This window comes from Bufo bufo, chromosome 3 (assembly GCF_905171765.1).
Source record: "Bufo bufo chromosome 3, aBufBuf1.1, whole genome shotgun sequence".
Taxonomy (NCBI): domain Eukaryota; kingdom Metazoa; phylum Chordata; class Amphibia; order Anura; family Bufonidae; genus Bufo; species Bufo bufo.
Window position 1 is genome coordinate 385028311 of NC_053391.1, and position 72089 is coordinate 385100399.

Genomic DNA, 72089 nt, shown 5'->3' on the forward strand with positions numbered 1-72089 from the left:
TTTCATCTCCATTTGCCATAAACTGTTGAGGAACACCTAAAGGGTTAATAAAGTTTGTAAAATCAGTTTTGAATACCTTTATGGAGTTTCTACTCTAGGGGTGCATCAGGGGGGCTTCAAATGGGACATGGTGCCAAAAAAAAAATCTGCCTTCCAGAAACCATACGGCGTTCCATTCCTTCTGCGCCCTGCCGTTTGGTCATACAGCAGTTTACGACCACATATGGGGTGTTTCTGTAAACTGCAGAATCAGGGTAATAAATATTACATTTTGTTTGGCCGTTAACCCTTGCTTTGTTATTGGAAAAAAACGGATTAAAATGGAAAATTTGCCCAAAAATTGCTGTTTTGGCACAGTTTTTATTAAAAAAATTTGACCGTGTTCATCTGAGGGGTTAGGTCATGGGGTATTTTTATAGAGCAGATTCTTACGGACGCGGCGATACCTAATATGTCTACTTTTTTAAAATGTATTTATGTTTTACACTATATTATCTTTTTATAAACAACAAAAAAAAACATTTTAGTATCTCCATAGTCTGAGTCATTATTTTTTTTTTGTTTTTAGCCGATTATCTTAGGTAGGGGCAAATTTTTTGCGGAATGTGAGGACGGTTTTATTGGAACTTTTTTGGGGGGCATATGACTTTTTGATCGCTTGCTATTACAATTTTTGTGTTATAAGGTGACAAAAAAATACCTTTTTTTGCACTGTTTTTATTGAATTTTTTTTAGCGTGTTCATCTGAGGGGTTAGGTCATGCGGTATTTTTATAGAGCAGATTCTTACAGACATGGCGATACCTAATATGTCTCCTTTTTTTTATTTATTTTAGTTTTACTAAATAATATTTTTTTTAAAAATGTTTTTTAGTTTTAGTGTCTCAAGTCTGAGAACCATATTTTTTTATCCGATTGTCAGTGGCTAAATTGGGGAAGGGGAATATAAATGTAGTACTCCAATGTGGTACTCCCTGAAGCAACCGTCAATGCAGAGGCCCGGATGATCAGGGCACATGTCACACTGAGTAGTGGTGTCCTTCCATATCCTCCTCTTGTGACACACTCTGCACTTTTTTGGGGTCCGTCCCTTCTTTCCAGTATGGGGGACTGGCGCCTCCAGTTCCCAAGGTACTCCGGCCTGCTCTTTCCCTGTCAGAAAAGATCAGGGCCTTGAGGAATGCCTCATAGAACTGAAGGAATTTCTCTGTGTTGCCAGCGCTCCGGGACAGCACAAAAGAGTTGTACAAGGCAACCTGTACCAAGTAGACCGCAACTTTTTTGTACCATGCCCAGGTTTTGCGCATGGCATTATATGGCTTGAGGACTTGATCAGAGAGATCAACTCCTCCCATATACCGATTGTAGTTGACGATACAATCGGGCTTGAGGACCGTTGCCGCGGTACCTCACACACGGACAGGGGTGATGCCGTTACCGTGAATTGTGGACAGTACAAGGACATCCCTCTTGTCCTTATATCTGACCAGCAACAGGTTTCCACTGGTAAGGGCACGGGTCGCACCCCTGGGGATAGGTACCTGGAGGGGGTAGGTAGGGAGGCCGCGTTTTTTTTTTCGCACGGTCCCACAAGCGGACGTGGATGTGGCAGCGAGGGACTGGAACAAGGGGATACTAGTATAAAAGTTATACAGGTGGTAACCCTTATATAGCAGTGGGTGCATAAGGTCCCACACAAGTTTCCCGCTAACACCCAGAGTGGGGGGGACATTCTCGCCCCTCGTACACACGAAACTTGTAAGTGTACCCTGAGGTACTCTCACAAAGTTTGTACAGCTTCACGCTATATGCCATACCTCGCCCACTTAGAGGGAACATACTGGCGGAAAATGAGTCTCCCCTTGAAAGCAATGAGAGACTCATCAACCGCGACCTCCCTTCCAGGTACATAGGCCTGCACAAATTTGGCCCCAAAATTATCAATGACCGGCCTGATCTTGTACAGGCGGTCCTAGGCAGGATCACCTTGGGGGGGACTGCTGCATTATCTGCATAATGCAGGCATTTCCGGATGGCCTCAAACCGGGTACGTGTCATGGCCGCACTGTAAAGTGGGGTCTGGTAGACGACATCCCCACTCCAGTAATGCCTGACACTAGGTTTTTTGACTAGGCCCATGTGCAGCACGAGGCCCCAAAACGTCCTCATCTCGGCTGCACTGACCGGAGTCCAGCCACCGGCCCTAGCCAAAAAGGAGCCCGGGTGTTGAGCCACGAACTTTTCGGCGTACAGGTTCGTCTGCTCCACCATCAGATTTACAAAGTGGTCACTGAAAAAAATGACTAAAATAGTCATATTCAGTGAAGCCCACTGTGGAAATCTGGATTCCTGGTTGGCCTACAAAATCAGGAATCGCGGGCTCAAAATGCTCTGGGGTACACCAGACAAGTTCACCGGCATGGGGCTCAGGTGGACTGGTCTGGTGGGCCAGAAAACTAGTACGAGCCCCAGAGCTGCTCATAGTAGTGTGGGCCATAGGGTCCCTAGCATGGCGGTCCCCTTGCTCTGCCTGGCGGCCTCTCCGCCGCCTTGGGGGCTCATCATCATCGCTAGATGATGAGGAGGACGCGGATGACAAAAGGAAAGTGGGGTCATCCTCGTCCTCACTGGGGCTCTTGGACTCGGAGGCAAGCTGGGCGTATGCCTCCTCGGCCAAGAACATCCGGCGGGCCATAGGGGAGTGTGTGTGTGTGTGCGTGTTAAACTTTATTTGGTGTGCGTGTGTGTGGGGGCAAGAGTGTTCACGAACTTACCCTAAACCTAACAGACAAAAAAAAAAAAAAAAAAAGAGCAAAAAATTTGAAAAAATAAATAAAAAAAATTCAAACTCGCTGATCAGCCGTCCAAAGCTGATCAGCGGTGGGGTGTGCGATGCGCTAACAGTGGCCGGATGCTAAGAGTGCCGGCCACAGTCATCGTACGCAGAAAAAAATAACTGCTTGCGCCCCCCAAAAAAGTTGTGGCGGGGGCAGGGGGGCAAGCTGCAGCACCCCTGGGGAGGTCTAGGGTCACACAGCTGTGCTGTGGACCCCAGACACCCGATTTAGGGTGATGCAATCAAAAACGTTGTTTTTTTTCCCACTAACTTTCCCTGAATATCCCTGTCTAACCTAACCTGTCCCTAACCTTTCGCTAAATACCTTGCAGGTGGTGCACAGATGGGGGTGCTGGGCACAAATAGGGGTGCTGGGGCACCGATGGGGGTGCCGCTCCCGGACACAAAAGGAGGAGGAGAGGAGCACTGCAGTAATTTGAACTGCCCACCCGCCCCAGCCGACCAATCAGAGCCGACGATCCTGAGAGGTGATGTCACAATCACCTCTCAGGATCGCAGGATGGTAATTGGTGGTGTATTATCACACCACCGATCACCATCCTGTTCCGGGTTATTGGACCCCCCGGCGCATCGTCCCAGGGTGCCTGCTCAATGATTTGAGCAGGCACCCAGTTCCGATCACCGCCCGCTGCGCGGCGGTGTTCGGAACTACTCAGGACGTGCAGGTGCCGGCCACAGCCCTGTGTCCTTAAGTACACATTCTTAAGTACAAATTCTGACACATTAACAACCTATGCAGTATATCAATATTCTATGTAATTTTTTTCGTTAAAAAAGGGATGGATAGTTTTCTGGATATCACTCCATGTAGTCTCCTTCCTGTCTTGGCTCTTTAACTGTCTCTTAGTTTGGACTTTTAGCACAGCAAACAGTCTTGCTTAACTTTTTCAGACAGACCAGTGGGCTTTCTCTGGTCACATCAATATAGTGAATCAATTAGAGCATCACACATTGCACTAATTAATGCAGGACATCTTTATCTAGGCTATTAAGAGAACAATAGAGCTGTCATACTGTCATCCTAAATGTAGATTTAGACGGGACGATTCTGCAGCCGATTGTTGGGAAGGAAGCGTTCCTACTTGACAGTCGGCTGCTCGTTCAGTGAAGGACAATGCTATATTTACATGCAGCAATCTCCTTCACTGTATGATGATGAGGGATCACTATCGCGATCCCTCATTCTCATACAGATTCATGGTTTCTCAGCACCAGATTGCTGTTTTAGACCACACGATCTGCTGCCCAGAAACTATGATCAGTGGTGCCTGAATGAACGACAGGATCACCTGATGAACGAGCGCAGGAACCAATAATCTGCCCAATTCACTGGCCGTGTAAATACACCTTAAGCCTGCGTCTACTATTACCATGAGGATTACTCTTCTGATAACATCTTCCCCTCACAGCAGCACTAAACTGACTAGGGGATCCCTATCTATATACAGTACTTTTTTCTCTCTGTGTTGATTGCCAGAGAAGGACAATATTTTGTTTCATTTCCAAAGGTATAGTAGTGGCAAAATGAAAAAGAAAAACAGACAAAAATATTATTAAAAAAATGGTTTTATATAAGTATTTAGTTTAAAATCGCCCTTATGGAAGTGTCCCTTTAAAATTACTGAAAATGGTGCACTACAATGGTAAATGCAATTGACAATCTATGGCTAAACCCTCACGCTGATATTAAAATGAGACTTTTGCCAATATATTCTCATATCAAGAACATACAGGAGCCCGCAGACCCCATCAAGGCCTCTCAAAATGGCACGGGACCTAACGCTAACCTACCTATGCCGTATGGACAGTTTATGATAGGTGCATAAAGTCCGACACAGAGCCAGCAGCTCCCAGTTACCTCCAGCGTGAAGTCACACATACAATCGGAGGAGGGAGGAGGCTGTGAGTCCCACCTATAACTGGGCTCATGTGACGCAGGCTGCCTAGGTGCACCTGAATGTTACCCATAGATCAAAATCAAGGCACATTCAAACCTGAGGTTGCCCCACCTCCAGGAATACATATACAGACAAAATCACAGAATAAAGTGGTCTAAAAGGCAAAAGATGCTCAAGACCCCAAATGCATGCTGTTGCGCATTTCTACCCAGGGGAGCAAATCCTGCCCATGTGATCCATTGCTAACAGCAATCCCCAGCAAAAATGAATACAATGGAGGATGCCGGCAGCGGACCACATGCACCACAAAAACATCCTACATAGGTCTAAATAGCAGAAAATGATCAAAACCCCATATGCCGTTGCATTTCTAACCGGGGGAGCAAATCCTGCACATGTGATCCGTTGCTAACAGCAATCCTTCATTGTATGCATTTTTTGCTGGGGATTGCTGTTAGCAACGGATCACATGGGCAGGATTTGCTCCCCCGGGTAGAAATGCGCGACAGCATTTAGGGTCTTGAGCATCTTTTGCCTTTTAGACCACTTTATTCTGTGATTTTGTCCTTTAAAAATCACCTAATTTTATTTGCCATGGTCCTTGTGAGAATTGTCATGCTTCTGCGGTGTTACATAGCACTAGGTGCTTCGTATACTGAGTTATAGTCTTAAGAATTTTAACTGCTACGCCCAATCTCTTAAGATTTGCGAGTTATGCAGTAATATTAAACAGAACCAAGATACAGATGAGTCTCTTTAGGTTTAGAAATACATTATCTATAGACTTTTTAGAACTTGGCCAGGAATGCTGACTGGGTTCGAATAAGACAATATACCGCTGTGGCCATTTGCCATATTACAGTGTGTAGTATATTCTAATGAACAAAGATGATGCTCACACCTTCTCTGGTGTTATCTACTGACTATTTATTGGATTTAGAAATAGTCATTCTTAGGTCTTCATAGTAAATTATCAGTCATGTAACCCCTAACAGTTTTGCCTAAGTTCCTCTCGGGCTTTGGGGAAAAGATGTAACAGTTCAGCCAGAACAGAGCTCAGCAGTACGGTGAGGGTGAACAGCTGCTTAACCCTTCATGTCTTGGGCTGTGTAGCTGTGTAGTCTGGTCTTGTTTGAAAGCTGTTTATCTAAGCTTTAAAACAAGACCAGTATCGAAGCAACAGCTGCTATATGTAGGGAGATATAGCCTTTAGAAATTAGGTCAGGAGTGAAAGTAGCTCAGGCCTGCTTTCTAAAGGCTGTATCTCCCAATGTAGAAAAGCTAATGTTGTGATCCTGGTCTTGTTTTAAAGCTTAGATTGTCAGCTTTTAAACAGGACAAGGCTCAGATATAAAGCACTCTGGAGCCAGCCTGGAGGAGGAGGGGGCAGTGTAGGAAATGACAGGTTGCAAGGAGGAGAGAAAAAACATCCTCTCATGATCCTAGGGGAAGGGTAACATAGACTTCTGTGCCTTTCCCCCTGTCCTCCATCAATCAGACAGCATACTTGCTCTCTGATTGTCAAATATGGGAGTCTTTTTTCCAGGAAAGAAGTGAGAAGCGCTTGTACATCTTATGAACCCTCTTTGCCAACTTAGGCTATTTATTACTAATGTCCAGATCATGGCATCAAATAAGTCAACCAAACACTTGTAAACCCCCCTTTCCCCACACACAAATGTCAATAAAGTTTCCATTTTACATTGTTATTCTTGTTCATATCCTATCTTTACTACACAATATGCAGACCACTCCTCTAGCAATAACTGTTACATGCTACAGTAATAGTGATAACTATTATCACTAGAGAGGAATCTAATATATTAACCCTCACACGCTTATGTCATCAGACAAATAAAAATATTCTGCGTCTTGAAACACAGCAACACAAAAATGAGTTTGTAAAAATAAGTGCTTTTAGTATGCAAGTATTATAACTTAATAAAAACTGTATCAATTTTGTATTATCTTAATCGTACTGACCCACAGAATAAACTTATCATTAATAGAACACACAGTGAACACCATAGAAATTAATTCCACAAGATAATGTTAAAATTGCTGTTTTACTTAATACACTATATCTACTCCAAAATGGTTCCCAAACAAAATTACAACTTGTCCCACAAAATTCAAGTTATCATATAAATAAAAAAAGTTATGCTGGAACAGAGCAGAACAATGTTACTGGCCCTTAAAGGGTTTCTGTCACCCCACTAAAGTGATTTTTTTTTTTTTGGGCTAGTTAAATTAGTTATATAGCGATATCTGAAAATATAATAGTGTTCCTTACTTTGATCCAGCAGTTTCAAAAATCGCGCGCCCGTGTTGAATCTGCGCAGGCGCTCTGAGATGAGGAGGCTCGTCTCCTCAGAACTCCCTCAGTGCGCCTGCGCTGATGACGTCTTCTATTTCGATGATGTCATCGGCGCAGGCGCACTGAGGGAGCTCTGAGGAGACGAGCCTCCTCATCTCAGAGCGCCTGCGCAGATTCAACACGGGCGCGCGATTTTTGAAACGCCGACAGGGCTGGCCGGAGGAGGAGATCCCGGCTGGCCCTGTCAATCAACAAGAGGAGGGGGCGGATTTCTGCAGCAGCTACCAGCAAGTAGACGCCCTACTTGCTGGTAGAGACCGAATTTGCATAGGATAAAACTTCGTTTTTTGACTAAACTGCTGGATCAAAGTAAGGAACACTATTATATTTTCAGATATCGCTATATAACTAATTTAACTAGCCCAAAAAAAAAAAATCACTTTAGTGGGGTGACAGAAGCCCTTTAAGGTTTAAATTAGTTATGTCACTAAGGAGTTAAAATACGACATCTGGGGGGGCGTGGCCTACGAGCGCATGGAGTAAGACACACCGCTCACTGCTCCTGCTAGCATCCTGTATAAACGAGTGGTAGCACCCCTCGAATCTTTGCTCTAATCTTGCCTGGTGGAAGGGAAGTGACCGGAGGGTGCTGTGGCGATTTTGTGAGTTCCAATATGCCGAGGAAATCAAGTAAAGTGACGAAGTCCGACAGACCGGAGGTGGGCCAACATGGCGCCGATAGCGGGGAGGTGATGGCGCTGCAGCAGACGATGAGTCAGAGTGCGGCTGCTAAACTGAGCAAGTATGCTCGTACAGACAGCGGAGTGGGCGATTGGGCTGAGGAAAAGGAGTCAGATATACATACCTCCTCTGACCAGGAGGACGGATCCCTTGATGGTGATGGCCTGGAAGCGGAATCTGCCGCCACTGACTCCTGCATGTCCAGCTAAGGACACAGCAGGCCCTAGGGCCGTGGCCAATGAGGAGCCCACTTTGAAAGATATCATGGCCGCTGTGGCCAGCTGTAACAGCACCCTGAAAGTGCTCACAGTGCAAGTCGGCAGCCTGAGATCCGATGTGTCTCTAATAAGACATGATCTACACAAGATTTCTGAGCGCACCTCTGAACTGGAGAAGAGGGTGTCCACGATAGAAGATGTAGTTCAGTGTGGATGCTGAAGGCAGTGTCACGGAACCATGAACCAGACGTACAACAAGGGATAAGTGAAAATAAGAAGGCTTTATTGAAAATAAAGCTGTAAAGCAAAAGTCCAAACGGATGGCGAAACCGAAGCAGAGTCTTTGCGAAGCCAGAGGTCAGGAACCAGAAGGGTAGTCAGACGAAGCCAGGATCAGGAACCAGCAGGGTAGTCAGACGAAGCCAGGATCAGGAACCAGCAGGGTAGTCGGACGAAACCAGGATCAGGAACCAGCAGGGTAGTCGGACGAAACCAGGATCAGGAACCAGAAGCAGCAGCAGTCTAGAAGCATGTGAACACAGGAGGACCAAGCAAGGAACTGAAGCCACAGACCTCCTATATATATGAGCTAGGCATCCAGCTCCTCCCAGTGGGAAGGAGGAGCCGCAGGGTGGGAGGCTACAAGAAACCCAGAAACCAAGATGGCCGCCAGCACATGTCAAACGAAGGAGAACAGCAAGAAGGTAAGACTATGACAGGCAGGTATGTCTGTGTCGTGTGTAAGATTGATGGGATACAGGTGGTGCTTGTGTCGGTGTATGTGCCTCCACCGTTTGCTTCTCCATTGATAAGGGAGATTATGAATTTTGTGGCGGACTTCCCTGGATTACCATGGCTGCTAGTAGGTGACTTCAATTGCACGCTGAATGACTCCTTAGATGCCGGGTGGAAGGATCAGGTGGTTCACCGGGGAGTGTGGCTCTGAAGGAATATTATGAGCGAAATTGGTGTATATGACGTGTGGAGATTGCGTAACCCTGATAAGCGTGGATTCTCGTGCAGATCAGCCACGCATCATTCGTTATCGCGCATAGACTTGGCCCTTGTTAATGATGTTATGCTGCCACTGGTTAGGGATGTTGTCTATCATCCTCGGTCGTTGTCTGACCATTCTTTGGTGCAGATTGACTTGTGCCTGGGGGTGCTCAGACAGGGACCGAGGTTGTGGAAATGTAACTCTCACTGGCTGAATGTGCTGGGTGACCTAGCCAGGATTTCTCTAGAGGTCAATTCATTTTTTGCTATTAATGCGGGGACGGCTTCAGTACCCGGAGTCTGGGATGCCATGAAAGCATTCTTGAGGGGAGTCTTGATGAAAGAAATTAGCAAGCATAAATCTAAGTCTAGAGAGGCGGACGTTAAAGCTCATGTCCTAGTGGCTGAGGCTGAGAGGGTGTTTGGTCGATCCCCTACTCTGATTAATAGTGAGGCGCTGGCGGTAGCTCAGGAGCAGCTGAGGTGTCACTTAGTGCAGGCAGCAGAAAGGAAGAGAAGTTTCTATCGCCAGAGATCTTTTGAAGAGGGTGAGAAGGTGGGTCATCTGCTGTCGGTTGTTTCCCAGGCCCAGAGAGGCTCCTCCTGTATTCAGGAACTGAGAGATGGTAGGGGGAATAGTAGTCAGGACACGAAAGGAATATTAGATATTTTAAAAAGTTTTTATGTGTCTCTATATGCTTCCACTGTCTCTAGCTCTGAGGAGGCTTTAAACGCTTTCCTGATGGAGGCACAGTTATCGGTGCTGTCAGAAGAGGATAGAGAAAGGTTAGAGGAGCCGATCTCACTTGAAGAATTGGAAGCTGCGCTTGGGGATATGGCGAACGGTAAGGCGCTGGGGGCAGATGGCCTACCGGTTGAGGTATATAAAAAGTTGCAGGGGATACTCCTTTCTGAATTGCTTAAGGTGCTTGAACACTCATTGGAAACAGGTTCGCTACCACATTCGATGCAGGAGGCTATAATTGTGGTTATTCCTAAACCTGGGAAGGATCCCAAATTACCGGATTCTTATAGACCAATTTCGCTTTTAACGGCGGATCTAAAGCTCCTAGCAAAAGTGCTGGCGAATAGGTTGTCCAGAGTGATTCTGACCATTGTACATCCGGATCAGACGGGTTTTATGCCTGGGAAATCGACCGCTATTAATCTCCGTAGACTATATGCTAGCCGGAATATCCCGGCAGACAATTGTGGAGACAGGGCCTTGCTTGCTCTTGACGCCGCCAAGGCGTTCGATAGTGTGGAGTGGAACTACCTGTGGGGGGTCTTGAGAATCATGGGTTTTGGAGCGCGGTTTATTCAGTGGGTAAAGGTACTGTACTCGAGTCCCAAGGCAAGAATTAGAGCTAATGGGGGGTTGTCAGACGGTTTTGCCTTGGCCAGGGGCACCAGACAGGGCTGCCCATTGTCGCCCTTGCTGTTTGCTCTTGCAATAGAGCCGCTCGCGGCTTTTATTCGCCTGTCACCGAATATTGAGAGGTTTCGATATGGTGTGCTGCATAATAAAGTGGCTATGTACGCGGATGATACTCTGCTTTTTTTGGGCGATACTGGTGCATCCCTGGATGCGGCCATGGCATTGATTGATAAATTCGGGAGCTTCTCTGGGCTTCAGATAAATTGGCAGAAGTCTTCTTTGATGCCTGTTGACGGACAGGCCTTGTCAGGTGGGCAAGTTGATAGTTTGGTTCCTTGGGTGGATAAATTCAAATATTTAGGGCTATACATATCACCTAGACTGTCGGACTTTGAAGACCTTAATTTGTCTCCGATGTTGGCTACTTTTAGACTAAAGGTGAGGACATGGTGTAGACTTTTCCTATCGGTGGTGGGTAGAGTGAATCTTTTAAAAATGGTAATGATGCCCCAGCTGCTTTACGTATTGAATAATGCTCCCGTGTGGATTCCCCTGGATAGATTTAGGAGAATACACTCTATGTTTAGGGACCTTATTTGGAAGTATGGTCAGGCTAGGATTAGGCTGGAGACCTTGCAATACCCTAATGCAAGAAGTAGTGTAGAGGCAGCACTATGCGGTATCCAGATAATGCGTCTATGTCAATGCAACAGCCTAGCCGTAGGCCCTTGATCCATCAGGCCATGAAAAACACATATAGAAAAGAAGATGGCTTCGGCAGCATTCCGCAATATCAAAACGATCCTTTATTCGTACCTCCAGACACAATTGGCAACGTTTCGACTGTACACCAGTCTTTGTCAAGCCTAATGACATACATTCTGGTAGGCATATATATACCCCCCACATAAAAGACACACCCCGTTACATCATCAGTACAAATCACTGCACAATAGTATACACATGTTGATATTACAACTCACAGTTAATGATATGTCCACCCCGCTCGTGTTGTTCACCTCGGCGTTCCAATATCTGTAATGCGCAGCCGCATCTCAATGTATTTGCATATCGGAAGTGTCATACGTTGCCATGACTCCCGGCGGCGCACGTGTCTCCAGCCAATGTGCTGCAGGACGCACTCACTGACGTCACAGCTTGTGCGTCCACCCCATGACCCACACTCAAGTGCGCACAACAGTGCGTCAATAGCGTTAGTCACGTGGGGTACGTAGCCAATGAAGACCCGGCGCGAACACCGGCGCCATGGCAACGATGACGCCACGGTCACCACTACTTATTACATGTGTGATCTGTATCTAAAGTGGCCGGGTCTATATATTACAGAACCTCCGCTCACAGCGATAATCACATGACTATAGAGGGAAATTAATCCTGACCCCACATATACACGCACATAACAGCTAATGGAAAAATGCATAACTTCATAAGTGTGGTGCACAATAATCACACATAACCATCATCTGGATGGTGTATCCCATATATACATCACATATGGACCATCAACATGGTCCTTTGACATATAGACTAAAGACTGTTGCACCAGGGATGTGCCACATATATATTTAAAAACATGATGTCACTATACTGAGAGGACAAAACAGTGACAATCATCAATCGATGGATGCGACATTAAACTCTAAATTCAGGCCAAAAGGTTGGAGGGACCTGAGGGTATGGATCCATTTAAGTTCCTTCTTCCTCAGGATTCCCTTCCTGTCCCCACCCCTTCTCAAGTATCCTACACTGTCAATAACTCGAAATCTCAATTGATTAATGGAATGTTTACAGTCAATGAAGTGTTTTGCAACCGGTTTGTCAAGTGCACCTGTTCTAATTGTGCTTTTGTGTTTGTTAATTCTTTCCCTCAATTCCATCGTGGTCTCCCCCACATAGATCAAACTGCATGGGCACTGTATCATGTACACCACATCCGTGGATTTACATGTAAAATGACCTTTGATCTTAAACCGTTTACCACTATAGGGATGTGTAAAACCATCACCTTTCATGATGCCACCGCAGTTGCAACATGAAAGGCAAGGGAAATTACCATTCCTCAGTGGTGCTAGCCTTTTCTGTCTTTCGATGTCCTTCCCCCCTATATCCGCCTTCACCAATCTATCGCGTAGGTTAGGGCTCCGTTTGTATGCCATCATTGGGGGAACTGAAAATTCAGTGACTGTAGGCAATCCTTTCTGTAGGATCCGCCATTCCTGTCGTAGGATGTTGGCTATATTGCCGCTATCACCCCCATAGATGGATACAAATGGAATGCGGGGGGTCTCCTGTTTTTGGGATTTCCTTACCAGAGTGGCACTACGTTCCATGGATGTAATCCTATGCTTAGTACGGTTGATCAATTTGATGGGATATCCTCTCCTGCTGAACTTATTACACATCTCATCTACCCTAATACCAAAGAGGGTGTCATCCGATACGATACGGCGTACCCTAAGTAGCTGACTCCACGGGAGGGAGCTCACCATGTTCTGAGGGTGACTACTGTCATACATTAACAAGGTATTCCTGTCTGTAGGTTTTTGGAAGAGATCAGTACAGATCCTTCCATTGTGCACCTGAATTCGGACGTCAAGGAACTGCAGCTCACGGGCAGAATGCATCACGGTGAACTGCAGGTCCCGGACCCCAGAATTCAGGTGCGCATGAAACTCATCCAGTTCAGGCACGGTGCCAGTCCAAATCAAGAAAATGTCGTCGATGTAGCGCCACCAGCACAGGACTCTCTCAAAAAATATGGAGCGATACACCAGCCGATCCTCGACCTCCGCCATGAAGATGTTTGCGTAGGTGGGGGCCACATTGGACCCCATCGCCACACCCCGCTTTTGCTGGTAGAAGGTGTCACCGAAGAGAAAGTAATTCCTCCTCAGGACAATCTCCAAGAGGGCGAGGATCAGCCGGCGCGCCCCTTTTATGTGGGGGGTATATATATGCCTACCAGAATGTATGTCATTAGGCTTGACAAAGACTGGTGTACAGTCGAAACGTTGCCAATTGTGTCTGGAGGTACGAATAAAGGATCGTTTTGATATTGCGGAATGCTGCCGAAGCCATCTTCTTTTCTATACTTGCAATACCCTAAGTCTGAAGGTGGTCTGGCTGTTCCTAATGCATGGATTTATTTCTTAGCTTCCCAATGTCAGCATTTTAAGGGATGGATTAGTTTCCAACTGCCGGATATGACGGGACAGATACTGCCACACTGGTTGGGCAGTCGTGACCTCATGGGTATTCTGGAGGGGTCGGGAATGCATGCTGGGAGAGAGAAGTTCACGCTTATTGATCTTATGAAGAAAGTCTTGGCGAAGGTGAAGCAGCTGAGAGGTGTAGGTGGTGTTTGTGAGCTTGCCCCAATTAGGAATAATCACTTATTGCCTGAGTTCCTAACAATGTCAGGACTCCGGAATTGGGAATCTCATGGAGTGATGAGGATTGGCCAATTAACTGAGGGCAAGATATTTAAATCGTTCCAGAGTCTGCAGCAGGAATTCAATATCCCCAGGGTATGGTTTTATAAATATCTTCAATTGAGACATGCCTTTGAGGTCACGATGAGGAAAGGATGTACAATAGCCCAAATGGAGGTGGTCCATAAACTTGTTCTTCCGACAAGGGGGGGGGGGGGGAAGAGGACTGATATCACAGGTGTACACTCTCTTACTGGACAAATTCTTAGAAGGATTTCCGCTTTCAAGGATGAAGAAGTGGGAGGCTGACTTGGGAGCTATCTCTAATGATAAGTGGGATGACATACTGGAAGGAGTTCCTAGAGTGTCCCTGGGTGAACAGGGCAAACTGTCCCAATTATTCATCATCCATAGAGTGTACAAAACGCCGGTGTTCCTAAAAAAGGTTGGAGTGAGAATGGATGACAAGTGTCCAAAGTGTATGGAAGATGGCGCGGATCTGCTACATATGCTTTGGTCTTGTCCAGTAATAGGTAACTACTGGGAAGGAGTACTGAACATGATTAACAGTAATATGACGCTGAGAATTCAAAAAGATCCTAAGGTGTGTGTGTTGGGGTATGTGTCTGAGATTGGAGGGACTGAGTCGGTTAAGGTAGCAGTGGGGAGGTTGTTGTATGTGGCCAGGAAATTGGTTGCTCTGAGGTGGATTCAGGGAAGTCCGCCCACACTGGATGAGTTTGTGCGGAAGGTGCATGACATGTTAATGTAGGAAAAAGGGGTGTCTGTGAAGAGAGGTTGTCCTCAGAAATTTGAGAAATTATGGAGTGAATGGTTGTCTCACACTCATGTAGTTATCTAGGCTTCTTGAAGGGTTCACGACTTGTTCATGGGGAGAGGAGGGGGGGTAGGGGCTGGGAGGGGAAGGGAGGGTGAGGGAGGTTGTTATGATAAATGTATCTATTGTCTAAATTTTGGTCCTACGTTTATACATGTTATGTACTGCTGTATGATGATCTTGTGTGAAGTTATCATCTGATATTGCTGTATACTGATTCCGCATTTTGAAAGGAAAAAAGACAATGTATTGTTTTGAAATATGATGCTTTTATTGGATTAATAAAAACGATTTGATTTTTAAAAAAAATACGACATCTGACTTTTCTGCCAACTATATTTACGTCAGACATAAATACAAAATCTACAATAAAGAAGGAACATTTTCATGAGGGTTTTTTCAAATTTTAATGTGACTGTTGGGGGGATTTAAGCCGTAGTAAACACTTTTCCACAGCAACTGTGTCACATGACTACATCCACCAACCGAGATGAGGCTATACTAATACATTACTGCCGTGCTTAAAGTAGTTGGCCAATTTCGAATTTCATTTGTCAAAATGCCATCTACAATTATCTATGCTTTGCTTAGTATGTAGTGCATATTTGACTGCATACTGTCCCCCAGCTACCCCAGTGTCAGTGAAGTAAACATACTTACCTGTCACCTCCTGCATCCATGGCCAGCAAGATGGCAGCGATCACTTCCTCTGGAAGCTCCTGGGAACCTTGAATTCTGCACAGGCACAGAACACCAAATGTACATGTCCCCCGCAGATACAGGGGATTCTGCTGCCTGCTGGGCAACCCATTTAAGACTTTAACAAAGGCTCTCATACATGTATGGTAGAGAGGACATGTATAGTTTAAGTTGTTGCTATAAAGTATAAAAAACAAAACAAAAAAAAACACTATTGAGCTCTTCCAACCCCTGCCAGTCCAGTGCATTTGCTCTGGCAGTCCCTATGGTCTTTGTTTACAAGGAGGATTGGAGCAGTAGTGCTGGAGTGGAGGGGTTTCAGCATGGTGAATATAATTATTTTTACTATTTTTTTTTTTTTTTACTGAATTTAAACAAGGGAAAAAAAAATCTCTGTGAAGTATGGCAGTGGATACATTTTCCCCAATACAGTTTATCCCAACACACATAGAGTCCCTGTGGCCTCATATTACAGAGCTGTCAGCAATGATAATTCATCCTCCAAAGGAGCAATTTTTTATCTGTCAGAACCCAACTGAAATAACCTCCATGTTACACCAAATGATATTGTATGGCTCTATTGAAGTTCATAGGTGCCATATTACAGTGCCGTACAACTTGAAGGTTATAAAGAGCTATAATATATGTGTGCATATGGCCTAACACTAAAAAACAATATAGCGTAGGCCAAGTTCACATCACCGCTATATATTTCTGTTGCTCTGCCCCATTTGAGAAACAGAAAAATTAAAATAACAGAAGTGCCGGATTTGGCACATTACTCACCCGAACGGAGCTTAACAGACTGCCTACAATGGAGTCCATTCAGTTTCTGTTCAAAGTCCTGTTTTTCCAGACAAAAAAGCCCTGCATGCAGGACTTTTTTGTCCAGTCTTTTTGACGGAATCTGCAGTGGAGGCCTCGAATGGCCCTAATAGAAATAGCTATTGTGTATCCAAAATTGGGTATAGTGTATCTACTTGAAGGTCCATGCTATTAAGCTGCATTCAGATAAACCTTACTTTCACAGGCATGGAGAGATAATCTAATTTCCTTTGCAATGATAATAGTTGCATTGTCCATATGATGGATGTTCCCTTTTACTGTATTTATCCAACAGAGCAAGAGCTCTAAACTCATAAATAATAGCAATGGATCTTTGCACACAGGACAGTTCTTTCTATTTTTACTACCCATATTTAAATATACAGCAAAGATACTGTATTTAAATACAGTAATCAGACTTGATTTTGTTCTGAATTGGTGCAACAAGAATTAGCAGAAAGTGCATTTGGCAGCAAACATGATTTAAAAATTACAAGTAAGGGAATAAAATAGAATATAGGGCAGTAAAAGCGATACTGTTATGTGCAATCTGTTAGTGAACATATGTGCTATAGTTTAAAAGTCATTTAGCATGGCCGGCAATCCTACACAAAGCTGTCCACCGACAGTCCGGTATTCACAAACCTCACATTCTCCCTGCTGGAGTGCTGTGGAGAATAACAATGCGGGCGGATATATATGACAATGCTTCCACAGCAAAGCACACATTTATATAATGATTTTACAGTTCTGCGTTCTTATATATACTGTATATAAAATACAGGGAGTAATAATAATAATAATTAATAACATATTCGAGATTTTTATATCTTGCAATCGCTTAATAAACCTTTATTAACAAATCTGACCATTTTATAGATGCAAAGAATTCAATAATAAAGCAGAGAATTCAAGGAGTTCCCTGCAACCTGCTAATAGATATGGACTGTTTTACAATGTCCTGTGTTAGCAGGTATTCTGCTCCATCTCTTAAAGGGAATCTATCACCAGCGACCTCCCTATCAAATTGTTTGCATAGACACATAGCTGTGGTTCACCTGATTAAAAAGCTGTTTTCCTTTTTTATTGATCCATTCCCGAGTAATGTGACTTTTTCTTAATATGGAAATTAGGCCTTTGGTTCATCACCATTGCTCTTGTTGCACCCAAGCTCCATTCCTTTTGTGGCCAGACCCTCCCTGACTACATTGTTACTTCCTGTCATTGTCAGTCAAAGAAACAAGTGAAGGGTTGGCCACAAAAGGTTATGCCCTATTGCACCAAGGGACTAATTCGCATATAAAAAGGGCTTCTGTCACCCCACTAAACAGATTTTTTTTTTTTTGTGTACTTATAATCCCTATCATGCGATGTTGCTATACCTTATGTTATTAATAATTTTCGTTCAGTAGATTTTGCAAAAAACATACTTTTATTATATGATAATTACCTGTCTACCAGCAAGTAGGGCGTCTACTTGCTGGTAGCAGCCGCAGAAAACCGCCCCCTCCTCTTGTTGATTGACAGGGCCAGCCGCGATCTCCTCCTCCGGCCAGCCCTGACAGCATTTCAAAAATCACGCGCCTGTGTTGATTCGGCGCAGGTGCTCTGAGATAAGGAGTCTCGGCTCCTCAGCACTCCCTCAGTGTGCCTGCGCCGATGACGTCACCGAAAGAGAAGACGTCATCAGCGCAGGCGCACTGAGGGAGTGCTGAGGAGGCGAGCCTCCTTATCTCAGAGCACCTGCGCCGAATCAACACAGGCGCGCGATTTTTGAAATGCTGACAGGGCTGGCCGGAGGAGGAGATCGCGGCTAGCCCTGTCAATCAACAAGAGGAGGGGGCGGTTTTCTGCGGCTGCTACCAGCAAGTAGACGCCCTACTTGCTGGTAGAAAGGTATTTAGCATATCATAAAAGTACGTTTTTTGCAAAATCTACTGAACGAAAATTATTAATAACATAAGGTATAGCAATATCGCAGGATAGGGATTAAAAGTACACAAAAAAAAAAAAATCTGTTTAGTGGGGTGACAGAAGCCCTTTAAGAAAAGAAAATCATAACTCAGGAATGGAGCCTCAGATCAACCAAACAAAAACAGTGTTTTAATCAGGTGAACCAGAGCTATGTGTCTATGCAAACAGTTTGATAGGGAGGTCGCTGGTGTCAGATGCCCTTTAATACAGGATGCCATAAATATCATGCAGGACACAAAATCAGGAAAATACATTTCTTCTCGGTTTCCTTGTACTGCTGGCACTTTACTCTCAGCCATAATAGAAGTATTTTAGAGATTAGTAGTATAAACAATAAGTTAAAGGAGTTGTTCGCTTTTTTAAATTGATGACCTATCCTCAGGATACGTCAATATCAGATCAGCTGTTTGAAGAGACTACAGCAGTTGTACGAGCGTTGCCTTCTCTTCACTGTTTACCTGCTCGTCGTCGCAACTGCAGAGGTGAGCAGGTGTAATTACAACTCCACTGTTCGAATATACTTCAATCCATTGAAATGAATGGGGACGTTGGGGAGTTGTAATTACACCTGCTCACCGCTGCAGTTGCGATTGTGAGCAGGTAAACAGTGCTGATCGGCAAGGGTGTCGGCAGCTAGTCCCCTGCAGATCTGATATTGATTTCCTATCCCAGCGGCGTTGATAGTTTAAAACATTCGGGGCCTAGGCCCCAGATGTTTTGTCCCAGGCCCCGAATGTCCTGCCTGCTTGCTAGATACAACTGTATTGCCCTCCTCAGGACAGCAATACAATTGAATAATGCAGTGGAAGATCTGAAGGACCTGTGATTACATCACAGGTCATGTGACCAGTAAAACAGGCAGTGGTTGAGAAGGACCTGCGATGATGTCACCATCATTTGACCAGTGCAGGAGAGGACGACAGTGAAGAGGAAAAGAAGCTGTGGTGATGTCTGCTACATGAGGAGAGGTAAGTGAAGAAAGAGGCAGAGCAATGCTGGGAGTTGTGGTTATTTAACTGGGACTGTATGTTAGGACTGAAGGGAGGGCTGTTATTTACATGGAACTGTGTGTTGGAGGGGACTGGGGGAGGGAGTGATGTTATTTACATGGGACTGTATGTTGATGGCGGCTGTGGGAGGGAGTGATGTTATTTACATGGGACTGAATGTTGGAGGGGGCTGGGGCAGGGAGATGTTATTTACATGGGACTGTATGTTGAAAGTGGCTGTGGGAGGGGGTTATGTTATTTACATGGGACTGTATGTTGGAGGTGGCTGTGGGAGGGAGTGATGTTATTTACATGGGACTGTATGTCGGAGAGGGCTGGGGGAGGCAGTGATGTTATTTACATGGGACTGTATAATGATGGTGGCTTTGGGAGGGAGTGATCTTATTTACATGGGACGGAATGTTACAGGGGTCTGAGGGAGGGAGTGATGTTATTTACATGGGAGTGAATGTTGAGGCGGTGATGTTTACATGGGATTGCATGTTGGAGGCGGTTGTGGAGGGGATAATATTATTTACTTGGGACTGTATGTTGAAGGCAGCTGGGGAGAAGGTGGTGTTATTTACACAGGACTGTATTTTGGAGGGGCTGAAGGGAGAGGAGTGATGTTATTTACATGAGACTGTATTTTGGAGGGGGGCAGGAGAGATGGTGTGATGTTATTTACATGGGACTGTATGGTGGAGGGAGGAATATAACTACAGGGGGCACTACAGGGGACATTATAAATACTGGGGGCACTTCAGGGTGACCATTATAACAGTAGGGGGCAGTATAAAGACTGGGGGCACTGTAGGGGTATTATAAATCCAGGGGACATTAGGCATTCTTATTACTGCTGGGGGCTCTATAGGAAGGACTTATAGATCTGCCTTATTTCCACTTAGAGCACTATGGGGGCCTTATTACTACAGAGTGGTCTGTAGAGAGCTTTATTACCACTGGGGGAAAAATAGGTGGCCTTATTTCTACTTTGGGCTCTGTGATGGTGTTATTAATACTGGAGGGCTCTTCTACTAATGGGGCACTCTTGGGGAGCGTTATCACGGTTGGGGGCACTGTAGGGGGCAGTATCACTAATGGGGGCATTCTTAGGGAGTAATACTGTAGGAGGCAGTATTACTAATGAGGGCATTCTAGAAGGGAATTACTATTGGTGGGACTATGAGGAGCACTATTACTATAGGGGGCACTCATTTTTCTTCAGGATAGTATTTGGGGGCATTGGGGGCCACAGCGAGCAGCAGGGTAACACTGTGGGGACTCCCGGTTCGGGGATGATGATAGAAATGTGAGGAAGCTAAGATGTCTGTATGTCACACTCTGCAGAGATGAGGCAGCTGAGAGAAGTTATATTGACCAAATGGAGAAGATGATGACTGAGAAGATCTATATCAGAGGAGACATCACCTGGAGGCCCTGGATGTGACAGGTATGTGCTGCTGTATAGCAAGTACAGGAAAATGTGGTGTGCGGGGGGAGTGGGGACGACTTAGAGAACTGGGCCATATTCATTAGGGGTTGGGCCCCGGATCTTTTGAGACCCTAGCAACGTCCCTGCCCTATCCTCAGGACAGGTCATCAATATAAAAAGCGGACAACCTATTTTAAGAGATATTTCCATCTTAGACATCCATGGCCACAGTATCCACTTGGTAGGATAATTGTAACTCCCATAGACGTCAGAATATTCAATAATACAGTTTTTTTTTACTGTTCCTTTGTGCCATTTTCTGCAGAATCTTGATTCAAAGAGAGAATTATGAGCTTCAGCATCTCTAATTGTACAGTTTGTACATTTATTCAGAGGGGACTTTGACCGTTTACATTTACTTTTGCAGGGCAAGGTAGAGCAGCTAAACCTCCTAGAACGAGGATCAAGAACTGCATTTTTGGATGATATTACAAGATATACTATATGGACACAAATATTGGGACAGACCTTTTAATGGCTGAATTTAGGTATTCAGTTCATTGCTACAGGAGTATGAATGCCAGCACCTAGACTGCATTTTACAAACATTTGTGAAAGAATAGCTTGTACTAAAGAGATAACCAAATTACAGCATGGTACTGTAATAGGATGTCTCCATTGCAACAAGCGAATTTGTGAAATTGATCATGTAAAGTTACAGAACGGACTGCTAAAACACATAGGGGTCGTTTATTATCAGATATACGCCAACTTTTGTTGTATATCTGGTGCAGATAGCGGTGCAAAGGTTAATTGCGCCACAATCTGCGACTTTTCCCCACTCACGCGAGGTCTAAATAAGGCTATGTGATATGGAGAGGGAAGGGTCCGGCGGGCCCGTCTCATTTATCATTTTCTACACCTGTTTTAAGCATAGAAAACGGTCTAAATCTACACCAGCAAGTGAGCTGGTGTACATTTAGACAGGCCATGGATACGCCTCTACATAACTTAGGCACAGCCAGCGCTGTTTCCATGGCTGAGCAGCTGTATCGAGTGGTGTAATGCATGCCACCACTGGACTCTGGAGCATTTGAAACATGATCTGTGGAGTGATGAATCACGCTTCTCCACCTGGCAGTTTGAGGGAAGAGTCTGGGTTTGGTGAATGCCAGGAGAACGTTACCTGCCTGACTGCATTGTGCCAACTGTAAAGTTTGGTGCAGGGGGGATAATGTTATGGGGTTGTTTTTTAGGGGTTGGCCTAGGCCTCTTCGTTCCAGTAAAGGGAAATCCTAATTCTTCGGCACACCAAGACATTTTAGACAACTGTATGCTTCCAACTTTGTCGGAAGAGTTTGGGTAAAGCCTATTTTCTGTTCTTGTATGACTGTGCCTCAGTGTACTGTACAAAGCAAGGTCTATAAAGGCATGGATGAGTTTGGTGTGGAAGAACTTGACTGGGACACACAGAGTTTGACCCCAACCCACTGAACAATTTTGGGATGAACTAGAAAGGATATTGCGAGCCAGGTCCTCTCATCCATTATCAGTATCTGACCTCACAAAGTTCTTCTGGATGGATGGGCAAAAAATCCTACAGACACGCTAATCTTGCGAAAAGCTTTCTCAGAAGAATGGAAGCTGTTTAGCTGCAAGGGGGAGGATAATATTAATGCCTATGGATTTAGAGTGAGATATGATAAAAACTCCTTTGGGTATAATGTGTAGGTTTTCCAATACTTTTGTCCATATAGTGTACATTTGTGTATATACCTCTACTGTATATACCAAACACATCGAAAAGGAGCACTTTGGTGGCAGTTGCTCTGTAATATACAGTATAATGCCCATCTGTTTCTTCTCTCTGTAGTCGATAATCCAAAGATGTGTTATATACTTACATGTATAATTCCTTTGTGAAATTTAAAGTACATAGGTTTTTAGCAGGACAAGACACTGATGATTCCTCTGCTAGCAATTTCACCATACTTGTCCATATGATTTATAGCAGAAGCAATATGCCTCTTGGAAGGTCTAGGAGAAGGGCATTCAGAATGGAGCTTTTAATGAAATAGATTTACTCTCATCTGCCAATTTCCTGCAATCCTGGTTTCAAGCTGTACAGAAATAAACAAAGGAATAACTGTATAAAAATGAATTACAGTGAACATCGACGGAGGATTCACAGAATGATCTCAGGCAGATAAAACGCGCAATAACCTTGGATGGATAATCCAGCCGGTGAGATCAACATAAATATAATAAAAACTGCTTTACATTGCCATTTGTTTGTCCATTATGTGTTTGATGGGTTTTATTATAGTAAATAAACAAGACATTACCTTGCGGCAAGAAAATGGTAATATAACATATATGGCACATATCATTTGTGTCCAAATCTATTGATCTATTCTTCACATATAAGTTCTCGTGCACATAAAAGATTTAGTAAAATACATCTTACAAAGAATTGCCCTTTTTAGCATGTATGATGAATGATTTCATATATGTCTGATAGTAAAGTAAGTTAGACAACCAATACGTGGTGTAACATTTCACAAAAGTCTCTGAACCAAATTTATCATCCAGTTTGATAAATTTGGTGCTTTTTTAGACTATCTAGTCGAAGTTTACAGTGTGTAAATCTTTGGATTTGTAAATCTGCCCCAACGTATCACTTTAATGTTCGTCCAGTTTTAATAGTCATGGGCTTGAAAAATTTTAGGCAGTGTCTAAAGTAACAAAGAACTCCACTCTGAGCAGTGTGGATGATTCCACTGACATGTCAGGTCCTCCTGCCATAACATTTGATCACAAAGTACATTTCTAATGCATCTGGGAAATCTGTATAATGTCATCTAAATTAGTATGCCTGGCTAATTACACTCATAATGATCATATTGAAGAATTGCAACAGCTGCCCCTGAATAGGTTTTCTGGCTCAGGCATAAAGGACATAATTATGATAATGCCTATAGCTTTTAAAAGATCCATAGACCTAGAAAGTGCATGGTTAAATCCATGGTTAAAAAACAAGACGTTGGTCATATTTGTGGCATTTTGAGGCCTGTTTTTGCTTTGTATTTTGTTTAAAAGGATTGGGAAGCTAATGACCAATTGACATCAGTTTCCATTAGTTTCAGTTTATTATAGCCATATATTTCAGTCTTTGTGGAAAAAAAAAAGATGAACTAAAATTTGTGTCCCACAAAAAAAATGCACACGGACCTTCATGGTATCTGTTTTCCTCTTAGGCGACTTTCACACTAGCGTTTTAGTTTTCCGTTATTGAGATCCGTTATAGGGGCTCAATACTGGAAAAAAACGCTTATGTGGGGACAAAACGTAACTGAACAGAACAGAATGCTCCAAAATGCATTCCGTTCTCATACCGGAGATAAAACCGCAGCATGTTGTAGTTTGCTTTCCGTCCTGGGATGCGGAGCAAGACAGATCGGGCATGACCCCCAATGCAAGTCAATGAGGACGGATCTGTTTTCTCAGACACAATAAAAAATTGATCCGTCCCCCATTGGCTATGTTAAAGATAATACAACCGGATTTGTTCATAACGGAAGCATTTTTGCTGAACCCCGCCGGATCCAGTAAAAACACTAGTGTGAAAGTAGTCTTAGTCATTTATCACCAAGAACAGGTAAGAAATGAACATTCATTGCTGTTTTTCCAGATCTGGAAAAGTTCCCTGTGTGTAGTAAATTATGATGGAAAGGAGAGCAGATCTCTTGAATTTCAGTGTGAATGGAGCCAACCAGGGAAATATAGATCTGTCACCAATAATAATAATTTTTTTCCACAGTAAGGTCAATGGGAACTAATTGGAAATTAAAGTACTAATGCTAACAATAGACCCTCCAAAACATAAGAAGCTCAATGCGGTATTGTTATAAAATGATCATTCTTTGTTGAGCATATTAAAAACAACAATTCTATAAAAAATTAATAAATAAGATGACTACTGATAAATCTGGATTCAGCGCATATCGCAGACTGCTGATAATACAGAAAAAGTGCTACAAAATACAGGTCTGATGAAATGTAGATAAATCTAACGAAATGGAAAAGAATAGTAAATTACCTTACAAGGAATCAGTTTCTACTTTTATGCTGCCTTCTCTGGAGGCATCATGAAGTAGATATCCTTGAGGGTAGGCCATCAATATTGAACATAAGGAAAACCCCTGAGTTTAAACTTCAGTGTGATTGGTCTGTGTCAGGTTAAAATGTTTCAAAAATGGGACTGCATCTTCTCAGAAGTTCACAGAGAAACTAATTTCATAGGAAAGGTCTCCTTGTCTCCCTCTCACAGGATCTAATGTAAGGAACGTAGTAAAACCTTCAAAAACTCCATTATTTTCTCTAAATTGTAGTCAATCGCAGTCTGTCAGTAATTTGAAGCCAGGGTAAGCAATCATTTCATTTGAACATCCGTTGCCTCCAAACCTGTAGATTTAGAGCAAATTAGGCACTCAATGGGGGATGCTTTTCCCATCTGATCACCACATTATGGACTGCTCAAAGATCGGCTAATTTACCATGGTGATGATTATATTATAACACATTATCTCCTGCAGTGCGGCTATTTTGAAAGCGCCAACTAATGCATATCTCATCATTGTAATTAGAGAACTACAGAACTGTGTTCACATAGGGCGTTTTGGTGTTTTTTAATGAGCCTTTTTATTAGCTGTCGAAATGTAGAATGGTGGTGTATATGAGCAAATATGGTTTCTAGTTACACAGTGATGCTATTTGTATGTAACTTTGGTGCATGAACTGCCCATTAGGACACTGTTCAATACTGTGCAATCGGTCTGAGTTTACATAATCTTGGATTGTTTGGCATAGAAAATGTTGAAGATACTTTAAAGATGTGCACAAAGGACAGTAAAGGTTTGTTCACATCTGTGTTGGAGGCTCCATTTAGGGCCTTCATAGCAGAATTTGTAAAAAAAAATAACAAAGAAAATAGCTCTACTTTCAGAATTTTTTTTTCTCCGCTAATAAAGTGGACTCCCAAACGGACCCCATTACAGTCAATGAGATCTGTTTGTCTCCATTCGGTTCAGTTATGTGCCAGATCCGGGCACAGCTGTTATTTTCATTAATGGAGCAGAACAATGGAAATCAATAGCGGTGGTGTGAAATAACCCTAACTTGAAACTGAAAATGATCAGCCAAGTGGAAAAACATCAGTTATTTATGTTATTAATACATCACTGTTTTAGACTTTTTTATAACTTTGGCCCGATACACTATTGTTTGGTATGAAGATAAAAATCTAATCTTGTATTCTCTGCTCAAAAAGGCTAAATAAATAGAAAACACAATGGCAAAATGTAAATGCAAAACAGTTTGATGCAAATATAGCCTCATATTCATAAAAAGGCAAAACATACAAGCAGCCACTTTGTTATTCAAATCGTTTCTATGAAAAAGCAAACATTTTGAGAAATTATAGAAGGCCGTAAGTCTGTTCTGAAATGTTCCAAAATGTGTGGTGCATGCTTGTAGCGAGAAATATATGAAGTGCCAGTGCCAATATGTGTACTCACTTACAACATTTACAATATTCGGTAAGCTGTTTTTTCAGACACTGGCATATCTTTAGTGGAGGCAGACCATGCAACTGCTACAGGGCCAGGGGAAGGGGGCTCGCGATGAACCCCTTCTCTTGCCTATGTGAAAACATTGCATTTTCATGCAGCCATCACTAAGGGAAGCTCAGTGGAAACAGAGTGTTACAGCTTTTAATTTAGCCATTTGTAACTGCATACATTCCTATGAACTGATCTCCCCCTAGTGGTGACTGCAGTTAGCCAGCTTTGTAAAAGATTTATCAATGCGTTTATGCCAGTTGCCTGGTGTAAAATACAGAAATATGGTGTTCAGAATGAGTGCCATATTTATGAAGAACTTGTTGTAGTTTACTGACATAGGAGTCAGATACAGTGTGTGAGGCCAAGTGTGACTTTTTTATGAAAAAATGTAAATTCATCCAAAATCTGTAGGGTTGCGCTTTGTACTCTGCATTGCCTGGGAGTGATTGACGCATGCTTACTAGGGTGGAGCAGGGGGACCCTGTGAGTTCTGTGTACAACCCTGTTCTCAACAAAAAATTTGTCTTGAGTTTGTGTCTTTTTTGTGTCCTAGTTTTAGACAGGTTTTGCACATCTTTGGGTCAAAAACTATACTAGCTCCAAAATGGTCAAAAAAGCGGTTTAAAATCTGTTAGTAGCTAGCTCGGTGGCGCATTTTGTCACAGACACCCTACAGGCTGCTATACATAAAAACATCTTTAGACTCTTCGAGTGTATTTAACTAAGTAAACAGCTTTTACTTTTAATTTACAATCTACAACACATTTAACACGTCATTCATAAATACAGTACAAAATAAAAATGGCAAAAGCAACACATTCCTGCCAAAAACACTATTACTGAATCTCCCCTAGTGATTTTTAAACATCCTAAAGGCTGTAAAAATGTTAAAATGGCCAAATCTTCCCAAATCCAAGTTCCCTTCATAACTTACAAATTATTTGATTTTAGAAGGGACAAAACAAAATTGTGGAAATTACTGAAGGCCAGGATATAGAAATTCCAGATAATACTAACTATCCAATAATACATGTTATTCATTAATAACTATACTGTATTTTTACATTTAAACAACATCCTTCATGTGGGGAAATAATAGTTTGAAAAGATACTAATGTATTATTTTATGCCAAGTTAGGATAGTTAAAGGAAAATATGTTAGTCAAATGTATTTGTGTGGAGACAAGAAAAGAAAGGCAATTGGATTATACTGAACTGGAGAAGGGTCTGGATTGGGGATATTATATATTTAATATTGTTAAAACCTCATCAGAATGCGCAAGAAGAAAAGTTACTGAATAATTCAATATAGGCAGTAAAAACGTCATGATGCCTGGCCCTGTCAATCAATGTGGAGAGGGCAAAGCAGATGCAGAGAGAGTAGAGCCTCTAGGCGTAAAGGCAACACCCCCGTTGCTCCTAGAGGCTCATTTGCATATATTAAAACTTAATTTTTCTCAACAATGCGGGCACATAAGGCTAGTTTCACACTAGCGTTGTTGGATTCCGACAGGCAGTTCTGTTGCCGGAAGTGCCTGCCAGATCCGGAAATCCGTATGCAAACGGATATCATTTGTTTCCGGATGCGGATCCGTCTGACAAATGCATTGCAATACCGGATCCATCTCTCCGGTGGCATCTGGAAAAATGGATCCAGTATTTATCTTTTTCACAGATTTAAAGGTTTGCGTATGCGCAGACCGGGAAACCGGATCCGTTTTTCCAGAACACTTGGTACCGCATCCCGCATTAATACATTTCAATGGAAATTAATGCCAGATCCGGCAATCCGGCAAGTGTTCTGGAATTTTGGCCGGAGAAAATACCGCAGCATGCTGTGGTATTTTCTCCGGCCAAATATCGTAAAAGGGATGGAACGGAAGACATCCTAATGCATACTGAATGGATTGCTTTCCATTCAGAATGTATTGGGACAGAACGGAATTGAGCCGCTATGACGGAATTCAATACCGGAAAACTTTAACGCTAATTAATGCTGACAGATGCCCTTCAATGTGATTGAGCTGAGATTGAGAAAGTATAAACTGCTTGGTCCTTGATCACACAGCCATAGTGGTGCACCCTTTATTTTGGGTTCTGCAGCAGTGTGCATGTCGAGGCAGGGTCACATTAAGTCCTCTGATCTGCAGATTGCATACAGACCCATTCATTTCTACGGGTCTGCAAAAAATGTGGACAGCATAAAGATGTTATCCATGTGCTGTCCAAATCCATGCATCCATTCCTCAAATTATAGAACATGTGCTATTCTTGTCCGTTTTGCTAACAAGAATAGACAGTTCTATTACAAACCGGATTCCAAAAAAGTTGGGACACTATACAAATCGTGAATAAAAACTGAATGCAATGATGTGGAGGTGCCAACTTCTAATATTTTATTCAGAATAGAACATAAATCACGGAACAAAAGTTTAAACTGAGAAAATTTACCATTTTAAGGGAAGAATATGTTGAATCCGAATTTTATGGTGTCAACAAATCCCCAAAAAGTTGGGACAAGGCCATTTTCACCAATGTGTGGCATCTCCCCTTCTTCTTACAACACTCAACAGACGTCTGGGGACCGAGGAGACCAGTTTCTCAAGTTTAGAAATAGGAATGCTCTCCCATTCTTGTCTAATACAGGCCTCTAACTGTTCAATCGTCTTGGGCCTTCTTTGTTGCACCTTCCTCTTTATGATGCGCCAAATGTTCTCTATAGGTGAAAGATCTGGACTGCAGACTGGCCATTTCAGTACCCGGATCCTTCTCCTACGCAGCCATGATGTTGTGATTGATGCAGAATGTGGTCTGGCATTATCTTGTTGAAAAATGCAGGGTCTTCCCTGAAAGAGATGACGTCTGGATGGGAGCATATGTTGTTCTAGAACCTGAATATATTTTTTTGCATTGATGGTGCCTTTCCAGACATGCAAGCTGCCCATGCCACACGCACTCATGCAACCCCATACCATCAGAGATGCAGGCTTCTGAACTGAGCGTTGATAACAACTTGGGTTGTCCTTGTCTTCTTTGGTCCGGATGACATGGCGTCCCAGATTTCCAAAAAGAACTTCGAATCGTGACTCGTCTGACCACAGAACAGTCTTCCATTTTGCCACACTCCATTTTAAATAATCCCTGGCCCAGTGAAAACGCCTGAGCTTGTGGATCTTGCTTAGAAATGGCTTCTTCTTTGCACTGTAGAGTTTCAGCTGGCAACGGCGGATGGCACGGTGGATTGTGTTCACTGACAATGGTTTCTGGAAGTATTCCTGAGCCCATTCTGTGATTTCCTTTACAGTAGCATTCCTGTTTGCGGTGCAGTGTCGTTTAAGGGCCCGGAGATCACGGGCATCCAGTATGGTTTTACGGCCTTGACCCTTACGCACAGAGATTGTTCCAGATTCTCTGAATCTTCGGATGATGTTATGCACAGTTGATGATGATAGATGCAAAGTCTTTGCAATTTTTCGCTGGGTAACACCTTTCTGATATTGCTCCACTATCTTTCTGTGCAACATTGTGGGAATTGGTGATTCTCTACCCATCTTGGCTTCTGAGAGACACTGCCACTCTGAGAATCTCTTTTTATACCCAATCATGTTGCCAATTGACCTAATTAGTGTTAATTGGTCTTCCAGCTCTTCGTTATGCTCAAATTTACTTTTTCCAGCCTCTTATTGCTACTTGTCCCAACTTTTTTGGGATTTGTTGACACCGTGAAATTTTGAATCAACGTATTTTTCCTTTAAAATGATACATTTACTCGGATTAAACGTTTGATCTGTCATCTACGTTCTATTACAAATAAAATATTGACATTTGCCATCTCGACATCATTGTATTCAGTTTTTATTCACAATTTGTTTAGTGTCCCAACTTTTTTGGAATCCGGTTTGTATGATTATGTGGTATACACATGGCCAGTTTCCGTATTTTGCAGATTTACGGTTTGCGGACAACAAAATACATAAGGTCCTGTGCGTGAGGCCTAATACTGGGTGGCATCTCCCCTTGATATGATACATGCTGCCACTCTGGCATGGTAAGGGTTACACAGATCCTGGATATCTTCCTGTGCTATGTCATTCCAAGCTCTTTCATCGTTGTTCAGGTTGTTGGCTGGCATGCATGGGAGACATTCTCAATGGGGGAAAGATCTGGTGATCAAGCTTGGACAGGGGAGCTGCTGGATACCCTGAAGAGCACGTTGTGTAGTGCAGACAGTGTGTGGACGGGCGTTATCTTGTTGGAACACCATGTCTCCTGACTCCATGGCCATTCCTGTCTAGTATTCGTGGAAGGAACCAGTTTTCGGTATTTAGAGGACATTGTGGAACCAGTCCTACTCACTTTTTTACAGTGTATGAAATTATTTTTGCAGCTGCTTTCCACTCTGAAAACAGATAAGGATTTTGGATAGGAGACTTCTCTATTAATTCCAAATTCCCCTAATAGAGTACATAAAATGTGCTTTCTAAACAAGACATTTTTATAGACAAAGTGCAGGGAGGCAGCTAAAATATATTTTAAAAAATTTTTAACTCACCTTTCCAAACCCTATCTGATCCGGCACCGCTCCACTGTCCTCTGCACTTTTCTGCAGCAGTAACATATTGGTTCAACTGTTGTGGTGACATCCCATATAACACTGCAGCAGGGGCGGATTGGCCATAGACCTTACAGGGAAATTTCCCAGTGGGCCGATGCCCAGGGGGCCGTCTTGGCCCTCCTCATGGCCAGCCAGTGGAAAATTTTGGGGATGTATTTTGTGATGGACTGTGATATTTGGCTTTGTTGGGATGGTATAATGTGCCACAATAAGGTCCACAATAAGGTATTGCTGGCCCTGCCTTCCATCAATTTGGACCCGACTACAAAATGGGGCCACTTTTAGTATTTTCTCCAGGGCCACTTTAAGTTCCCAGTCCGCTCCTTGACTGCAGCTAATCACTGGCCTCATCAAACTTGTGTATGAAGAGGATGGAGCAGAGGTGTTCGATCAGAGGCGGCTCTTAATTTTTTTTTTGATTTTTTTTTGTATTTTTGTTTGCTTTTTGCTATTTTGACTGCCTCTCTGCAGTTTGCCCATAAAATCTTGGAACGTGGACAATCCCTTTGAACAGCCAAACTGAATAATGTTAGTACTTTTAGGCAACATTCTATTGAATAAATGATGCTGCAATAAAACACAGTGTTCAGCTGCTATCTTTCCATTGACAGCAAATACAGCAACATAGTCTACACTGTTGAGCAGATGCCGATATGCAAAAGGTAACACAACGTGAGGGGTGACTGTAGCCTGAATATGGGAGCACGCCAAAAGGAATAATGGTAAATGACGTTGGTTTGCAGGCTGATAGTGGCAAATATATTTACATGTTGGTATATACATTCGAACATCACAAATACTAGTAAATTTTTCTTAATATAATGCATAAAAAAAATCCACAAAGTGGTATGTCCATAAAGATGCATAGCCATGTGCTTTCAGATCTGTTATTTCATCCGCACATGTGAGAGAAGAGTTAATGCATGCTCTTTCTGCACATGGGACCACGTCTGAAATCCAGTTTAATTAGAGGCAAAGTTAATCTCTCGTAAATTAAAAGATAAGCATAAAAGCTTCAGTCATTGGGGAATCCTTCTTTGTGTCTTCTGATTCAAAGTACAAAGCAATAGGCAGAATCCTAGTTATTGTCAGGAATATTATGTGGTCTAGAGCGCAAATTTTATTTACAAAAATGGGGAGAAATCCACACAGTCATAAGGAAAGTTACCAAACCGAATGCACACTTGCCTGCCAACAAGATATTTGCTGCCTTGTTACATGGATGTTAGGAATGATACAGTGATGGGACTCATCACATATAGCTCGCACAGCTTTTATTTTTTAAACCACCTTTTTCTATGGGTGTATGTGCATCCTTGTGCTACTGTCAATTGGAGGAACTTCTGTTCTTTTTTAGACCACATTCAGTGCTCTTCTTTTTGTAGAGATTGATGACCCAGTGATAATACCCAAAGTGATTTCCTAAAGCATGTCCAGACCGCATCCCTCAAGGGAATCCAGGCCAGCAGCAGCTTTGAATATGCAATATCCTTTTGTAGATGATAACATATGCCAGTTATGCTAAATCTGTATGATGAAGACTTGGGCCGAATGAGCTCTCAATATACTTCATGCATTTAAATAGAAATGTGAAGGGTATTTGATGAAATCCAATTTTGCTGAATATTTCTTACTCTTAGTCTTAAAGTAATGAAGAATAGAAATTTAAAGAGATGGAAAGAACTAATATTAAAAGCTCCTGTTTATTCATTGGTAACAGACAAAGGTAATCCATACTGACTGCAGTGCATCCCACAGCTGCTGAAGGGTGCATGGGGAGGATCCATAGAGCAAAAATGACAATCAAGGTGGTCCTACAGATGCTCAAATGGGTTCAGGTCTGGGCAATTAGGTGGTCAGGTTAGTACTTTGAAGTCTTAGTCATGCTTTTCCAAACGATGTCTGACATTTCTAGCTATGAGATATGTCGCATTGTCTTGCTAGAAGATAACATCCACTCTACGGAAGACAATCAGCCTGTATGGGTTTATGTGATCTGCAAGGATGGATTAATACCCAAATAAGTTAAGAGTTTCTTCTACATGTGCATCCCCCCAGGGCCCCTATATCGCGTCCCAGGTTTAGTAAGGAATGCCGAGTGATGTAGTGCGGCCCAAATTTCTCTTTATGTGTCACGGTGCTCCTACCACTGGACCCCAGGCTTTGGCTCCGAAGCAATAAAAAAGGGGGAATAATTGAGGGATATGAAAGAATAACTTCAGTCCAGACCTTGAGATGACGTTCAAAGGCAGCTTTACTTGAATAAACGTTTCTTCAAACTGTTTTCAGGCTTTGTCTTGGTTCCAGCAGGCTTTAGCATAAACTGGCAGGCAAACTTAACTCTGCTTTCTCTCTTCTGTACTGACATTCTAGCTTAGTAACTTTGATTCCTTCTTTATGCTGCACTCCACTCTTTAGTCTGACTGGAGTCTAAAACTGAAAGCAACTAGAACTGTCCATTCTGTCTAAGATAGCTTTGCCATTTGCACTGCCACCTGCTGGTGAACCAGGCACATTAATTGTATAGCAGTTGCATAACAATATTATAGATGCACATTGTGGTGAACCTGGAACACAATTACACAGATGACATTTATGTTAGACCATTAAAGACAGTAGCAGGGTGCAGGAGTGGTAACACCACTCTGGGGTGTTACACATGGATGAGTGGGCATAGAGAATTACACAAAAACATTCCCCAAACCATAAAGCTGCTACCTGTAACAGTACAGCCTGGATCGCAGCAGCTCCCTGTGACTCCGCCCACTTACCTCCGGGCCTTAAATAGAAGACAGGTGCTAAGCAGGGTGTTCCACTAATGGAGTGCGCACCCTGCTAGCTCCATTGCATCTGAGGACTCTGTCCACATATCCAGACCTGGATCCCTAACAACATTGTGAAGGACTGCCTACCTTCTTGCCACTGGCTTCCCCACTGCTGGCTTCCTAGCCAGGATCAACTAACCGCAAGTATATGCCTGTTACCTGCTCTGATTAAGGTCCTGGAACTCAGAGTGGGGTGGTTCCTGCTGGTGTGAGGCGATATTCCCAAACCAACACTGAACTCAGGACATGCTATACAAACTCTGAACCTACTGCATATTATATACTAAACTGAGGACATGCTATACTAACTCTGAACCTGCTGCATATTATATACTAAACTGAGGACATGCTATACTAACTCTGAACCTGCTGCATATTATATACTAAACTGAGGACATGCTATACTAACTCTGAACCTACTGCATATTATATACTAAACTGAGGACATGCTATACTAACTCTGAACCTGCTGCATATTATATACTAAACTGAGGACATGCTATACTAACTCTGAACCTGCTGCATATTATATACTAAACTGAGGACATGCTATACTAACTCTGAGCCTGCTGCATATTATATACTAAACTGAGGACATGCATTACTAACTCTGAACTGTGCACAAGCTTATACTAACTTGTGACTCCTGTAATACTGGGGGACCTTCCTTTCCAGCAGTAACTAATTAGATGGATAGCGGTAAATGATTTTGTTACCCCAAACTCTCCGCCCAAGACTGAGAGAGACGCCTGGGGTACATACTGAGTAACCGCGAATCCCACAGCCAAAAACAAGGGCGGTGGGATAATAGTGGATGTCCATTGCTTCCGCAGTTGAGATCCTAACTGATCAACTAGGTGCGTTACACTACCACCAGCCTGTGTTCTTCCAGAAATGTTTGCAGAGTGTTTGTTCTCTGATGTTTCTCACCTGACACACCAATGTCCATCCATTCAATGAAGCAGAAAACATAACTCATCGAAGAAGACAACCCTTTGCCAATCAGCGGAGGTCCAATTCTGATACTGTGGAGAAAATTAAAGCCTTTTCTGCTGATAAAAACAAAAACAAATCACAGTGCTCACCTGTTAAGTTGTATTCAAGGGAGGCACGGATAGACACCAGGAACCAGACGCCAATGAGTGATAAAAAGTTAAACAAGGAATATCCAGCTTCCCAAGAAAAGTGATGAACTTGAATTAAATAGTGCCATAAAAACTGACATATAGTCCATGTGTACGCGTTTCGGATCGTTGGATGTAGACTCTTACTCATGACTCTTTTCTGCTGATGCAACTTCGTTAGCAGAGGTGCAGTGACCACCCTTCTACTTTGGAGCTCCATATGCAGTAGGGTTTGCTCAAATTTTGTTTTAGACACGCATCTGGTACCCCCTGGTTCATTTAGGTGGTGAGATGCTCCACTGTAGCATGTCGGTCTGCCCTTCTGCACCTTCGTAGCCGACGTTCACCTCTCACATCAATGGCACGTCGTGCCTCACAGTTTCCATGTCGCAATGGTGCCATTTGTCCACTCACAATACATTTTCACCACAGCAGCACATCAGTTTCTGAAACACTGCCACTCTCGACCAGAAAGCCAATTCCAATAAATCGCCCCTTTTACCTACGACAGCAATAAGAGATATGTGTGCAGACAGCTTATCGCATACCTTATATACCCACCATGCCAGCTCACTGGCATGCAACAACAACAAAAAACACTATGTAAAAATGCAATGTAAAATATATATAGTATACTTATATGGAAACATTTCTTGGATCTGTCATAGTGGCCAGGCAGGCTACATGTCAGTTCCCATTCTATTACGCCTCTGCCTAACCAAATATTTAGCATATTCACATGCCAAGGAGTCATAAAAATCCACCATGACACCTCAACGACTCTTAATCCACGAATAAATGTTGCCTGTCATACTGAGAAAAATATAAATCCGGAATACGGAAAATGTTACATACTGAAGAAATCCCACAATAGTCATACCGAACACAAAGGATTACTATTTTAATGTGCAATGTTATATAAAGCTGACGTGAAACAAATGCCTGGGGCCACATATATTGTCATCATTGATGATCATGTGGCCCTGGCATGCTGCTGTGTGCTATGGACAGAGAGAATGGGACAATGGTGTATTTAATTATCTCTCGCTTTGACTGACAGCCATTGCTTCAATGACAGCCTTGCAGCTTTCAAGTAATGGTTGGGTTTCAGTTGCGAACAGTTACGAGGGCTCTGGCTACATTTACACCATCTGGAGATATTTCAAAGTGAGCTGCATTAATGGTCTATTCACTGGCTAGTCAATAAAACTAGACACATCCTCATTTACAGCCGAATGGGAAACACATACAAATATTTGTAACTGGCGTTTGCAGATTTGTCTTAGTCACATTTGACACCAGGCACCATCAGGGACTTCATTAATTGATCCCTGATGCAGTGTAAAGAATTCTGTAGAAATACCAGCGAAGCTAGCAAAGAGGTGAACTTGTTTCCTAGCCTCTAAAGGAAATTTCGTGTTGTGGTATCCAAATCTAACAAATTGGGTTCTATAAGATATAAAGTGAAATTCATTTTTCTAGTTATTGTTGTCTGTTGCTTGAGGGAAAAGCTTGAATTTGTGTCCATGCCAGTGATCCTGCCTATTAACATCATTCCCTTCTATTATACTTGACAGGGGTATTGGTTATCTGCCGCTCGACCCCCAACACTCCTTTTTACTCCCAAAATCCTGAAACTAACTCCACCCATCTCTCAACTCAACCTGACCCCAAAATGACACACAGACACCGATCTTGGAATAAATCGGCCACAGCAGCCGTCTTTTATTAACAAATAAACATAACCATTTATAAATAACAATTCCCCCCCCCCGAGGGGAGGTCCTTGAAGCCCCCAAATAACTGCAAGAAACCCCACTGAATGAGCCATCTTGCTTCCAGCCGTTGCCCTCCAGCTCAGAAGCACCACTGAATGGCCCCTTTAAAATCCGTCACCACTGGGAGTCCAGCCCTCACCATGGAGCCCTCCCAGCATCCTCCTCTGTGAATATGACCAACTTCAAGGACCTCCCCCCGCCACAGCCACCGTGACACTTACACAACCCTGCCTACCTTCAGTACACTAAGACTCATACCCCTAAACCTACAACCAAAATAAAAGGGGAGGGTGGGCGGGAGTTTTCTCCAGATCTCTCCACAAAATGGCCCCTGTCTTCCTTCCTGCTCCCCTATTTAACCCCTTGACCACACCCCTGCCCTGAGACCACCCAATCCCCCTTTACCTAGCTCCATCCACCCATCTCCACTAACCCCACCTATCCCACTACCAGGGGGTCTCCCTAAACCAAACCCCTGTCATGATGCCCTCCCCTAAGGCTACGCCCCTCAGTCCGGCCATAACTTGACAGGGGTATTGGTTATCTGCCGCTCGACCCCCAACACTCCTTTTTACTCCCAAAATCCTGAAACTAACTCCACCCATCTCTCAACTCAACCTGACCCCAAAATGACACACAGACACCGATCTTGGAATAAATCGGCCACAGCAGCCGTCTTTTATTAACAAATAAACATAACCATTTATAAATAACAATTCCCCCCCCCGAGGGGAGGTCCTTGAAGCCCCCAAATAACTGCAAGAAACCCCACTGAATGAGCCATCTTGCTTCCAGCCGTTGCCCTCCAGCTCAGAAGCACCACTGAATGGCCCCTTTAAAATCCGTCACCACTGGGAGTCCAGCCCTCACCATGGAGCCCTCCCAGCATCCTCCTCTGTGAATATGACCAACTTCAAGGACCTCCCCCCGCCACTGACGCGAAGACTTGACCGCCTTAAGGCTGAGCGTCCCTCCACAAACGCAAGGCCACCTCAATGCCCTCCTGAATCGCCAAGCACCACATGTCTAAACCAACCGCATTTAAGTGCACTCCGTCAGCCCGCCAAAACCCCCCCACACCCTTCTCAAGCTCCATATGCCTCACAGCCACCGCCCCATTCCTGGCCATGAACCGACCCATCGCCCGGTTCACCTTAACACGGGCCCTATTTACGCCCTCCACGGATCTTGCATCCCTCCACACCATCCTAGGCACTATATCGGACCATACCGTCACCATCCGCGGGAACAACGCCTATATCCTCAGCAAGTCAAACTTAATGCCCTGCAACAACTCCCTAAATGGCCGCGCTACCAGGTCATTACCCCCTACATGCAAGACCAACACCTCGGGTGCCCTATCCTGCCTCACAAACCTGTGAATCTCCGGCAACACCCCGGCCCAAACCATACCTCTCCGCCCTAGCCATCTCACCACCGCCACGGACCTCGAGAACCCCAGCTGCTGACCATCCGGCCGAACCGCTGCCCGGACAGCCCCCCAAAAGACATAAGAATGTCCGAGGATCCACACTAGGGCCGGCACTGCATCTGTAAAGAAAAAACAAAACCAAGACCAACCAATAATAACATTGCATACAGAAAACCCGATCCCCTACCAGCCCCCCTGGCCGTTCCCTTACAAGCTCTGCAGACGAATATATGATCTGAAACGAACCGATTCCCACCGCCCAATCCTTTTTATAATCTCATCCCCCAACCCCCACCTCGCTGCTTCCGTTGCCGCCCCGATTCTAAATGAATGACTCGAATACCCGTCAGGCCCCAAACCCAACCGAACTAGACACTTCGAAAAAACCGCCGCAAACTGAAAGCGCGACAGAAAGGAATCATCCCCATGCACTAACAACGGCAACGTATCACTCCTCCTACCTCCCCAATATTCACGCAAGCTCAGTACCGGACACATAGCGCACTCCGGGACCCCAAACAACACCACCCTGCGCCCCCGTCCTTCCACATCTGTCTTAGACCGGCGAATAACAAACTCTAGCCTGTCCTGAAATAACTCCACATCCGCCTTCTGCAACCCCCCTGCCTTACGCACCGTTGGACTAACCAATTCCCCCACCCGTAATGCCCCAAAAAACGCCAATGAAAAAGCTAAACGGAACAAACGAACCTCCGAAGCAGAAGTACATACCACCCCTAGTTGCTCGCCCAGTCTTAACAATAACCCGAAGGACACCGGTCTCCTGCCATCACACCCTGTACCCGTCCTGCGCCACCCCTTCAACGCCCGCGTCACCAAAAATGACTTAGTCGCATCCGGCAGCTGCCTACACTTAAAGCCGAACGCCAAACCGGCCATGCAACTATTCATTTTTGCTACAGACCAGCCTTCCTCCCTACAGTGCCCCACAAACAACAACATAGGAACCTCCAGGTCCCCCTCCCCAACCCCCAACTGACTGCACCACTCCTCCCAGCACTGCCACGATTTTAAATACAGCTCCCACGTCCTAGGCGCCAGCGACGCCTGAATGAGATTGGCTACCGTTCTTCCAGTACCTCCCATAGACAACTCGGGCATTCCCTCCCAAACTCTTCCGCGTCTGGAGCCAACTGCCGGAACCGGTCCCACTGTGAACGAGAAAGAGCGTCAGCTATGCCATTTTCTACACCCGGCACATGCACCGCCACCACCCACGCATTGATCAACAGGCACTCCAACACCAGCTGTTGTAACAACCTCACCACCAACCCTGACGAGGCTGACAACCCATTTATCGCCTGTACCACTCCCAAATTATCACAGTGGAACCGAACTTTTTTGTCACGGAACACTTCCCCCCACAACACCACCGCCGCCACAATAGGAAAAAGTTCCAACAAAGCCACATTCTTTACCCAACCTCTTTCCACCCAACTGTCAGGCCACCGACCCGCACACCACTGCCCCCGGCAATAGACCCCAAAGCCCTCACTCCCTGCTGCATCTGAAAACAACTCAAAATCAAACGAATTCACCACATCACCCATAAACAGAGAGCGACCGTTATAACAATCCAAAAAGGAACCCCACACCTTCAAGTCCGCTCTCAACTCCTTTCCCAAACGAATATAATGATGTGGTGCGACCACCCCCGCCGTCGCCATAGACAACCTCCTACAAAACACCCTCCCCATAGGCATAATCCGGCACGCGAAATTAAGTTTTCCAAGCAGTGACTGAAGCTCCCTCAACTGCAGCTTTTTTAAACGACACGCCCTCGCTACCTCCCCTTTCAGATCCTCCAACTTATCTAAGGGCAACCTACACTCCATCCTAACCGTGTCAATCACAATACCTAAAAAACTCAACTCCGTGACCGGCCCAACCGTCTTCTCCGAGGCCAGCGGGACCCCAAAAATTCCAAACAACGACTCCAATGTATGCAACAACAATGCGCACACCCTGGACCCCGACGGACCAATACATAGGAAATCGTCTAGGTAATGAATAATTGACTCACAACCCGCCGAATCCGCCACCGCCCATTCCAAAAATGAGCTAAACGCCTCAAAGTACGCACAGGACAGGGAACAGCCCATAGGCAAACATCTATCCACAAAAAACTCCCCCCCCCAAAAACACCCCAACAAATGCAAACAATCCGGGTGAACCGGCAGCAAACGAAACGCGGCCTCGATGTCAGTCTTCGCTAATAGCGCCCCCCTTCCAAATTTCCTAACCCACTGCACTGCCGCATCAAACGAGGTATACACCACCGAACACAAGGCGGGGTCTATACCGTCATTGACCGACGAGCCCTTCGGAAAAGACAGGTGGTGAATAAGCCTAAACTTATTCCTCTCCTTCTTTGGCACTACCCCTAAAGGCGACACTCGCAAATTCGGCAAAGGCGGGTCCACAAATGGGCCCGCCATCCTGCCTAGACTGACCTCCTTGCTAAGCTTTTCCGCTACCACCTCCGGATGTTCCAACGCCGACCTCAAATTTCTCCTAATTAACAACCCATCACCCTGAACAAACGGTATCCGAAAACCAACCGAAAAACCTTCCTGCAATAAAGCCGCCGCATCCCTATCCGGATATCTATCTAGAAACGGGCCCATCCTTCCCAGGCGTACTGGCGTCTCCCCCTTTGCTATTAAAATCCCCCCCCCTCTGTCTGTTACCCCTAAAACACCGCGCTGCCCCATGCGACCCCCCACACACTGAGCACTCGTGCTTAAATTTACACTTTGCTCCGAATTTACATGTCCCATCATTGAATCCGAAACAAAGCCCTTTTGCTGATGCTGACGCGACATTGGACTGCCCTCCGCCTCCTGCATCCCCCCGAAAGGACTGGCCCTGTCTCACCGGCGCCGTGACCTTTAACCACAGCGCGATATCCTTATGGTCCCACTTTATTTCGGGCCGCACCGCCTTCCGCTGCCGGAACTGTTCGTCGTACCGCAGCCACGCCACCCCCCCATACACCCTGTACGCCTCCCCAACAGCATCTAAATAACAAAATAACGCCGAACAGCACTCCGGCGCTTTTTCCCCAATTACGCTTGCTAATATCGCGAACGCCTGCAGCCAGTTTGTAAACGTCCGCGGTATCAGCCGGTACCTCCGCTTCTCCTCCTCCTCCTTCTTACCCTCCTCCCGTCTCACCCTATCCAGGTTAAACTTGTCTAAGGGAAGCAGAGAAAAAATCTCCACATACTCCCCCTTCCAAATCTTTTCCCTGACCTCCTGTTTCAAATGCGCCCCCAACGGGCCTTCAAAGCAGACATACACCTCCCCTCTCGCCCTGTCATCCATCCGCACCGTCTCATCCTCCGCCGCACCCCCCGCCTGCGTTTGCACTGACGCTACCGCAGACCCTACTCCTGAACTGGCTCCCACACTCCCACTAGCGCCACCGGAAAACCCAGACACCCCCCACGCTGGTAACGGAGACGCACCCCCCATCCCCCAGCCCGCGAGCAAACCTGCTAGCCCGCCTAATAATTGTCCCAAACCCCTGCTAACATCTACTGGGGCCCCCCCAACACCCCCAGCCCCCCCAACAATCTGCGCTAAAGTTCCCCAAGAGGCCTCACCTGGCTGCCTGGGTGCTGTGTCCCCACCAGCCGAAGATCCGGAATCCAGTAGATCACTCCTCCGCGATGCCGCCTCTTCATCCAATCTCCTAGCCAGCCCCAGGCTAGAGACGTCAGGACCGCCATCTTCAACGGCTGCACCAGAGTGGGCGGAGCTTCTTCTCCCCTGCATCCCGACCACCGAAGACAGGGGCCTGCCGCCGGACACCATGGCAACTGCGGCAGCCCCGCTCCCCACGCCGTCCTGTTCACGCCGGGAGGTCCCAGCCCCCGATCCTGGGCTGGAGACCCCCGCACCTGGTCCTTCTCCACCGACGACCACATCTGAAGGCCGAGGTGACCGGGCCCGGCCACCTCGCAGGCTCCGCCTCCCGACCGGATTCCTCCCACGCCGGGGAGTACTCGAGGAAGCAGTCCCCGCTGACCCCCGGCGTGGAGGGTCCCCAAGGGGGCTCCGTTTTCGGCGCTGAGCCTTGGTGGGGGGCTGAGACGTATTGGACGTCTCCGGGCTGTAGCGCGCCGGCGGCCTGGCCCGCCGCGGCCGGACTGATATTGGCTGAGGCCCAGCTGGAGCCTCTGCCGCCCCCTGGAGCATCTGCTGCACCTGCGCCTCCAACCATTCGGCGCCGCAGACCTCCGCCGCTGCCCGCAGTTTTGCGATCGTCTCCTCAAGCTGGTCCATGCTTCAGCGTACAGGTACCAGTTTTCTCCAGATCTCTCCACAAAATGGCCCCTGTCTTCCTTCCTGCTCCCCTATTTAACCCCTTGACCACACCCCTGCCCTGAGACCACCCAATCCCCCTTTACCTAGCTCCATCCACCCATCTCCACTAACCCCACCTATCCCACTACCAGGGGGTCTCCCTAAACCAAACCCCTGTCATGATGCCCTCCCCTAAGGCTACGCCCCTCAGTCCGGCCATAACTAGAACATTATTCCCTTCATCAGCATCTGCTCGGTGGGGGTCCGACACCTGGGACCCCCGCCGATCAGCTGTTTGAGAAGGCAGCGCGCTTTAGCAGCACCGCGGCCTTCTCACTGTTTACCGCCGGCCCACTGACGTCACGACTAGTATCAACTAGTGTGGGCGGGGCTAAGCTCTGTTCACTTGAATGGAGCTTAGCCCTGCCCGCGCTAGTGGATACTAGTCGTGACGTCACTGGGCCAGCGGTAAACAGTGAGAAGGCCGCGCCGCTGCTGAAGCGCCGCTGCCTTCTAAAAAAGCTGATCGGCGGGGGTCCCGGGTGTCGGACCCCCGCCGATCAGATGCTGATGATCTAGCCAGAGGATATATCATCAGTTAAAACAAAGTGCAGAACCCCTTTAACTTTAATAATTAAATTTATTTTCATTTTTAGGGATATCTTTTCCATTCACACGTCCGCAAAATAGGTCCGCATCCGTTCCGCAATTTTGCGGAACGGGTGCAGACCCATTCATGTTCAATGGGGCCGGAAAGTGCTGTCTGCATCTGCATTTGCGGATCCGCATCCGCATTTGCGGATCCGCACTTCCTCATCTGTGCTTCCATTTCCGCAAAAAAATAGAACATGTCCTATTCTTATCCGCAATTGCAGACAAGATTAGTCATTTTCTATTATAGTGCCGGCGATGTGCGGTCCACAAATTGCGGAATGCACATTGCCAGTGTCCGTGTTTTGCGGATCCGCAAAACACTTACGGACATGTAAATGGACCCTCATAGTAACATTATAAAAGGTTACATTTTATCTTTATGTATATTCTAATTGATTGCCTTCCTTGTGCAGAAAATGCAGCTCGGATGCAGACCCAAATAACGGTCGTGTGCATGAGGCCTAATTCTGATTTTCATGTATGCAGTATATATCATCTTTCAACCTGCCCAACAACTTGAGGAGTGTCACATTGTTAGAGTGAATGATGATACAGATTGTAGACTGCTGCAACCAATGCATTATTATCGGAGTCAGATATAACCTATGTCATTATCATTGCAATATGTTAATGAAACCATAAGGCAGATCAAGTATTTACATGAATGTATCCAAGGCTAGGGCTAGCTTTTTGTAGCACTGCTGACTGATTTGTAACTATTGAGTGACAGCTGCAGTCCACAAGATGGCGTACAACCTGATGCGTTCCTGTGGACTGCAGCTGTGGCTCAATAGTTTAGTGCAAATATCTCTCAATTGTTCAAAAGAAACAGAGGGGCAGATTTACTAGTGAGTGTGCATCTAGACCTTGTTGTAAAATTTAGGAAAAAATAATGCTCTAGTTGCATTTATTGGTGCATTTATTTCTAGAAAAATCCATACAACCCTTTTAATATGTCAATATTTCTGAATATTTCTCTGTTACGCACCGTATCTCCTGGATTGTGGATCCATTCAAGTGAATGGGTCCACATCCGTGATACGATGTACACACGGCCGGTGCTCGTATATTGCCAAACCGCTGTTTGCGGGCCGCAATATGGGCAACGGATGGGCAATGGCCATTTGAATGAGGCCTTAGCCACATTATGCACTTGGTGGGTTTCTTCTGTACATGATAGGGTTTCGTATATGTGTATCTGTCGTTCCTCCTATGGTTATATTCCAAAGCAGAAAGTTTCAGTGTTCGCTTTCATATCATTGTTAATAATGATAGAAGGGGGCATGGAGGAGTATAATAGACAGTCATCTTTGGTATTTTAGTTTGTTTGACATAATTGGTGCCAGCCTAGCAGAAATAGCCCTGGCGTTGGTCCTGCTCCAGGGAATGCTAAGTAGTGTTGTAATAGGAAATTGAAACTTTTTTGTTCCCAAAGCTGAGCATGGAAATTTTATAACATTTATGTCAACACGTGGTCACATTGTTTATATCTGATCAGTGACATGATCAGATACCTGATCATGTGGAACATGAAATACATATACTAATAATCAGAGGCGGACTAGGGAACTAAAAGTGGCCCTAAAAAAAGGTAAAAATGGCCCCAAGTTGTAGCCGGGTCCAAATTGGCAGAAGGCAGGACAACAGAAGTAGGCAGGGCCAGCAATACATTAGTGCAGGACAATATACTGGCCCAACTGAACCAAATCCACAGTGCAGCAGAAAATACTGCCTCCTCCAACATCCTGAGGACGTTGATACAGTTGAATTCAGAAATGCACCTGTGCTTGCTGACCAGGTGCGTAAGAGAGAATCAGATCATTATGAACCTGGCTGGCGGCTGTGAGGAGGCATCGGTCCACCGTGAAGATTCCCTATAGGGTCTATGGCCAATCTGCCCCTGCTAATAATAACAGTCCTATGGAAAACTACATACTGGAGCTCTACAAACTAAAGTAAAGCAGCACACTGTAGAAGTACAACAAGTACCAGACTTTGTAGTTAAGTGTACTTTGTCCTAGATTTATATGATTTCAATATTATGCCTACCTATAACAAACCATAACACATGCATACATTTAATAAAAGACACCGACTAAAGAGTGGAGGTAAAACGGCCAAGGCCTGATTTATTAAAATCAACCAATACAACTTTAACTGAAAACCTTTTAAGAGTCTAGTCATAAACTCAGATTCCAATACCATAAATATATCAATCAGAATCCATCCCATTACGGGATGACTATTCTTACCTCACCCTTCCTCAGGCCATGGCCAAACCACCTTCAAGAATTGGGGGCGGGCGGGAGGGGCACAAAGAATCCGGCTCCACAGGCAGGTGCAGATCAAAGGCAAGCCCAGCCTGCGGAGCTCGGACACTTATAGCCCCAAAACCTCCCACCACCACCAATCAATTACTGTCTCCAGGGCTCCGCTAACCTTCCCCCACACCCTGGGACACCATAGGCTACTTGCCCATCCAATTGAGGGAAAAAATCACCGGGCAGAATTAAACTTCTGCCCAGTGATCTCACAAGAGCAGGAAACCTTTTCCCTCCAACACTGGGCTCCTAAATATAACCTTCTTGTCACCGGGCAGAACACCTCAGCTCCAGGGACATGCATCCCCCTCCATAATGTACGGGGTCCTTCCATTCAATAGCTATGGGCCGAACAATATTTCACCCGACAGCTTACTCTCTCTACTCCCCCTAATTTCCCCATACACATGCATGGTGTATAATTATTCGGTAAGGAGAGGGGAGAAAGGAGTGGCTGATCTCCCGAGAGAAAACAAAAGGATCTGGTGGAAAAAAGTTTCTTTGCTTGATCCTTCTCACTCAACTGTCGAGAAGAGTCGGGAGCTCCCCACACACATTAGACTGTCAGCTGAACCCACCGTTCTAGGCTGACAATACAGAAATGCTTATGGGGGCCTTAAAGAGTTGCTGTACTTTCATATAATTCTATTTAATAGAGAATGGTGTTAGTAGCAAATTTCTTAATCACATCATTTAAAAAATATGCTGTAAAAAGCTGTAAGTCTTGGCCATTAGGGGTCTCACCTCCACCTAATTTGCAGCCCACTGCCTGTTTTCAAGCAAGATCTGTACCTAATAGCAGAGACTCAGAAGATTTTTTACAGGAAATAGGGGCATGTCAGTGCCTGATAAAATAACTACTTATACACAGCATTTGAAGTTTATAGGAGCCTCCTGTGTGCCAGTAAATGTGATTTATACCTCCTTATCTGTTCTGTGAGCTCCAGAGCTGAAAACAAACATAATGGGATATAAAAGAAAGAATTTCATAGCAGTACAGTCCTGGCAGAAGGGTGATGCCCCCAACTTCTGAGTGAAATAGATCTAGCTGTGCAGCTGAAACAGGGAGTAATATGGTTGAAAAACATTAGGGAAGCCCAAACATAACTGTTCCTTCACAGTTATGATTGTACATAACTCAGGTACTCTTTAATACATACTCACAATGCTGTATTGGCAAAAGCTTTGGTGTAATAATATAGAGACATAAAACAAAATGATTACTTCCTGCTCTGTGTACAAACAAATAAAATATATATATATATATATATATACATATATATATTAGTAAGAAGAAGAAGAGGAAGAATATATTTTAATAATGATTTTACACCTTAAATGGTTTTCCAGAATTTTTTTTAAACCCCTCCCACCCAGTGGAACCTGCGAAAAGAGGTATACTTACCTGCTCCGTGCCACTCCGTTCAGACTCCTGGGCTGTCTTCAATAGATTTCCGCCCAGCCTGTAAACCTCCTGAACAGATGGGGTCACATGTGGCCTCAGCGGTGACATGTCACCAAAGGGCATGTAACCTAGTAGTGACATGCTGCTTAGAGACATGTCACCATTGAGACCAGTTGTTGGCTGCAGTGGCTCACATGACCCTGTTTATACAGGAAGTTCACAGGCAGGGACTGTAAGTCCAGTGAGGACAGCCCGGAAGCCACCGAGCCAGAATGGAGCAGTTGATTCTTAATGAGTTAAAGGGCTTCTGTCACCCCACTAAACTCATATATATTTTTTGGTGTACTTATAATCCCTATCCTGCCATATTGCCATACATTATGTTATTAATAATTTTCGTTCAGTAGATTTAGCAAAAAACTTACTTTTATGATATGCTAATTACCTTTCTACCAGCAAGTAGGGCGTCTACTTGCTGGTAGCAGCCGCAGAAAACCGCCCCCTCCTTCTGTTGATTGACAGGGCCAGCCGCGATCTCCTCCTCCGGGCGGCCCTGTCAGCATTTCAAAAACCGAAAGAGAAGACGTCATCGGCGCAGGCGCACTGAGGGAGTGCTGAGGAGGCGAGCCTCCTTATCTCAGAGCGCCTGCGCCGAATCAACACAGGCGCGCAATTTTTGAAATGCTGACAGGGCCGGCCGGAGGAGGAGATCGCGGCTGGCCCTGTCAATCAACAGAAGGAGGGGGCGGTTTTCTGCGGCTGCTACCAGCAAGTAGACGCCCTACTTGCTGGTAGAAAGGTAATTAGCATATCATAAAAGTAATTTTTTTGCTAAATCTACTGAACGAAAATTATTAATAACATAATGTATGGCAATATGGCAGGATAGGGATTCTAAGTACACAAAAAAAAAAAAAATAGTTTAGTGGGGTGACAGAAGCCCTTTAAGTAAACAATGGCCAGAAACTTTTAATTTACAATTTTGGCTCCATCTGTAACTATAGCTCTCACAGGTCCCTCTGGGTGAGAGGGAGTTTAAAAAAAAAAAAAGTCCTGGACAATCCCTTTAAATGTGTGTATATTGTAGTGTTACCTACAAACACTGTGCTTTCAGTTGACTATACCTATGTTGTAACATCCTTCTGTTTTCAGCTACTGACACTCTCATGTGTATGGATTTAACATGCCTGCTTCTCTACAGTCCCTATGACAGTAAACAAGCATGCTCTGCTAATCCAAGCAAAGACGTTTATGGGGGAGATTCGATATAAACTGTCATCAGAATGAACATTTGCCAGACAGTTAAAGTTTGTGCATCACCAGCTTTACTCATCTTGTGCATCACCAGCTTTACTCATCTTGTGCTGTTCTCAAGTCACCAAATAGTGTGCATGGATCTCATCTAATCTATTGGAGTGTCTGTCAGACTGTTATGAAAGCTGCTTTGAATATGAACAGAGGAGATATGGCTTAACAGAAGATAGAAAGTAACTTGTTATAGTCAACATGGCACAGCTCGATGCTAGTATTTGTAAGCCAAAACCAGAAGTGGGTCCAAAACACAGAAGAGGCACAAATCTTTCCATTATACTTTTTCACTGTAGGTTGCTCTCTGGGTTTTGGCTTATAATTCAAAATAATGAGAAAATGGCCTAAGACTAGAGTTGAGCGAACACCTGGATGTTCGGGTTCGAGAAGTTCGGCCGAACTTCCCGGAAATGTTCGGGTTCGGGATCTGAACCCGACCCGAACTTCGTCCCGAACCCGGACCCCATTGAAGTCAATGGGGGCCCGAACTTTTCGGCACTAAAAAGGCTGTAAAACAGCCCAGGAAAGAGCTAGAGGGCTGCAAAAGGCAGCAACATGTAGGTAAATCCCCTGCAAACAAATGTGGATAGGGAAATGAATAAAAATAAAAATAAAATAAATAAAAATTAACCAATATCAATTGGAGAGAGGTCCCATAGCAGAGAATCTGGCTTCACGTCAGCAGAGAATCAGTCTCTTCATGCCATAGCAGAGAATCTGGCTTCACGTCACCCACCACTGTAACAGTCCATTGCCATATATTTAGGCCCCGGCACCCAGGCAGAGGAGAGAGGTCCCGTAACAGAGAATCTGGCTTCATGTCAGCAGAGAATCAGTCTTCATGTCATAGCAGAGAATCAGGCTTCACGTCACCCACCACTGGAACAGGCCACTGTCAGATATTTTTAGGCCCCGGCACCCAGACAGAGGAGAGAGGTCCCATAACAGAGATTCAGGCTTCATGTCAGCAGAGAATCAGTCTGCATGTCATAGCAGAGAATCATGCTTTACGTCACCCAACACTGGAACAGTCCATTGTCAGATATTTAGGCCCAGGCACCCAGGCAGAGGAGAGAGGTCCCGTAACAGAGAATCTGGCTTCATGACAGCAAAGAATCAGTCTTCATGTCATAGCAGAGAATCAGGATTCACGTCACCCACCACTGGAACAGGCCACTTTCAGATATTTTTAGGCCCCGGCACCCAGACAGAGGAGAGAGGTCCCATAACAGAGATTCAGGCTTCATGTCAGCAGAGAATCAGTCTGCATGTCATAGCAGAGAATCATGCTTTACGTCACCCAACACTGGAACAGTCCATTGTCAGATATTTAGGCCCATGCACCCAGGCAGAGGAGAGAGGTCCCGTAACAGAAAATCTGGCTTCATGTCAGCAGAGAATCAGTCTGCATGTCCTAGCAGAGAATCATGCTTTACGTCACCCAACACTGGAACAGTCCATTGTCAGATATTTAGGCCCAGGCACCCAGGCAGAGGAGAGAGGTCCCGTAACAGAGAATCTGGCTTCATGTCAGCAGAGAATCAGTCTTCATGTCATAGCAGAGAATCAGGCTTCACGTCACCCACCACTGGAACAGGCCACTGTCAGATATTTTTAGGCCCCGGCACCCAGACAGAGGAGAGAGGTCCCATAACAGAGATTCAGGCTTCATGTCAGCAGAGAATCAGTCTGCATGTCATAGCAGAGAATCATGCTTTACGTCACCCAACACTGGAACAGTCCATTGTCAGATATTTAGGCCGAGGCACCCAGGCAGAGGAGAGAGGTCCCGTAACAGAGAATCTGGCTTCATGTCAGCAAAGAATCAGTCTTCATGTCATAGCAGAGAATCAGTCTTCACGTCACCCACCACTGGAACAGGCCACTGTCAGATATTTTTAGGCCCCGTCACCCAGACAGAGGAGAGAGGTCCCATAACAGAGATTCAGGCTTCATGTCAGCAGAGAATCAGTCTTCATGTCATAGCAGAGAATCAGGCTTCACGTCACCCACCACTGGAACAGGCCACTGTCACATATTTAGACCCAGGAACCCAGGCAGAGAAGAGAGGTCCCATAACAGAGATTCAGGCTTCATGTCAGCAGAGAATCAGTCTTCATATCATAGCAGAGAATCAGGCTTCATGTCACCCACCACTGGAACAGGTTACTATCAGATATTTTTAGGCCCCGGCACCCAGACAGAGGAGAGGTTCATTCAACTTTGGGTTGCCCCGCAATATAATGGTAAAATGAAAAAAAAAAATAGGATTGAATGAGAAAGTGCCCTGGAGTACAATAATATATTGTTAAGGGGAGGTAGTTAATGTCTAATCTGCACAAGGGATGGACAGGTCCTGTGGGATCCATGCCTGGTTTATTTTTATGAACGTCAGCTTGTCCACATTGGCTGTAGACAGGCGGCTGCGTTTGTCTGTAATGACGCCCCCTGCCGTGCTGAATACACGTTCAGACAAAACGCTGGCCACCGGGCAGGCCAGCACCTCCAAGGCATAAAAGGCTAGCTCTGGCCACGTGGACAATTTGGAGACCCAGAAGTTGAATGGGGCCGAACCATCAGTCAGTACGTGGAGGGGTGTGCACAGGTACTGTTCCACCATGTTATTGAAATGTTGCCTCCTGCTAACACGTTCCGTATCAGGTGGTGGTGCAGTTAGCTGTGGCGTGGTGACAAAACTTTTCCACATCTCTGCCATGCTAACCCTGCCCTCAGAGGAGCTGTGACACAGCTGCGTTGGCGACCTCTTGCTCCTCCTCTGCCTTCGCCTTGGGCTTCCACTTGTTCCCCTGTGACATTTGGGAATGCTCTCAGTAGCGCGTCTACCAACGTGCGCTTGTACTCGCGCATCTTACTATCACGCTCCAGTGCATGAAGTAAGGTGGGCACATTGTCTTTGTACCGTGGATCCAGCAGGGTGGCAACCCAGTAGTCCGCACACGTTAAAATGTGGGCAACTCTGCTGTCGTTGCGCAGGCACTGCAGCATGTAGTCACTCATGTGTGCCAGGCTGCCCAGAGGTAAGGACAAGCTGTCCTCTGTGGGAGGCGTATCGTCATCGTCCTGTGTTTCCCCCCAGCCACGCACCAGTGATGGGCCCGAGCTGCGTTGGGTGCCAGCCCGCTGTGAACCTGCTTCATTCTCATCCTCCTCCACTTCCTCCTCATCCTCGTCCTCCTCGTCCTCCAGTAGTGGGCCCTGTCTGGCCACATTTGTACCTGGCCTCTGCTGTTGCAAAAAACCTCCCTCTGAGTCACTTCGAAGAGACTGGCCTGAAAGTGCTAAAAATGACCCCTCTTCCTCCTCCTCCTCCTGGGCCACCTCCTCTTCCATCATCGCCCTAAGTGTTTTCTCAAGGAGACATAGAAGTGGTATTGTAACGCTGATAACGGCGTCATCGCCACTGGCCATGTTGGTGGAGTACTCGAAACAGCGCAACAGGGCACACAGGTCTCGCATGGAGGCCCAGTCATTGGTGGTGAAGTGGTGCTGTTCCGCAGTGCGACTGACCCGTGCGTGCTGCAGCTGAAACTCCACTATGGCCTGCTGCTGCTCGCACAGTCTGTCCAGCATGTGCAAGGTGGAGTTCCACCTGGTGGGCACGTCGCATATGAGGCGGTGAGTGGGAAGGCCGAAGTTACGCTGTAGCGCAGACAGGCGAGCAGCGGCAGGATGTGAACGCCGGAAGCGCGAACAGACGGCCCGCACTTTATGCAGCAGCTCTGACATGTCCGGGTAGTTGTGAATGAACTTCTGCACCACCAAATTCAGCACATGCGCCAGGCAAGGGATGTGCGTCAAACCGGCTAGTCCCAGAGCTGCAATGAGATTTCGCCCATTATCGCACACCACCAGGCCGGGCTTGAGGCTCACCGGCAGCAACCACTCGTCGGTCTGTTGTTCTATACCCCCCCACAACTCCTGTGCGGTGTGGGGCCTGTCCCCCAAACATATGAGTTTCAGAACGGCCTGCTGACGTTTACCCCGGGCTGTGCTGAAGTTGGTGGTGAAGGTGTGTGGCTGACTGGATGAGCAGGTGGAAGAAGAGGAGGAGGAAGCTGAGTAGGAGGAGGAGGAGACAGGAGGCAAAGAATGTTGCCCTGTGATCCTTGGCGGCGGAAGGACGTGCGCCAAACAGCTCTCTGCCTGGGGCCCAGCCGCCACTACATTTACCCAGTGTGCAGTTAGGGAGATATACCGTACCTGGCCGTGCTTACTGGTCCACGTATCTGTGGTTAGGTGGACCTTGCCACAGATGGCGTTGCGTAGTGCACACTTGATTTTATCGGATACTTGGTTGTGCAGGGAAGGCACGGCTCTCTTGGAGAAGTAGTGGCAGCTGGGAACAATATACTGTGGGACAGCAAGTGACATGAGCTGTTTGAAGCTGTCTGTGTCCACCAGCCTAAATGACAGCATTTCATAGGCCAGTAGTTTAGAAATGCTGGCATTCAGGGCTAGGGATCGAGGGTGGCTAGGTGGGAATTTTCGCTTTCTCTCAAATGTTGACGCAGGTGGTGGTGTTGGTGGTACATCCCATGTTTGCTGGGCGGCAGGTGCCAACGTTCCTCCAGAGGCGGAGGAAGAGGCCGAGGCGGCGGCAGCAGCAGAAGAGGCCGAGGTGGCAGCAGCAGAAGAGGTAGCAGGGGGAGCCTGAGTGACTTCCTTGTTTTTAAGGTGTTTATGCAGCGTACTCAAGTTGTGTGCAATAGGTGTTTCTGGGTGATGTAGTGCAAAAGACACTAACCTGGTACGGCTGACTCTCTGCAAGGGCAGGTGATGGTATAAATTGTTCGTGACGCCAGTGCCAAGTAAACGGTGGCACGCCGTTTGCGGATAGCAGGAATAAATTGAGGAACACGTGGTATTAAAACAGAACTCCAACTTTAGTAGTTTTCATGCAGAGACAATATTGGAATCGCAGTTCCTTGGCATACAGTCGATTTTGCAATACGGTTGATGCAGGCAATTACAGATTTAGCAAGGTGATTACAGAGTGTTGGACACAGGACTTGCAGTACAGAAGCTTGCACTCTATTTCTGTCTGATCCTGGAATATAGCAATTCTTCACCAAGGCCCAATAACCTAGTTCTGGCTTTATATCCTTGGCTATAGCTTTAGACAGTACCTCCTCTGTTATTTTTAGTACCTCTTGCTTCTCTGCACTTTGCCTCGGTCTCTCTCTCAGCTTCCTCAGGCTCTTTAGCTAAGATATTCCTGTTTCTGCATATGGGAATTCAGGAGGGAATCTTCTCCTGGACAGCAGGCTTCAGGCCTGGACTTGTCTCTGACATTGTCTAATCTCCAACTGTAGATTACAGACACTAGACTCCGTCTGCCTTCTACTTCCCTGACTGGGCCTTATATAAACTAGGGCTCTCTAGCTCCCTCTAATGACTAGAAGCTGGAATGACACCCCTAGCAGGCCTGTACATGCAAGTTTCACAGTAACAGGGAAATACATGCATTACATTATATGACATTTTATAAAACTGACATATACCAACTTCTCCATAATTAAGGAGGGACGACAGCACACCAAGTGACACTTTGGTAGTGACGGGTATTACAGTCCCCGTACACTACATACCCCACTGCTTTAAGCTGAGTACGACCTCGTACTCCATCATGGGTCGCCCAACTGGAATCTCTACCTGAAATAGAAAAAGAGACATGCAGGCATACATACATGTAATTCATCTGCATTTACATTTACACCAGGTCCAATTGGCAAAGGTGAAGGGTAGTGACAAGGGGCGTCGTTCTCTTCTCTCAGGATAATGAATGGAACGGGGGCGCTGACCTGGCACAGCGTAACATTATAACCAGGATAGTCCATGACAATGAATAAGTCCATAATAGAACAGCAAAATAGATAAAACAGTATAAAAGTTCTTGGAGGCTCAAAGAACAAACATGAGTCCGTACCCAGGTTATTTTCCTATTAAATCACAGAGGCTCTCATGCGGTGGAGTCCATCTCTGGGCACATTTCCTTTAAAAGAGCAAAATTCTCAGAGGCTCAGGTTCTTTTGAGTCTGTCTCCGGGCACGGTTCCTTAGTATGAAGTTGCACAATAAAAGGACAGCAAAGACAAGTGCTGTAATACCCCTTATCAACCTGAAAAGGGGGTGAAGGGTAAAAGGTGCAACTAAGGAACAGGCACAACTTGGCGTGGGGTAGCAAAAGCAGGCAGGAGGTCCTGAGAACAAACTTGGCCTTGTTAGCTTTATTACTTCAGTGGTCAACACCTACCACTGAGCCGTGGACAAACTGGCAGCCGCAACAAAGGACCAGAAACATAGGACTCCTGTCCTGGAAGGGTTAACATCAAACTTCTGTAGTGAAATAAATCAAAGGCCTAGCAGGCTGATTCACAGTGGCATATCATAACCACTTGGCTCCGCTGGCAAGTACCGTCTGTAGTAGTCCTCTACAGGAGGATGGGCCCACATAACTGTGTCAGGGGGCAGCTGTAGGGTAAAGGGGCCCCTAATAGGTATTGGCCCCATAGGCCTAGGGGTGAACCCTTGGGTGGACCGTACCGGTCCCGGCATGATGATTGTGGGGTGGAATGGTGTGGTCACCGCCGCCTCAAGTGTCCCGGTGGGCTCTGCGCGGCTATTCACCGCAACCGGGGGTCTCCTTTGGGGCACTGACGGAGCGGTGGCAGCAGAAGGTGGTCTACGGGTGGTGACAGGCACCCTTACCTCTTCCTTCTTTGGCGGCGTCTGGATCCTGGCGGTCGCGATCTTGCGCAGCTCCCGCAACTTCTCCTCCAGCCGGACAATCTGCTCACCGATGCTCTCTGTGTCGGAGTCGCTGTCATCTGCTGGCGCCGCCGGCGCAGGTACAGGAAGCGACGGCTCGGACTCGGCCTTTGCAGGTTCTGGTGATGCATCGGGTCTCCGACCCCTCCGGATGTTTTCAAAGGTAGCACTAAGTCCTTTTAACTGTTCCATCTCTGATATGGTCATTTCCCGACGAGGCAGCTCGGGGGAAGGATAGGGGCTCACCCATTTCTCCAACACGGTTGGCTGCCAGAAGACGTTAGGCCCAATGAAGGAGCTCCGCTCCTGAAAGGCGTGATGGGCCGGCTCTGGAGAGCGTTCAGGTTCCCGCTCGCAGCCAGAGTAGTCTTCTCCTTCTTCTGCCTCCCAGTCCTCAGGTTTTCGCTTGGGACGGGTCACAGCAGTCGCATAAGGGCCTCGCAGGCTCTCGGCAGGGGTGTATTCCACTTCCTCTCCCTCGCGGAGGCTGTGCTGGTAAGAAGGGAGGTAGTCTCTTTTGACAGACCTTCGATTCACATAGAGGTCTCTGCCAGTTAGATAGTCCTGGATGAACCCGTAGCCACGGGTTTTGTCGAATGACAGCACCACTCCCTTTCTCCTTTCCAGGCGGGGTTGGGTGTTAGCATGCTTTTCATGGATTGTTTTAGTCAATTCTTCATAAACGATTTTGGTCTTCGTATTCCGCTTTATAGCGGCCTCCCGGATCTCCGCCATAAGTGATGACCACTTGAACGAGGGCTGAAAAAAATCTCTCCACGAGCCATAGTAGGGCTCTGGTTCTTTCTCCCTTGGGCGGCAGGCGGGTGTCTCCGGTCCCGGAGAGTAGGCCGGTGGAGCCTCCTCTGGCTCTACACCAACATCAGGCACTTGCGGTATTTTAGGCGTAGACATTGCAGCACAATGATGCTCACTTTCCAACATGCTCGATCCTTCTGAGGAGAGCGATAGGGTCGCGTCAATTACAGCAGCCAGCTCCTCCCACTGCACTGGGAGGCCGCCCCCCAGGTATTCCAGTATATGGAAGGCGGTGTCCATGCTGGCAGACATGCAAATGTCCAGATAAGCAGTGGCGCCTGACCTTGAACTTCTTCCCTCTTTTTCCTCAGAAAGGCGCCAATTTTTCCCGCCTTTTCGGGATGAAGGTGACGCAGCAGTAAATTCAGCGAGCTCAGCGGCCATCTTTAGCAAAATGCTGTCTATTCACTGACAGCAAGCAGGATTGTAAAAAGTCCACAAAACCACACTCCAATGCGGCGATTTTCTTCCTCTTGGTAGCGCAACACTGCACAGCGCTTTTTAGAGTTTTTTTTTGTACACTTTGGGTATGATTTTCAGTCCACAAAGTCCACTTTAAATAAACAGGCAATTTGTCACTTTGGTCACAGGGCAACTGTATAAGGCACAAAGTTCACGCTTCTTGCACTAGAAAGCGTGCGTATCCTGTTCGTGATGCCAAAAGAGAGGTGCAGCGTACTCAAGTTGTGTGCAATAGGTGTTTCTGGGTGATGTAGTGCAATAGACACTAACCTGGTACGGCTGACTCTCTGCAAGGGCAGGTGATGGTATAAATTGTTCGTGGCGCCAGTGCCAAGTAAACGGTGGCACGCCGTTTGCGGATAGCAGGAATAAATTGAGGAACACGTGGTATTAAAACAGAACTCCAACTTTAGTAGTTTTCATGCAGAGACAATATTGGAATCGCAGTTCCTTGGCATACAGTCGATTTTGCAATACGGTTGATGCAGGCAATTACAGATTTAGCAAGGTGATTACAGAGTGTTGGACACAGGACTTGCAGTACAGAAGCTTGCACTCTATTTCTGTCTGATCCTGGAATATAGCAATTCTTCACCAAGGCCCAATAACCTAGTTCTGGCTTTATATCCTTGGCTATAGCTTTAGACAGTACCTCCTCTGTTATTTTTAGTACCTCTTGCTTCTCTGCACTTTGCCTCGGTCTCTCTCTCAGCTTCCTCAGGCTCTTTAGCTAAGATATTCCTGTTTCTGCATATGGGAATTCAGGAGGGAATCTTCTCCTGGACAGCAGGCTTCAGGCCTGGACTTGTCTCTGACATTGTCTAATCTCCAACTGTAGATTACAGACACTAGACTCCGTCTGCCTTCTACTTCCCTGACTGGGCCTTATATAAACTAGGGCTCTCTAGCTCCCTCTAATGACTAGAAGCTGGAATGACACCCCTAGCAGGCCTGTACATGCAAGTTTCACAGTAACAGGGAAATACATGCATTACATTATATGACATTTTATAAAACTGACATATACCAACTTCTCCATAATTAAGGAGGGACGACAGCACACCAAGTGACACTTTGGTAGTGACGGGTATTACAGTCCCCGTACACTACATTTACTCCACTGCAGTTCATGCTTTGCATGCAGGTGCCTGGTCATGCAGGTTGTGCTAAGGTTCAGAACGTTAATGCCTCGCTTCAGGCTCTGATGGCACAGCGTGCAAACCACTCGGGTCTTGTCGTCAGCACATTGTTTGAAGAAGTGCCATGCCAGGGAACTCCTTGAAGCTGCCTTTGGGGTGCTCGGTCCCAGATGGCGGCGGTCAGTAGCAGGCGGAGTCTCTTGGCGGCGGGTGTTCTGCTTTTGCCCACTGCTCCCTCTTTGTCTTTTGCTACGCTGTTGGCTCGGTCTCACCACTGCCTCTTCCTCCGAACTGTGAAAGTCAGTGGCACGACCTTCATTCCATGTGGGGTCTAGGACCTCATCGTCCGCGTCCCTTACTAGATGTTTTCCTCATTGTTACCGTTCACCACAATAAGAAAAATATTATTCGGGCCAATGTATTGAATTAAAATTCAGGCCTTTTTTTACAGACACCTAACACTATCTGGCTATCTATTTAGGTACCGTATTACACTAATACAGGCACACCAGTAATGACAGATTTAGCTGAATATAAATTTGAGGCCTATTATTTAGGCGCTGGGTGACAGGTATACGTTTATGGACAGAATTAGACTTGTATCTGCACTGTAGCGTGTGTGTGAAGTTCTTGAGAATGACCCTATCAGCACCTTGAATCTAATATACCCTTTTAGGGATAGATTTAAAGTAGGCCTGATACAGCAGAAACCACTAATTTTGAGAATTGCAAATTTGGGAATTGTTTTTCAACCCAGAACAAAAACTGTGCTTTGACGGACAGTAAAAATAACTTGACCAGCTAAAACAGTACAGATTTGGATGAATATAAATGTGAGGCCTATTTTTTAGGCGCTGGGTGACAGGTATACGTTTAATCACAGAATTAGACTTGGATCTGCACTGTAGCGTGTGTGAAGTTCTTGAGAATTACCCTATCAGCACCTTGAATCTAATATACCCTTTTAGGGATAGATTTAAAGTAGGCCTGATACAGCAGAAACCACTAATTTTGAGAATTGCAAATTTGGGAATTGCAAGTTTGGGAAAAACGCTCTGGGCACCCTAAAAACACTGAGCAATTGAATATCAGCAGTTCAATGATCCACAGCTGTAGATCGATCACAGAATGAAGTCTTTTGGAGGAGTTAATCTGCCTAATCTCGCCCTAACGTCGCAGCAGCAACCTCTCCCTATGCTTGAATCAGCAGAGTGACGTGCAGCGCTACGTGACCCAAGCTTATATAGAGGCTGGGTCACATGCTGCACTGGCCAATCACAGCCATGCCAATAGTAGGCAAGGCTGTGATGGCCTCTTGGGGCAAGTAGTATGATGCTTGTTGATTGGCTGCTTTGCAGCCTTTCAAAAAGCGCCAAGAAAGCGCCGAACACCGAACTCGAACCCAGACTTTTATGAAAATGTTCGGGTCCGTGTCACGGACACCCCAAAATTCGGTACGAACCCGAACTATACAGTTCGGGTTCGCTCATCCCTACCTAAGACTGTTCACATATGTGTTAGAGGCTCCTTGCTGGGTTGTTCTTCCCATCAAAATGATGGACACCATAATGGTACATGTGCTTTGTGGTTTCCGTTATGAATGGAAACCACAATATAGTGCTGGATGCGTCACATAACAGACACTAATCATGCCCCTTGGACCTCATCAAAAGTAAATGGGGTCCAAAGGGTACTATGATCCAGGTGCAGTTGGTGCTTGACATGTGTTGGATCTGGATGTAGTTGGTGTGTGTCGACTGATGGATCCGGGCGCAGTTGGTGCCTGTCGTGTGATGAATCTGGGTGCAGTTGGTGCCTGAAATGACATGGATCCGGGTGCAATTGGTGTCTGTCATGTCATGAATCTGGATGCAGTTGGTGCTTGTCGTGTCATGAATCTGGATGCAGTTGGTGCTTGTCGTGTCATGAATCTTGGTGCAGTTGGTGCCTGTCATGTGATGGATCCGGGTGCAGTTGGTGCCTGTCGTGTCATGAATCTTGGTGCAGTTGGTGCCTGTCATGTGATGGATCCGGGTGCAGTTGGTGCCTATCATGTGATGGATCTGGGTGCAGTTGGTGCCTGTATGTGATGGATCCGGGTGCAGTTGGTGCCTGTCATGTGATGGATCCGGGTGCAGTTGGTGCCTGTCATGTGATGGATCTGGGTGCAGTTGGTGCCTGTCATGTGATGGATCCGGGTGCAGTTGGTGCCTGTCATGTGATGGATCTGGGTGCAGTTGGTGCCTGTCGTGTGATGGATCCGGGTGCAGTTGGTGCCTGAAATGACATGGATCCGGGTGCAATTGGTGTCTGTCATGTCATGGATCTGGGTGCAGTTGGTGCCTGTCGTTTCATGAATCTGGATGCAGTTGGTGCTTGTCGGGTCATGAATCTTGGTGCAGTTGGTGCCTGTCATGTGATGGATCCGGGTGCAGTTGGTGCCTATCATGTGATGGATCTGGGTGCAGTTGGTGCCTGTATGTGATGGATCCGGGTGCAGTTGGTGCCTGTCATGTGATGGATCCGGGTGCAGTTGGTGCCTGTCATGTGATGGATCTGGGTGCAGTTGGTGCCTGTCATGTGATAGATCCGGGTGCAGTTGGTGCCTGTCATGTGATGGATCTGGGTGCAGTTGGTGCCTGTCGTGTGATGGATCTGGGTGCAGTTGGTGCCTGTCATGTGATGGATCCGGGTGCAGTTGGTGCCTGTCATGTGATGGATCCGGGTGCAGTTGGTGCCTGTCATGTGATGGATCTGGGTGCAGTTGGTGCCTGTCGTGTCATGAATCTGGGTGCAGTTGGTGCCTGTCGTGTGATCGATCCGGGTGCAGTTGGTGCCTGTCATGTGATGGATCCGGGTGCAGTTGGTGCCTGTCATGTGATGGATCTGGATGCAGTTGGTGCCTGTCATGTGATGGATCTGGGTGCAGTTGGTGCCTGTCGTGTCATGAATCTGGGTGCAGTTGGTGCCTGTCGTGTGATGGATCCGGGTGCAGTTGGTGCCTGTCATGTGATGGATCCGGGTGCAGTTGGTGCCTATCATGTGATGGATCTGGGTGCAGTTGGTGCCTGTATGTGATGGATCCGGGTGCAGTTGGTGCCTGTCATGTGATGGATCCGGGTGCAGTTGGTGCCTGTCATGTGATGGATCTGGGTGCAGTTGGTGCCTGTCATGTGATGGATCCGGGTGCAGTTGGTGCCTGTCATGTGATGGATCCGGGTGCAGTTGGTGCCTGTCGTGTGATGGATCCGGGTGCAGTTGGTGCCTGTCATGTGATGGATCCGGGTGCAGTTGGTGCCTGTCATGTGATGGATCTGGGTGCAGTTGGTGCCTGTCGTGTCATGAATCTGGGTGCAGTTGGTGCCTGTCGTGTGATCGATCCGGGTGCAGTTGGTGCCTGTCATGTGATGGATCCGGGTGCAGTTGGTGCCTGTCATGTGATGGATCTGGATGCAGTTGGTGCCTGTCATGTGATGGATCTGGGTGCAGTTGGTGCCTGTCGTGTCATGAATCTGGGTGCAGTTGGTGCCTGTCATGTGATGGATCCGGGTGCAGTTGGTGCCTGTCGTGTGATGGATCCGGGTGCAGTTGGTGCCTGTCGTGTGATGGATCCGGGTGCAGTTGGTGCCTGTCATGTGATGGATCCGGGTGCAGTTTGTGCCTGTCATGTGATGGATCTGGATGCAGTTGGTGCCTGTCGTGTGATGGATCTGGGTGCAGTTGGTGCCTGTCATGTGATGGATCCGGGTGCAGTTGGTGCCTGTCATGTGATGGATCCGGGTGCAGTTGGTGCCTGTCATGTGATGGATACGGGTGCAGTTGGTGCCTGTCATGTGATGGATACGGGTGCAGTTGGTGCCTGTCATGTGATGGATCTGGGTGCAGTTGGTGCCTGTCATGTGATGGATCCGGGTGCAGTTGGTGTCTGTCATGTGATGGATCCAGGTGCAGTTGGTGCCTGTCATGTGATGGATCCGTTTGCAGTTGTTGCCTGTCGTGTGATGGATCCGGGTGCAGTTGGTGCCTGTCATGTGATGGATCCGGGTGCAGTTGGTGTCTGTCATGTGATGGATCCAGGTGCAGTTGGTGCCTGTCATGTGATGGATCCGTTTGCAGTTGTTGCCTGTCGTGTGATGGATCCGGGTGCCGTTGGTGCCTGTCATGTGATGGATCCAGGTGCAGTTGGTGCCTGTCATGTGATGGATCCGGGTGCCGTTGGTGCCTGTCATGTGATGGATCCAGGTGCAGTTGGTGCCTGTCATGTGATGGATCCGGGTGCCGTTGGTGCCTGTCATGTGATGGATCCGGGTGCCGTTGGTGCCTGTCGTGTGATGGATCTAGATGCAGTTGGTGCCTGTCATGTGATGGATCCGGGTGCAGTTGGTGCCTGTCGTGTGATGGATCCGGGTGCAGTTGGTGCCTGTCGTGTGATGGATCTGGATGCAGTTGGTGCCTGTCGTGTGATGGATCCAGGTGCAGTTGGTGCCTGTCATGTGATGGATCCGGGTGCAGTTGGTGCCTGTCATGTGATGGATCCGGGTGCAGTTGGTGCCTGTCATGTGATGGATCCGGGTGCCGTTGGTGCCTGTCATGTGATGCATCCGGGTGCAGTTAGTGCCTGTCATGTGATGGATCCGGGTGCCGTTGGTGCCTGTCATGTGATGGATCCGGGTGCAGTTGGTGCCTGTCATGTGATGGATCCGGGTGCCGTTGGTGCCTGTCATGTGATGGATCCGGGTGCCGTTGGTGCCTGTCGTGTGATGGATCTGGATGCAGTTGGTGCCTGTCGTGTGATGGATCCAGGTGCAGTTGGTGCCTGTCATGTGATGGATCCGGGTGCCGTTGGTGCCTGTCATGTGATGGATCCGGGTGCAGTTGGTGCCTGTCATGTGATGGATCCGGGTGCAGTTGGTGCCTGTCATGTGATGGATCCGGGTGCAGTTGGTGCCTGTCATGTGATGGATCCGGGTGCAGTTGGTGCCTGTCATGTGATGGATCCGTGTGCCGTTGGTGCCTGTCATGTGATGGATCCGGGTGCCGTTGGTGCCTGTCGTGTGATGGATCTGGATGCAGTTGGTGCCTGTTGTGGCTGATTTTATACTTTGTTTTCTGACCATTCTACAATCACATATATGAAGGTATGACTAGAATTATATTACACTATAGAACATATATAAATTGCTGCCTACAAATGACATTTACCTATAAAGATGAATGTAAATCTATACGCTGCACAATCTTGCATTTTCTCTTTTCGGCTCACCGCAGGAAGCTGCTTTGCGGCCATCCTTTGTTGTAGATGTAAGAGCCCATCATTTGTGCTTGTGTTTTCATCCAATATTGTTCTCACACACGGAGAGCAGCTAACTGTCACTTTCCAGACCAAACACTGCATTTCTCATGCTGTGTTGTTTGGTCCAAAGCCACAGAGGGAGGATGACAGCACAGCAAGGGCTTCACGGGCACAGCCTCAATTATACATGTGCCCAGCCACCTTTGGCAATTAAACAGAAGAAAGGACTTCAGAGGTGGACAGGAAATGAAAATAGCAGTACTAGACATGTTTCTATCACTGATGCGGTACAGCTGCTTGTATACCACAGGCGAAATTAGCGGGGGGGGGAATAAGAAAAATTCTTAATGCACATGAATATCAGATAGATGAAAGGCAGCCCAGAAGGACTGTGCACTGTAATATAATAATGAATGCTAATGATAATGTGGATGTGATGAGTTCTTTGTAGTCATCCCAGACATTACAGTATTAACTACATAGAAAGACTCAGACAACACACACAATCTAGTGTGCTACAGCCAAAATAGAGATGGTCATAATAATATCCAATGCAAATCCATTTTCAGACAGTAATGATTGGGGCGGATTAACTAATCCTGTAGAAATGCGGACAGTGTAAACGTAGACCGGCTGTCTAGACCTGCACCAGATTTATCACAGGGGCTCAGGCTGGATGATACATCTGGTGCAAGGGGAGACACTTTTCTCTGACTCTATACCAACTATTAGTTGGCTTACTTTAAGCTAGAATGCCCCTTAAGCCATGCCTTTTCCTCCACAGAGCCATGCCCCCGTGGCGGACAAGCCACAATGGATTGTTCTTTATAGCTTACAGGCTTCATATATCCAATATGTCTAAAATGAGATGCTGAAAATGCAGCCAATTTTTATACCAAAATTCAGCCGCAACCACATTAGTAAATGTCTGATTCCCTAGACTCTGTTGGACAAGTATGCTACAGCTTCAAGAGGACCTCTTAGATGTCTTGACATGTCTGTTTTAGTAAATACTTGTATTCTTCACATTTTGGAACACTTTCTCGCTATTCCTCTGATATTCTTCTTAGAAATGTATTAATACATTGACAGCTGGGCGTTGATATTGACGGTGGGCCTTTTACAAGCAGAATAGTAACATCCAGTTCTCAATTTAATCATAAATATCCAGCTGAAATAACAAAAGAATAGCCAAATGCACATTTATGAGACAAGATGGTCCAGAATTGTTATTTAATAACAATTCTGAGTACAGTATGTCAGGAGAGGTGACAGGTCGACTTTAAGGCTAGTTTCACACTAGTGTTGTGAGATTGTGCAGTCTGTTCCTGCAGGGAACCAGCATTGCTGGAACACACAATGTTGCCTATCCGAACCATAAAGGGGTTCGGCGGAGATCCGGCCAAAATCCGGCCTCAAACCAGCAAATATGCACAGAGCAGCGGTATTTGTACGGCTGATTCTCACCATATTTGCCGGGTTGCGGACAGATTTCTGCCGATCCACATTATCATTAAAGGGCCCAGATGGCAATGCTGTGGCTTCTGGCAATGCCAGATCCAGAGGGATTGTTAGCCTGCCGGATCTTACAACACTAGTGTGAAACTAGCTTAAAGAGAATCCATCACCAGTTTTATGGTGTCCTAACTAATGGCAATATACAGTTGCAAGAAAAAGTATGTGAACCCTTTGGAATGATATGGATTTCTGCACAAATTGGTCATAAAATGTGATCTGATCTTCATCTAAGTCACAACAATAGACAATCACAGTCTGTTTAAACTAATAACACACAAAGAATTAAATGTTACCATGTTTGTTTTTATTGAACACACCATGTAAACTTTCACAGTGCAGGTGGAAAAAGTATGTGAACCCGTATGCGAACCCTTGGATTTAATAACTGGTTGAACCTCCTTTGGCAGCAATAACTTCAACCAAACGTTTCCTGTAGTTGCAGATCAGACGTGCACAACGGTCAGGAGTAATTCTTGACCATTCCTTTTGCAGAACTGTTTCAGTTCAGCAATATTCTTGGGATGTCTGGTGTGAATCGCTTTCTTGTGGTCATGCCACAGCATCTCAATCGGGTTGAGGTCAGGACTCTGACTGGGCCACTCCAGAAGGTGTATTTTCTTCTGTTTAAGCCATTCTGTTGTTGATTTACTTCTATGCTTTGGGTCGTTGTCCTGTTGCAACACCCATCTTCTGTTGAGCTTCAGCTGGTGGACAGATGGCCTTAAGTTCTCCTGCAAAATGTCTTGATACACTTGGGAATTAATTTTTCCTTTGATGATAGCAATCCGTCCAGGCCCTGACGCAGCAAAGCAGCCCCAAACCATGATGCCCCCACCACCATACTTTACAGTTGGGATGAGGTTTTGATGTTGGTGTGCTGTGCCTCTTTCTCCACAGATAGTGTTGTGTGTTTCTTCCAAACAACTCAACTTTGGTTTCATCTGTCCACAGAATATTTTGCCAGTACTGCTGTGGAACATCCAGGTGCTCTTGTGCAAACTCTAAGGTTTCTTTCACACGGGCGTTGCGGAAAAATGTGCGGGTGCGTTGCGGGAACACCCGCGATTTTTCCACGCGAGTGCAAAACATTGTAATGCGTTTTGCACTCGCGTGAGAAAAATCGCGCATGTTTGGTACCCAAACACGAACTTCTTTACAGAAGTTCGGGCTTATAAGGGAAAATAATAGCATTCTGAATACAGAATGCTTAGTAGGTGATCAATTGAGGGTTAAAAAAAAATAAAAAAATTAACTCACCTTCTCCTCTTGTTCGCGTAGTTCCCGGTCTCTTCTTTACTTCTTTAATGATGAGCTGTGGGCTAAAGGACCTTTGGTGACGTCAGATCACATGCTCCAATCACATGGTACATCACCGTGGTGATGGACCATGTGATTGGAGCATGTGATCTGACGTCACTACAGGTCCTAGCCGATAGTTCATCTTTTGAGAAGTAAAGAAGAGACCGGGAGCTACGCGAACAAGAGGAGAAGGTGAGTTAATTTTTTTATTTTTTTTAACCCTCAATTGATCACCTACTAAGCATTCTGTATTCAGAATGCTATTATTTTCCCTTATAACCATGTTATAAGGGAAAATAATACAGTGAATAGACTGTCACCTAGCAACCATGCGTGAAAATCGCACCGCATCCGCACTTGCTTGTGGATGCTTGCGATTTTCACGCAACCCGATTCACTTCTATGGGGCCTGCGTTGCGTGAACAACGCAGAATATAGAGCATGCTGCGATTTTCACGCAACGCACAAGTGATGCGTGAAAATCACAGCTCATGTGAACAGCCCCATAGAAATGAATGGGTCGGTATTCAGTGCGGGTGCAATGCGTTCACCTCACGCATCGCATCCGCGCGGAATACTCGCCTGTGTGAAAGGGGCCTAAACGTGCAGCAATGTTTTTTTTGGACAGCAGTGGCTTCCTCTGTGGTATCCTCCCATGAAATCCATTCTTGTTTAGTGTTTTACATATCGTAGATTCGCTAACAGGGATGTTAGCATATGCCAGAGACTTTTGTAAGTGTTTAGCTGGCACTCTAGGATTCTCCTTCACCTCATTGAGCAGTCTGCGCTGTGCTCTTGCAGTCATCTTTACAGGACGGCCACTCCTAGGGAGAGAAGAGGAGGAAGTGGGGGTCCGGTCCTACCCTGTGTGCGCGCTCTACCCGGCAGAAAAAGTTTAGGCCCAAACCTCTGGCAGTTCCCGCTCACAAAGTTCTAGCAAATCGGAGGGCTGAATAGTTTTCCGGTAATCCCACCACCCTTAGGTTATTTTGTCGGGACCTATTCTCTAGGTCCTCAACCTTACAATGGAGCTGCTCAAGAGCTCGTTGTTGGGTCTGTATAGTGGCTGCCATGTCTGCTGAGGTGGAGTGGAGGGATTGCACCTCTAGCTGCCCCACCTTGAGGCTAGTGTGGCCTACCTCCTCCTGCAGCGTGTTCAGGGAGGACTGTATGGTAGTCTCCAGAGTTCTCTGAATGTCTGAGGTAATGCGCAGTGCCGCTTCTATGGCAAGTCTCTTATAGTCCAGTGCATCCGAGCCCCAATCTGAGGGCAGAAGTTCCTGGGAGCTGTCCTCGTGAAGCACAAGTGGTGAGCCCGTCGCCATTTTGATAGGCCGGGATGAACCGGAGTGCTGGGATCCAGTGGATTTGTGTCCGCTCCATAATAAGTACCGATCCATGTAGTGAGGAAGGACCCTCCAGGTGCCGTTTCTAGTTTTCTTAAGGGGAATGCTGGGAAGACGCTCTGAAATGGTGCTCGTGGAGTTGGTGCAGCAGAGGAGTTCTGTTCACTGCACCCTCACATGGCAGCACCGGAACTGGAAGTCTGTGCTTGCCCATTTTTAATTGCATCAAAAACTTTATTGTTTTTACTGTACACTCAAGAAATAAATCACAAAGTTTTTTAGTTAATGAACTGTTATGGAGGATATGTTAGCTCTCCTGACATGTCTTGTATAATACACGCCATGTCATGACAGCACTATAGGGGGCATTGAAACTTCTGTGGCAATACAGGAGGGCATTATAACTACTGGCTACTACAGGAGGGAATTATAACTACTGTGGCACTACACAAAAGCATTATAACTACTAAGGCAATACAGTTGGGTATTACAACTACTGGGACACTGCAGGAGGGCATTATAACTACTGGGCACTAAAGAGGGGCATAATAACTACTGAACTACTGGGGCACTATAGGAAGCATTATAACTAGTGAACACTACAGGGGACGTCATAATTACTGGGGTATGATAGGCGGCATTATACAGTAACTACTGTAGGTACAATAGGGGACATTGTAACTACTGGGAGCAATACAGGGGAGGCTCATTAATACTAGGAGCACTATAGAGAGGCCTTATTACTACTGGGTGCACTACTGTGGGCATCATTATTTGGAACAATATGCAGGGCACTACTACTAACAGGGGTCACAATGGGAGAAAATTATTGCTTTTGCAGTGTCCAGGTTTGAGGTGTTCCCAACACTACACTAGGTCTCCTGGATACTGTCGAGGTGTCACCACCATAGGCGTGTGCAGCCTATTCATTAGGGTGTGAACCCTAAAGCACAAACACACACGCCGTGCGCGTGTATGTATATACAGGGAGTGCAGAATTATTAGGCAAGTTGTATTTTTGAGGATTAATTTTATTATTGAACAACAACCATGTTCTCAATGAACCCAAAAAACTCATTAATATCAAAGCTGAATATTTTTGGAAGTAGTTTTTAGTTTGTTTTTAGTTTTAGCTATTTTAGGGGGATATCTGTGTGTGCAGGTGACTATTACTGTGCATAATTATTAGGCAACTTAACAAAAAACAAATATATACCCATTTCAATTATTTATTTTTACCAGTGAAACCAATATAACATCTCAACATTCACAAATATACATTTCTGACATTCAAAAACAAAACAAAAACAAATCAGTGACCAATATAGCCACCTTTCTTTGCAAGGACACTCAAAAGCCTGCCATCCATGGATTCTGTCAGTGTTTTGATCTGTTCACCATCAACATTGCTTGCAGCAGCAACCACAGCCTCCCAGACACTGTTCAGAGAGGTGTACTGTTTTCCCTCCTTGTAAATCTCACATTTGATGATGAACCACAGGTTCTCAATGGGGTTCAGATTAGGTGAACAAGGAGGCCATGTCATTAGATTTTCTTCTTTTATACCCTTTCTTGCCAGCCACGCTGTGGAGTACTTGGACGCGTGTGATGGAGCATTGTCCTGCATGAAAATCATGTTTTTCTTGAAGGATGCAGACTTCTTCCTGTACCACTGCTTGAAGAAGGTGTCTTCCAGAAACTGGCAGTAGGACTGGGAGTTGAGCTTGACTCCATCCTCAACCCGAAAAGGCCCCACAAGCTCATCTTTGATGATACCAGCCCAAACCAGTACTCCACCTCCACCTTGCTGGTGTCTGAGTCGGACTGGAGCTCTCTGCCCTTTACCAATCCAGACACGGGCCCATCCATCTGGCCCATCAAGACTCACTCTCATTTCATCAGTCCATAAAACCTTAGAAAAATCAGTCTTGAGATATTTCTTGGCCCAGTCTTGACGTTTCAGCTTGTGTGTCTTGTTCAGTGGTGGTCGTCTTTCAGCCTTTCTTACCTTGGCCATGTCTCTGAGTATTGGACACCTTGTGCTTTTGGGCACTCCAGTGATGTTGCAGCTCTGAAATATGGCCAAACTGGTGGCAAGTGGCATCTTGGCAGCTGCACGCTTGACTTTTCTCAGTTCATGGGCAGTTATTTTGCGCCTTGGTTTTTCCACACGCTTCTTGCGACCCTGTTGACTATTTTGAATGAAACGCTTGATTGTTCGATGATCACGCTTCAGAAGCTTTGCAATTTTAAGAGTGCTGCATCCCTCTGCAAGATATCTCACTATTTTTGACTTTTCTGAGCCTGTCAAGTCCTTCTTTTGACTCATTTTGCCAAAGGAAAGGAAGTTGCCTAATAATTATGCACACCTAATATAGGGTGTTGATGTCATTAGACAACACCCCTTCTCATTACAGAGATGCACATCACCTAATATGCTTAATTGGTAGTAGGCTTTCGAGCCTATACAGCTTGGAGTAAGACAACATGCATAAAGAGGATGATGTGGTCAAAATACTCATTTGCCTAATAATTCTGCACTCCCTGTATATACATGCATTAATGGTCACTTCATAGGATGATGTGCGCGGATGTGCCCAGCATCTGCGCACATCTGCCCTTAGTGGCCACAGGGGCTCATGGTGGCCCCTGTGGGAAATATGTGGCCCCTGTGGGGAAAATGTGCCCCCTTTATGTCCCTTTCATATATATATTTATGTGCCCCCTTATATGTGTCCCCTTATAGTTAGTATATATTTCCTGTATGACCGTGTATATATTGGCCCTGTATGGCAAGTGGGGACATATGTATGTCCCCTGTATGTGATGCCCCAGATATATGCGAGGGTGTGTGTATATATAGATATGTGTGTATGTATTTGCACACGTGTCTATGTATATACACTTATGTCAGCATGACAGTATGTATGTGGGCTTATTGCTGCCCATTCATACCCCCGGTTTTGTATGTGTATGTGTTTATAGATGTGCCCCAAGCATCTGTGGATATATATGTGTAATAGGTACTATGTATATATGCAATTACAACTCTTATCAACAGAGTTGTTTAGAGAAAAACTTGTTCTGATAGCCTGTAGGATAACAGCTGATTAGTATCTAGTCCTCTTTTGTTCAGGCCCCAAACAATCAGACTCTATGGCACCGTTTGTGAGGGGACTTTCTAACCAGAGACATCAAAAACCTGTTTTCCACACCTCTGCCCCATGGCTAAACTCCATGCCCCTACTCCCAGCATTTTTGGGACTAGGGGGGAGGACTCTTGGGATTGTAGGAAGGCACACTATGATGTCACATGCCTGAGGAAGGAGGAGGGGGCTGTTTTTGGGCTATAATAGCCCAAACCGGACAGAGGTGCGGGCTCTTGGAAACCTGGACTACAATCAGAGACACATGGGGACTGTTCCCTGAAGGAAGAGGGGTCACATGGCCCTAAAGATGGCTGAGTAACCCTTTCCCTCCAGACCCCTAATACACCTGCCCTGATTCACCCCTTCCCTGCCTCCAACTCATACCCATGTAGCTGCCCTCTAATATTATCCCTTCACTGCTGCCTGCTTACCCCAGTAGCAGCTGAGTGTGTGTTTTGGGTGGGCTGCTAAGGAATGTATGTACAGCTAGAGTGTGGGGTGGAATTGGGAATTGTCTAGTGTAGCTAGGTTTGTATTGTGGTGTGTGCGTCTATATGTATATATATTTATAACCATTGATCTATAAATATATATAGATATAGCGTATAATTAGATTACGATTATCCCCCCTGGTTCATCCCTATATCCCCCCCTGGTTAACCCCTGCATAGTTACTACCCCGTGTTCCTTGGCCTGTATGTATTAACTCCTGCAGTACCATAATTGTAATATCCCCCCCTGGTTAACCCTTGCATTGCTGTGCAGCATTGGTATTTGTGTCTGTGGCCTGCATACACCTCCTCACTGTACACTTGTAGGGTATTAACCCCTGCATTGCTGTACAGCCCTGAACACCCCCATTGTCAACCCTTACCTACCCTGTCCCACCAACGATCCCTGATCACCCCCCCCCACTGTACCTCACCCCTATTCCCTTGTCGTACCCAATAGGGACAGTAAGTAGAACCAGGTGGGTGGGCTGCTAATATAAATGTGTGTGTGTATTGTATAGTTAGTTTGTGGGTGGAATTTGGGAACCGTGTAGTGTAGTTTAGTGCTGTATTTATAGTACTGTATTGTTAGTGTATTGCGTGCTTAGTGTATTGTTGGTAATAATAAATACTGTGTTTTATATATAACTATCTGTGTAATGTGTGGTTATTAGCGATAGTTAGTTTAGTAAGGCGCATGCAGCTAGCTTAGTGATTAGCGTAAGGTAAAGGCAAAGTATTGTATTATTGTTATATAAAGGTATAACTAGGCGGGGTCATCAATAGATGGCTCCTCCTATTTATGAATATTAATTATTGATACTTGCATAAATATTGGTGATTAATATTCCCCCTTTACACACACATATATATACACAAATACACTCTACATGCATACATACAGACCCGCACTATCTTGTACAGACTGCTGTGTGGGCGCGCATAGTGTGAGGTCACAGTGCAGCCTCACACTGTGCGCAGCCTTCACAGTGGCACGCCGAGGACCAGGAAGGAAGAGGGGAGTATAGCGCTTTCAGCGCTTCCCGGCCCTGACAGAATCTCGAGTCGGCTTGATTAGGGTGTGTCGAGGCACACCCGGCACACCCTGTGCGCACACCTTTGTCTAGGGTGCCATCTTGTCTCCAAACTACCGTATTTTTCGCCCTATAAGATGCACCGGCCCATAAGACGCACCTAGGTTTTTGAGGAGGAAAATAAGAAAAAAAAATTTTTTAACCAAAAGGTGTGCTTTTGGTGGGTTTGAACTAATGGCGGTCTGTGCATGACACTGGATGCTTTTCCCTTTTCACACAATTCTTTGTAAACCCTAGAAATGGTTGTGCGTGAAAATCTCCCTTTCTTTCCCATTCTGACATTCAGTTTGGAGTTCAGGAGATTGTCTTGACCAGGACCACACCCCTAAATGCATTGAAGCAACTGCCATGTGATTGGTTGACTAGATAATTGCATTAATGAGAAATAGAACAGGTGTTCCTAATAATTCTTTAGGTGAGTGTATATCCACAGTCACCCCTCTGTCCAGGCTTCTAATTACCTTGCTATATCCACAGCTGTACCTCTGCCCAGACTTCTACTTACCTCACTATAGCCACAGCCGCCCCTCTGTCCAGGCTTCTACCTATCTCACTATTGTGAGATAATATTGTGGAATATAAAATAGTTACCACTGACATAAGTAGTCAGCATCTTGAGGCCAAGCAATTATAAGAAATAGCCCTTAGGGTCTATAACAGGGG

At 45.8% G+C, this 72089-nt stretch overlaps 1 long non-coding RNA gene across 1 annotated transcript; it reads left to right on the top strand.

Annotated features, from left to right (window-relative positions):
* Positions 1 to 5173: 5173 nt before the first annotated feature.
* On the top strand, positions 5174 to 25542 carry LOC120993433. Its single transcript, XR_005777258.1, has 3 exons — positions 5174 to 5309; positions 13664 to 13665; positions 25531 to 25542. It is a non-coding gene; the product is annotated as an uncharacterized LOC120993433 (long non-coding RNA).
* The last annotated feature ends 46547 nt before the right edge of the window (positions 25543 to 72089 follow it).